Raw genomic sequence first — 72,089 nt, 5'->3', positions numbered from 1 at the left:
GCAGAGTGAGAGGGAAGAGGGGAGGGGGAAGAGATCGGGGAAAACATGGGGGGGAGAGAGAGTGGGAGGGCTCTTCCACCCTCTGGTACGCCGCCAAATGGTCCTCCGCCAGTCAGACAGCTTCCTCCAGCGATGCCGGGTGGTGGCACTGGACCCATTCTGCCATTCCTCTTGGCAATCGATGGATTAGCTGCTCCAGCACCACCTGGTCAACAACTCCCGCGACGTTGCAATCCCCCGCCAGCAGCCATTTCCGGCAGGTGTCTCGGAGCCGTTGGGTGAAAGCAAACGGGAGGCCGGTCTTCTCCAGATTCATGGACCAGAAGAGCTGCCGGTACTGCTCTGGACTGCGGCCAACACGCAGAGAGGACCTGTGAAGAGATGGACACCACGTCTAGGTTGTAAAACCTCGCAAACATGTTTTGCAAAGACCAACCAGCAGCAAAACATATGCCCTGCAAGGACAAACCATTTGCCCATACCCATGAAGAGGCCATGCCTCTGGTTGAATGCACTTTCACACAAGTAGGGCATCTCATGCCCTGTGATTCATAAGCGAATGCGATCACATAAACAATCCAGTGAGAAAGCCTTTGTTTGGAGATGGACATGCCTTATGTGCATCCTCCATAACAAACAAAGGGCTGATCCAACAGCCAAAACTGGCGGTTGAGCTCTACATACATGTGTAATGCCCGCAAAGGGCATAAAAATTCATAGACTGCTCCTCATCTGAACTAATTGGTGGGGGAAAGAAGGCTTGAAGGCGGACCACATGAGCACAGGGCATCGATAGAACCTTAGTCACGTAGCCTTTTCTGGGTTTGATGGGGGCTTTTAAAAGACCTGGCCTGAATTCCAGGCATAAGCTGTCGATCGACAGCACCTGCACATCACCCCATGTTTAACAGAGTCAACAGGAGTGTGGTCTTTTGAGAAAGCAAACATAACTCAACAGATTCCAATGGTTCAAAATGGGGCCCATGAGTGGCTTCAGCACCAGGTTTAAATCCCAAATTGTGACTGTGACAGGGCGAGGGGGGTTTAAGTGCCTAGCTCCCTTGAGGAACTGAAAAATTAGATCACGTCTGCCTATGGAGGAGCCAGCCTCCAGGGTGTAGTACTGTATGCTGAAATAGTCACTACATAGACCTTAAGCATCGACGGGGTGAGATCTGCATCCAGCCACTCTTGGAGGAATGTGAGGGTCTCAGCTATGGAGAAAATCACTGAATTTCTACCACGTGAAGAGCACCAATTTGTAAAAACACAGCACTTAGCGCATAGAGGCGTCTCATGGACGGCACTCTAGTCAGCCGAATGGCATCCACCCCTAGTGGGGCATGGGACGTGGAGTACCAGAAGGGACAGTGGATGACCTCCGGAGAGGCAAACAGTTCCACTATGCCTCAAATCCTCAGGACTACCAGAAGGTGAAGCCTCCCTTCCATTGGCATCGCTCTGCACTGCAGTTCAGGCGGCCTGGGACGTACAGTATGTCGCACGTAAGGGGATGGCGCTCACTCCAAAGGAGGGGACACAGTGTCAGGCTCATTATTGGCAGCGATCGGATTCCATGCTGGCAATTTATGTAAATTTCCACTGTCATGTTTTCAGATCAAATCAGAACATGGTGATTCGCTACCTTGGAATGAAAAGCCTTCAAGGCTAAGAGATAACTAGCAGTTCCAGGTGATTGAAGTGCTATGCCCACTTCGTCCATATATATGCTGTTCTTAATCCCTGTTTATTAACGTTTTGGACTGTTTATGGGGACGAATTAAAGCACATGCGAGCAGTATGCTAGTGACAAACCTGTACAAGCTTGTAAACCTGTTTCATGTATATTTGCATAGTATTTTCCTCACTAATATTTTTATTATAATTAAGAGAAATATTTTATGTGCCATTTATCTGGGAAAGTGGTACAATGGTGGCTAAAAGTTTGGAATAATGTACAGATTTTGCTTTTATGGAAAGAAATTGGTACTTTTATTCATCAAAGTGTCATTCAGCTGATCACAATGTATAGTCAGGATATTAATAATGAGAAAAATTCAGAACTTCTTAAACTACTTCAAAGAGTTCTCATCAAAAAATCCTCCATGTGCAGCAATGACAGCTTTGCAGATTCTTGGCATTCTAGCTATCAGTTTGTCCAGATACTCAGGTGATATTTCACCCCACGCTTCCTGTAGCACTTGCCATAGATGTGGTCTTGTTGGGCACTTCTCACGACCTTACAGTCTAGCTGATTCCACAAAAGCTCAATGGGATTAAGATCCATTACACTCTTTTCCAATTATCTGTTGTCCAATGTCTGTGTTTCTTTGGCCACTCTAACATTTTATTTTTGTTTTACTGTTTCAAAAGTGGATTTTTCTTTGCAGTTCTTCCCATAAGGCCTGCACCCCTGAGTCTTCTCTTTACTGTTGTACATGAAACTGGTGTTGAGTGGGTAGAATTCAATGAAGCTATCAGCTGAGGACATGTGAGCATCTATTTCTCAAATTAGAGACTCTGATGTACTTATCCTCTTGTTTAGCTGTACATCTGGCCTTCCACATCTCTTTCTGTCCTTGTTAGAGCCAGTTGTCCTTTGTATTTGAAGACTGTAGTGTACACCTTTGTATAAAAATCTTCAGTGTTTTGGCAGTTTCAAGCTTTGTATAGCCTTCATTCCTCAAAGCAATGAATGACTGATGAGTTTCTAGAGAAAGCTGTTTCTTTTTTGCTATTTTTGACCTAATATTGACCTTAAGACATGCCAGTCTATTGCATACTGTGGCAACTCAAAAACAAACACAAAGACAATGTTAAGCTTAATTTAACGAACCAAACAGCTTTCAACTGTGTTCGACATAATGGCAAGTGATTTTCTAGTACCAAATTAGCAATTTAGCATGATTACTCAAGGATAAGGAGTTGGAGTGGTGGCTGCTGGAAATGGGGCCTGTCTAGATTTTATCAAAAATGACTTTTCAAATAGTGATGGTGGTGTTTTTTTACATCAGTAATGTCCTGACTATATTTTATGACCAGTTGAATGCCAATTTAGTGAATTAAAGTACCAATTTCCTTCCGAAAAAGCAAAATCTGTACATTATTCCAAACTTTTGGCCACCAGTGTAAATGAGATAGAACCACTTTTTTCATCTGTGAAGCCCAGTTAACAGTTACTCCACTATAATACCAGACAATTCTGCTCTAAATGTGATGTTTGTGCTTACATGTTGATGTTGTGTTATCTTTTTGTTATTATGCAGTTTTGCGGTTTATTATCATGCATTAACAAACTGAAATAATGATTGAAGTATGCAGTCATGAAATCAGATACCCTCTACTCAAAATCCAAACATAAAAGAGACATTCCAGGTGTAAATGATAATTTATAATTTATAATTTTTCTTTATTTATCACACATTATACATTTGCACATATACAGTGAAATTTTTCTTTTTCACATATCCCAGCTAGGCTGGGGTCAGGATGGTGCCTGTTAATACACATTTTAGCGCTTGTTAATACCAGGGAATAAACAGGGCACATGCACAGTGGGAATGTGAGACACAAAGAGTGAAGTCAAAACTAATGCACTAGGTTTAAATGTTTTTCTTGTTTCTATTTTATCTGTCATAATGACGGACAGCATTTGGAATTATTCGTCAATGTTTCCAAGATCGGTCAATTAACTGATTGTTAAGTGATTGTTTGTTCCCCTCCCTAAATAATTATCCTGAGATGCCACTGCCTATCACATCTTTGGGGAGAAGGCATTGTACCTCTAAGTGCAAAATCAAGCATGTCCCGCACCGTGATGGCGGAAGAGAAGATGCCGTTAAAGTGAGGCGGACGCCTGGCGAACTGAAGCACATAGTCTCCATAGTAGAGTAGTTTTGTGCCTATTGCAACTGCAAAAGGGCTCAAAAACTTTGATGGAATGTGAGACATGGTACAAATCCAACAGCAACACAAACAGTGAACACACTGTGACCATGCCCTCATTTGTGGTTTTCCGCCAGTTGGGAAGTGAGAAGGCTACAAGGCATAATGAAGGTGCCTAAGATTTCCATGTTGCAACATGGCAGTCCTCTGAAATGGTGTCAATAACAGTAAAAACAGGCATCAAAGTGGCAACACAGTCTCAGAGGCAGCTTTGTCCTATTTTCCTGTCCGCAGGGGGAAATTACGGTAAGAACCTCACTTGAGCTCGTACATGTCTCAATAATGAAGCCCAGCGACAAGATAGCCCTGACATGATCACCGTACTGAGCAGGCAAAACTGCTTTGATGGAGAAGAGGAGAGACTCAAGGCTGGGCTGGTGACAAACCCCTTCTCAAATCTCCTGCTCTATTTACCTTCCTGATGCTTCTCCTTTGTGCGGTTCTTTGGAAGCCACAGAAGGTGTATAGCGAGCAGAGAGGGACTGGCTTTGGCTTTCAGAATGAAAGTGAGCCGAGAGCAAAGTGTCTTGAGTTTCATGCATTCACAGAGAACGCAATCAGTCTCAATGAGCACCACTTGGAAAAACAGCACTTGTCCCCATCTGACAGAGGAATATATTGCAGATCTTTTCATGTGCTTAGGGAACATTTGCAAAACGTCATCTTTATAAAGATGCCATTAAGCAAAATGCTCTTTATGTTTCATTTAACTGAAAGAAATACACAATACAACAAAATGCACATTATCATATGCAAACACAAAGTGTTAAAAGGATACACTGTTCATCGGAGCACAACAGGAAAAGTATAAATAATCCACTCGCTGTAAAGTTGTGCAGTTTCAACAATGAAGTGAAGATCTGGGCATCCAGAGCACAAGAGATATTCTCAAAACCCTGATGAAAATTCTGATGAGATGGCAGTAGCTCCCACTTATATGCTCAAAGGGGTGTAAAAAGTACTCTGAAATTATTTTTAAGTGAAAGTATGGATACTGTGTAAACATTTAACTCAATTAAAAGTCCAAGTATCTAGCTTAAAACATACCTGAGTGAAAGTGGCATTCACAACCTGGTCATAGAACCATGTAACAATAAATACATGTTTGCAGAATGAGTTTTATGTGGCCTGTTATATGTAACACAGCAATTGTCTGGAGGAATGTACACTAGAGATGCTAAAACAATTACTTTTATCCCCTTTCACTCAAATCACGAGTAAAACAGCAGATTATCAGTTCATAAACACTTTTCAATTTATTCCACACACAATGCTATCTTATGACATGTAAACACTTTTACTATAAAGCTTGATGAATTTTAATGTTTGCATTACATAACCAACTACATTTACAAGCTTGTTTAAGTTGTTAAAATCAAACTGCTCAACTGATAAAGCATTGCACTTGTGATACAGAGGACCGGACGAGTCCTGAAGAGCATGTGAGTCAATACGTGAGCCGAAAGTGTATTGTGTTTTTCATCTCACATTTGCATTTATTAAACTATCGGTTAGGTTCAGGCTCAAGGTTTAGAGTAAGGAGGTCGGTTTTGTTGATTTAAATCTCGATAGAACTTTAACCTTAAAAAGCTCATCCATTCTGGAGAACATTTCACTCGCTTTTAGCGCCACACAGTGGACATTTCACTTCGGAACCGCCTTGAGACGTGTAATGAACCACGTAATTTTATTTTTCAAAAATGTTGCCAACAGTCGCGCAATGCTCATTGCATGGCAGAAAGCCACTCACGAACTGGAATGTCAGAACACCCAGCTCCTTGAGTCATAGAGAAAGATAAAAAAATAAAAAAAACATTCAAATGAAGCTTTTAAGAAAGTTAGTAATGTTGTTGCTTTTGTGAATTGTTTTCTGAGGTTTGTTACCAAAACTTTCTGTTGAACAGATGGATGAATTCAATAAAATTCATGATTAATATTTACCTAGATATGTACAGTTACATACGGTCTAGTCACATAAATAATTCAATGTATCCGAAGCTCAAATCAGTTCCGAAATTCCGCCTCTGCAGATGGTCGGAACTCCACACAGCCAACACTCCATTTAAAATGACTGACCTCTGGTCTGTCATCTGTCATTTGTCGGATGCAGTGAAAAGGCAGCTTCAGTCCAGTAAGATGAAAAAAAAAAAAATATCTGCAAAAATGTAATGAGTATTTTTCAAGTTTAAATACAATTGTAAAAAAAGTTTAAAAAAATTATTTGGAAATGTAATTAAGTATAAGTATTCCATTTAAATTACACTCAAGTAAAGTACAAATCCCAAAAAATAATACATAAGTATAATACTTAAGTATTTTTACTCAATTAGTTTACACCCCTGTATGCTCGCGGTGATGAGATCATCACTCCTGAAAGGAACTCTGCATAGTCCTTGAAGAGACCAACTTGAAAGGAAACTGCCTTTTGTTACCTAATATAAAGAACAGTTTTTTTTTTTTTTTTTTTAATATATATATATATATAACTGGACAGGAAAGGGTTAACACTGAAATGACTGAGACAATAAGATAAAAAGCAGCTGCTTTCTTTCAACATGGAGTATAAGATGCCACAAAACCTTTTAAACACATTTCAGCACCAAAGGAAATGAATAGTGACCGATCAAACAAAAGGCTATGAAAACAATTATTTACTGTCCAAGAGATCAGACATACAGTAGTTGGAAAATGTTAACTGCACATTCTGTAAGTTGATTAAATTAATGAGCTTTTATTAATATAGCACCGTGCTTTCCCTTGGGTGCTTGACCTTCTCAGTGAGCGCGAGCTTCTTACCACCAATGGGACGGCGCCTATAGCAGAACATGTGACTTGATTGGACAGACCAAATTTAGATATGTGAATAAATATTTTTTGACACAGACAGAAATATCTGTTTTTTGCATGCAATAATCATTTAATTTCAAAATCAAAAAGAACAAATACATTTGAAATACTTTTTGAAAGTTAAAATAATACATTCAAAATCCACTTGGCTCAAAAAATTGGCAGAAATTTTTAATGGGCATGATGCCTCTGGCTGGTTTTGACAAAAAAATTTTTTTTTTTTTCCTGGACAGTGGCAGGTGCCCCATCCATGACCAAGATCAAAATTGCCAATGCCACTGGGACTGTTTAACCCATTGCTGTATGAGGGCTAGGTACCTGCTAATAGTCCTTGGTTGGGTCAAAAGAAGATGGAGCAGGTTTTGCCTAGACTACTCATTGCAAAACTAGAAGATCCACTAGATCTCTGTCTGCAAGCCATTCAGCATGTCCACTACCAGACAAAGACCCTGTATATGTCCCATATATTAATTTAGTTGCTACTTGTGGGCATGGGTCAGCTGCTCCTCGAAGGAAACATAATCCAATCTCTCCTCTGAGTTCTAGGTGACTGTCCATGTTCTAAGCATGCTGTGTGTCCTATCTATTATATGTATATTTACTTTTACTCCTATTGGTCAAAAATGGAAAATAATCTGTTTATAATCACAAAATAATTATTTTGCTATCCTTTAATTCTTTGAATGTAAGCCATTATTGGTCCCCTGCTTGCAACATGTATATTAGCTATTAGTCTATAAATATGTAATATTTATTATTGTTTTATTCACTTGGCTTCTTAAAATCTTAAAATTAACTGGAATCTACAGTGATTTTGCATTAACATATAATTTATTTTGATTTTGATTTAAATAATTTCAAATCGATATGTACTGTTTAATTATTTCGATGTTGCTACCATTCAGAACTAATATTCATTGAAAGGAACATCAAAAATAACTAAGGTAAAAAAAAGAATTCTCATTTATTTCCATGTACAGTATGGCTGCACAGGCCCGGTTAAACGGGGCCCTCAAACAAACCTTAGAGCATCCTCAGTTGCTGACCAGGGCAAACTACGGCCCATGGGTCGATTTATCGTAAAAGTTTTTTTATTAGATCATTCATTTATCTGGCTTTGGGAACTATCACGCATCCACAAGCTTTAAATATGCTCAGAGTTGCCAGATAATAGATGCAACACCCAATCAGAGATTTATACTTGCACAAATTGGAAATATTTCGCCTTGTGTCATACTTAATATATGCAATCTGGCAACCATGCATGCTTTTGCAACCAATATTCATGTCTGTAACTGTAATCAGATTACTTAATGCGTAACATTACTGCTTTACTGTGGGTTGAAGAGGGGAGCAAACAACGGGCTTGATCTTAGAGACATGGAAAATCGTATGGATTCTTTTCAAAAGTGAGGATAATTTAAGTCGAACCACCACTGGACAAAGAACCTTGCTGATGGTGAATGGTTCAATAAATTTGGGTCCCAGTTTATGTGAGGGCAGCCTAAGCAGCAGATCTTGAGAAGATAACCAGACCTTCTGAGCACCCATGTAAACTGGTGGCTTAGAACGGTGATGGTCTGCTGATGCTTTGTTCCGATCGGCAGTCCACAGAAGGGCTTCTCTGTTGACACTACAGGTGCAACGGCATCTCTGGAGAAAGGTGTGTGTGGACAGAACAATAGCCTCGGGTCCTTGGGAAGGGAATAGAGTGGGCTGGAGCTTAAACAGCACTGGAAGGGTGACATACCAGTAGATGACACCGGCAAAGAATTATGTGTATGCTCGACCCAGGTGAGTTTGGAACACAAAGTCGACAGATCCCAGGAGGCCACACAGTGCAGGACCCTCTCCAAATCCTGGTTAGCTCACTCAGTCTGCCCGTTGGTCTGGGGATGAAACCCAGAGGATAAGCTTACAGCACATTGTTGCCCACAGAATTCTCTCCAAAACTTAGAGACAAACTGGCGTCCCCTGTCAGAAACCACGTCCATCGGGAGGCCATGAATTCGAAAGACGTGATCAATGACAGTAGCCGCTGTCTGCCCCGCAAAAGGTAATTTGGGGAGGGGAATAAAAGGGACCGCCTTTGAGAACCAGTCCACTAGTCAAAATGTTGCTATTGGATGGGAGTAAACCAGTAACAAACTTCAAGGCAATGTGTGGCCAGGGTCTCGAAGGGATCGGTAATGGCTGAAGGAGCCCTGCGGTAGGCAGACTGGAATTCTTACCACAAGCACACACTGGACAGGCTGCAACAAACTGACGAATATCCTGCGCTAGTGTGGGCCACCAGAACCACTGCTTAACAGATTAGACAAATGACCCCACAGGAGGATGCTGGTTCGGACCAATTCAGAAACAAATAACAGGTTCGCCGGACATGCCAGAATGGGAACATTATGCAAGGCTGAGCTAACTTTGGACTCAAGACATTGCCGCTACCACCACATTAGGTGAAAGGACGGTATCCAGAGAAACTGAGGTGCTCTCAGTTTTAAAAGAGTGGGTCAACGCGTCGGGCTTGTCTGTCGAGAATCAAGGCATTTGGAGATATGAATGTATTCTATGTTCTTGTGATCTATCTGACCCTTCCAACCAGTGATGCCACTTGCCCAAGGCCAACCTGACAGCCAGTAATTCTCTGTTGCCAATATCGTAATTCTGTTCCACTGAAGACAAGCGATGAGAAAAGAATGCACATGGATTCAGCCTCTTGTCTGATGGATAATTCTGAGACAAAATAGCCCCAAATCTGAACTCTGATGTATCAACCTCCACAACAAACTGGTGAGACGGATCAGGATTAATCAAAATGGGAGCTGAAACAAAGCAGCTTTTAAGTTTTTGAAATGCAGACTGAGCCTGCAGAGACCAAACGAATCTTGGTAGAGGTTAAACTCATCAGAGGTGCAGCAACTTGACTGAATTTCAGAATTAACCACTGGTAGAAATTGGCAAACCCCAGAAACCGCTAGACTGCCTTGCAAGAATCTGGAGTTGGCCAATCAACAACAGCTTTACCTTAACAGGATCCATTCAGATACCATTAGACAAGAGGATGAACTCCAGGAACAGAACCGACTGTGTGTGAAACTCACACTTCTCCACCTTGATGAACAAACAATTCTCCAGCAGACGCTGAAGCACTCACCTGACGTGCTGGACATGGTCATTAAGATTACAGGGAAAAATCTAAATGTCCTCAAGGTAAACAGAAACAAACTGATTAACCATGTCCCAGAGCACATTATTGATGAGTGCTTGGAAGACAGCTGGGGCATTGGAAAGGTCGAAAGGCATAACGAGATATTTAAAATGCTCTGTGGGCATGTTAAAAGCCATCTTCCATTCGTTCCCCTCCCTTATCTGGACCAAGAGTTCGAATGCTGATGACATCAGTGGTAAAGGATAACAATTCTTCACCGTAATGTCATTCAACCCCCGATAATCTATGCAGGGTCTTAAAGAGCCATCCTTCTTACCAACGAAGAAGAACCCCGCCCAGGCCGGGGAAGAAGGACGAATAATACCTGCTGCCAGAGAAATGCTGTTGTAATTCTCCATGACCTCCCTCTCTGGAACCAAAAGTGAATAGAGCCAACCTCAAGGAGGAAGAGTGCCAAGTAGCAGATCAATCGCACAGTCGTATGAGACATTAAGAGTGAGAGGAGCAGTAACGTGAGTGATCACGATGAGCGGCGTATAACAGAGAGTTCTGTCTGGAATGAGATATTTGAGTGGTAATAACAGAATAGACAATTTCGTGACCAGTTTAGAGTCCGTGAAATTACCCTCAGCTCCCGAGTCGACTAGCGTAAAAAAGGAGTGGATAGAATCCTTGTACTGCAAACTGTCCGGGAGGAGTGTCTTGCTTCCAGGGGTTTTGTGTAGAGGAGTAATGCTCACCAGTAACCCCTTGTCTACTGGTGAGCATTGTCTTTTACTGGACAGAAGGCTGCAGTATGACCCAGCTGTCCACAGTAAAGATACAGTCCATTGACGGGGCATCTGTAGTGCTCCCTGAAGTATAGCTGAGCTCTCCCAACCTGCATGGGTTCCTCCTCTGACACAGGTTCTGATGTATTGGCTGATGATGGAAAACAGGCAGACAAGACAGGAATCTCCATAGATGGAGCAGCTCTACAATATTTCCATCAAACAGCGAGGAAATTATCCACCCACAGGGCCAAATCAACTAGATCAAAGGCGTTTAGGGAGGTACAGAGTGTAGATCTCATATTTAACCTGGTCGGAAAGTCCATTAAGGATCCGGTCCCACTGTGCCTGCTCGTTCCATCCACACGATGCAGCGAGAGTGCAAAATTAAATTGAGTAATCCGACATTGGCATGTCACCTTGACAAAGTTCAGAAAGTGCTCTCATTGCCTCCGTTCCCATGGCAGCATGATCAAACACCTTACAAAGTTCATCTGAGAAGGTGCAGAAGGACGAGGACACCACCATCCCCCACTCACGAGCCCGACCGGAGAGAAATGTGATGATATAAGCAACCTTGGCATCCTCAGTAGGAAAAGACGATGGTTGGAGAGCAAACACCAAAGAGCACTGTGACAGAAATGATCGGCAAGTCTTGGGCTTACCGGAGTAAGGTGCTGGCGGGTTAAGCCAAGGCTCGGAGGATCTGATGGTAGAGACAGCGATGGGAGGAGCGGTGGCTTCCGTGGTGGTTGGACCGGCGCTGGGAGAGATCTGTAGATGTTGAAGCATAGATGTTAATATGGCTATCCTCCCTGCCATATCATCAATGGCATGACTAGCAGTGTTGAGCTGGTCCTGTTGATGACCAAGGAGCACCACCTGCTGGTCGATGGTTGTGCGGCAAGATGAATCCTCTGTTGGGTCCATTCTTGGTCAGATTGTTCTGTCATGGAATTAATGGAGGACCCAGGGATGCAGAGGAACAAAAATACAGGGAAAATTAACACAGTGATGATCTCCGGCTCAGGTTGCAGGTGACTGGAGGTGAAAAGGCAGAGGTGAGGATGAACATGGTGACTGATGGATTTGGGAAAACCATGCAGAGACCAGATGAATGCAATGGCAGAATAAGTAATCCAAGGTAAGTATCTCCAACAGAAATTCCACAGAGTAATAATCCAGCAGGTAACTGAGAACTGGAACAAACTAACAGAAACAAACAATAGAGCACAAAGGACAAGACCGACTGACTGGAAAAATTGAAACGTTACACGAATGAAAAATCTGACACTAGCCACGAGAAACATGAGAGTTTATATAGCCAGAGTTAATGAGAAGCAGGTGGCAATAATCAGCTCATGAACTGCGTGAATGAGCGTTCTCATTGAAATGCCATTCACGGCGCTCATGTGGGAAAAAGGAAAACACACCTTCATGGTTCAGCGCTCTGTTATCCTGGGTTTGTGTAGTTAGGGCCTGTAAGATAAGTCACTTGTTCAGGTAGGAAGGAGGAAGCGGGAGTCAGATAATCAATCCACGTAAGTTTCTTTATTTACACTACTTTTTAATATAGCACACCCGGTTTGCTTTTCAGCAGGGCACACACACACATACTCAGGTTGGTCTCTCTCTCTCTCCTCCAGTTTCAATTCTTACCGCTCTTCCTCTCCCGGCCTCGCTCTCCACAGATGTTGCTTGGCCACGGCCACATCATCATATACCCCCATCATCTGTAATCTCCATTTCTGGAGAAGAAATCCACAACAGCCATCTGCACCCCTGGCCTGTGGACCACCTTGAACTTAAAAGGCTGGAGAGCCAGATACGTGGTGTGGTCTGAACAGAGGGTGAAAGCACGCCCCAACGGATAGTACCGGAGGTTGAGAACCGCCCACCTGATGGCCAAACACTTCTCTATCATGCTGTACTTAGTCTCCCTTAGTGAGAGTTTGCGACTAAAGTACAGTATGGGGCGCTCCTCCCCCTCCACCATCTGGGAGAGTACTGCTCCCAACCCCTTGTCTGATGCATCCATCTGCAATATAAAAGGGAGAGAGAAGTCAGGAGAGTGCACTATTGGCCCGCCGCAAAGTGCAGCTTTAACCTTGTGTGAACGCCTGCTGACACGGCTCTGTCCACAGGACCAGATCTGGTGCCCCCTTCTTAGTAAGATCAGTCAGCGGGCTGGTGATGGTCAAATAGTTAGGTACAAACCTACGATAATATCCAGCCAGCTCCAGGAACTGTTTCACCACCTTTTGGTCTTAGGTCTTGGGCAGGCTGCAATCGTTGCGGTCTTATCAATTTGGGGCTGCACCTGCTCATGACCCAAGTGGAAGCCCAGAAACTGTACTTCCACCCATCCAACTAAGCACTTCTTTGGGTTTGTCATGAGTCCCACCCATCTCAATAACCTCAGGACAGCCCTCAGATGTTGCAGGTGCCGCTGCCAATCATTACTGTAAATAATGATATCATCAAGATAGGCAGTACCGTAAGCAGCGTGCAATCTGAGGATTCGGTTCATGAACTGCTGAAACGTAGCCGGGGCCAGGGCCCCGAACAAACCAAATGGAAGCATCACAAATTGGTGTAATCCGAACGGTGTGGAAAATGCCGTCTTTTCACGGGACATGGGAGTTAAGGGGATCTGCAAATATTCCTTTTTTAAATCCAGTGTTGAATAAAAGCGAGCTGCGCCTAACCGATCGAACAGCTCATCAATCCGAGGCATCGCATTGACTGCATTGACTTTTCAATAATCCACACAAAACCGGACCGCACCGTCACTTTTCAGAACCAAAACTACTGGGCTGGCCCAGTCATTGTGGGATTCTTCTATTACCCCCATATCCAGTATGGCCTTTAATTCTTCCCAAACCACTTTTTTTGTTCTCGGGTAATCGGTAGGGATGACTACATACACTACCCCTGGGGTCATCTCGATATGGCGCTCAAAGAGATTCGTACGACTAGGAAGAGGTGATAACACATTGGAGAATTATCCTTACAACCTGGCAACCTTCATGATTTGGGATGGTGAGAGGTGGTCTCCCCAAGTGACCAGGGTGACTCGATCTGTGACTTTTAAATTGACCTCCGGTCTGATCTCCTCCCTCCCTGGAACCACCGTCGCCAAAGTCAAAGGACCGTTTCTCTCAACAGTTTTAGGAGGCTGAGGTGGTAAATCTGACATGCTCCGCCTCTATCATATTCTTTAGGGTCTGATTAAATCGTTCGACCAAGCCGTCCATTTGGGGTGGTAAACGCTGGTCCAAAATACTTTAATCCCTAACAATTTATACAGTTCGCGTAATATATGTGATATAAATGTAGTGCCCTGATCAGTGAGGATTTCTTTCGGAATCCCCACTCAAAAGATAATTCTGAAGAGTGCCTCTGCAATGCTTTGTGCTGAAATGTTGCATAGAGGCACTGCTTCCGGATATTGCGTTGCATAGTTCACCAGAACCAATACAAAACGATGTCCACTTGCCGTCCGCTCTAATGGCACGACGAGGTCCATAACAATTCTTTCAAAGGGGACCTCGATTAATGGAAGGGGGCGCAATGGTGCTCTAAGGGTAGGGTTAGTGGCCGGCGGATTCACCAGCTGACATTCATGGCATGCTGCACACCACCTGCGAACATCCTGGCAAATGCCTGGCCAATAGAAAAAGGCCATTAGATGGTTCAGTGTATTTTTCTGCCCTAAGTGACCCACCATCGGATTATAATGAGCCGTCTGGAATAACATTTCCCGACGGCTCTGCTGTATTAATTATTGGGTTGTATTCTACTTTGTCTGAGTGTCCTGCCTCACTCAATACAACCGATTCTTAATAACTGAAAAATATGGATATGTGAGTGCAATGCTGGAGGCATTGACCATCAATCACTTTCACTTAATCAAAGTCATGGCGTCCCTTATCTCGCATCTGCTCCAGAGGGAAATCCCCAGCTGGGAATCCTGTAAGGGCTGGGAAAGCCGAGACTTCCCCCTCCCTTACGTCCTCCTGATGTGAAGCTGACATAGATGGCCCTGGCACCACCTCCCCAGCCAGCAAATCACACACTGAAATGTTTTGTTGCAGGACCCATCCACACACATTCCCCTTAATTAAGTTGTAAATGCCGGCCAATTTGTACCCAAGATTAGTGGATGGGAGAGGCGGGGACTAACCTTGACACTATTGTTTTGTCCCTAAAATATAATAATGACCGTCACTACAGGGTTATTTTGAATATCCCCATGCACACACCTTACTTTCACCTGCTGGCTTGTATCAAAAGCCTCGGATTGAACCAAGCTTTGGTGAATGGAGGTTTGATTACAACCTGAATCCACCAAGGCTTTGTATGTATCGCCCTTAATACTCACAGGTATCCGGTACGCTCCTGCTCAATCGGGGGTGGCCTGTGGCGCATCGGGGATACAGACCAATGTCTCCACCTCCATCACTGGGCATCATCCTGGAAATGCCCAGGTTCCCCACAGCTCCAGCAGACTGGCCCAGACTTCATGGCCACACCCATGGCAGTGGATTTACCAGCCTGTGGGGGAGAGCATAGAGGGCTGGGGAATACCAGTTGGTTGAACAGCCCATGGGACCGGGGAACGGGGTTTGGGGTCTGAATTCCCCATTTCTGGGGGAATAGTAACAGGATGGGGGGAAGGAGAGGGGGAGAGAGGAGAGAGAGAGAAGAAGGGGCTTCACTGACCCCTGAATATGCCGCCATATGGTCCTCAGCCAGCTGGTATGCCCCATCCAGTGACACCAGTCAGTGGCATTGGACCCACTCCACTGTCCCTTTCGGCCCACAGAAGATGAACTGCTCCAGCACCACCAGATTGAGTATTTCCTCGGTGTTGTGATCTTCAGTCAGCAGCCACCTTCGGTAGGTGTCACGGAGCTGTCGAGCGAATATGAACGGGCGGCCAAGCTCGCCAAGCATCAGCGAGTGGAAGTGTTGGCATTGTTGCTTTGGGCTTCAGCCGACCCAACGGAGGATGGCTTTCTTCAGATCATTGTACACCAGGAGGTTGGATGCAGGTAGATGATGGGCCACAAGCTGGGCTTCCCCGGACAACAGTGGCACGAGGCCGGCCACACACTGAGTGCTGGGCCAGTTCCATGCTCCCGCTGTACAATCAAATAGCTCAAGGAGCGGCTCCGGGTCATCTTGTGGTCCCATCTTCATCAATGTGACATGCGGGATGGCCATAGGTGGGTCCAGGGTCGCGGCGGAAGACCCCTCCTGGTGTACCAAGCTCCGTAGCACCTGCTGGTCCTCTGCTTGAGCCTGGAAGAGCACCTGGAACCGCTGCTGCTGTTCCAGATGCAGCTCAAACAGAGACTGATGTTGGCTATGTGGATGCTGGTGAGGGTCTTGAATACTTCGGCTAATGGCGAGGGCTCCATGATGCTGTTTTCTTCCTCCTAATTCCCGGGTTTTGGCACCATGGTGATAAGTCACTTGTTCAGGTAGAAAGGAGGAAGTGGGGGCCAGATAAAAAATCCACGTAATTTCTTTATTTACACGACTTTTCAGTATAACGCACACAGTTTGCTTTTCAGCAGGGCACACACACACACTCAGGTCGGTCTCTCTCTCTCACCTCTGGTGGTCTAGACTGCCCTTTTAACCCCTTCTAGCTCTCACTGCAACAGCTGTTAGAGGTGATTTCCCACAGGTGTCAATCCTTACCGCTCTTCTTCTCCCGGCCTCGCTCTCCACAGACGTCACTCGGCCACACCCACATCACAACAGGGCCCAAGCACTGAAAGTGAGGAGGCCCTATTGTTCTTCTAAGGATTATTATTAGGGCCCAAGCACTGAAAGTGCGGAGGCCCTATTTTTCTTCTAAGGATTATTATTACTATTTAGGGCCAAAGCACTGAATGTGCGGAGGTCGACTGTTCTTCTAAGGATTATTAGGGCCCAAGCACTGAAATTGCGGAGGCCCTATAGTTCTTCTAAGGATTATTAATATTATTTTTAGGGCCCAAGCACTGAAAGTGTGAAGACCCTATTGTTCTTTTAAGGATTATAAGGGCCCAAGCACTCAAATTGTGAAGGCCCTATTATTCTTAGTAGTAGTACTAGTAGTAGTAGTAGTGGTAGTAGTAGTAGTATTAGGGCCCAAGCACTGAAAGTGCGGAGACCCTATTGTTCATCTATGGATTTTTCTTTATTCTTCTTCTTTACAAGGTTTTCAGTACTTTTGGGGTACTTAACACATGTGAAAACTCATGAAAGTTTGCACACACATCAGAGTCATTGGCCATTAGGGCTTGGCAAAGTTGCAGGGGGGGCGTGCTCTGTAGCACCACCTAGAAGATGGGCATGTTCAGGGGGCTCTGTAGCACATCCCTTTTGAGCTACCGTCACCAAACTTTGTATGGCTTTCTTCAGATCATTGTACACCAGGAGATTGGACACAGGTCGATGGTAAGCCATGAGTTGGGCTTCCTCAGACAACAGTGGCCTGAGGCGGGCCACCCATTGAGTGCTGGGCCAGTTCCTTGCTCCCGCCATCCGATCAAAGAACTCAAGGAGCGCCTCTGGGTCATCTTGAGGTCCCATCTTCATTAGTGTGACGTGCGGGACAGCCGTAGGTGGGTCCGGAGTCATGACAGAAGACCCCTCCTGGTGTACCAAGCTCCGTAGCACCTGACGGTCCTCCACTCGAGCCTGGAAGAGCGCCTGTGTTGCCATGGCGAAGCGATAAAGTTATGTCAAAAAATGGGAAAAAGGAAGTGTCTCATATCTTCTGCGTGCACTGTGTGATTTACATCCAAATTGAGCTGTATATTTGGCCTTGCGGGCTGATCACATTGATGTGGCTATTGTGGGTCACGTTCGTAGAGCCACCAACTGGTGGAAGGAAGTGTGGCACTTTTAACAGACTTAAAAATATCCCTCTTATGTTTACCTGAATTGCTTAAAAAAATTATAATAATGTCAAGACTTAAATTGCAGATTTAAAATTCTGAAGGGATTCTTAATATCTTAAATACTGTTGCCATGGCAACACATTAAATGTCATTATTCCTTTTTATGTATATTCACAGGTTTTTTTAGGTATTTGGCATGCTTGAAATTTCAAAGTATTTTGCACACACATCAGAGTTGTCAGCCATTAGGCCTGGACAAAAGTGGGTGTGGCTGGGGAGCTCTGTAGTGCCACCTTTTGACAAAAGTGGTGGGGTCAGTTTCATCTACGGTCACCAAACTTGCAACACATATTTTTCTCATCAGGTTGTACAACTTTCAAAATTACAGTAATTAGCTCCACCCAACAGGAAGTTTGCCATTTTGGATTGAATGTACATTTTTTTTAATTGCAGGCCCTGAACTTTTGAATATTCCTCCTAGGGGATTCATGTGACTGGCATCAAACTTAGGCAATATTATGCCAAGACATTGAAGATGCTAAATTGTGAACAGATTTTTGATATATTGAATGGTGTTGCCATGGCAATGCAATAAATTAAGGGCACAAATGTGAAACAGGGAGTTCCTTATATCGTCTGTGTGCATTGTATGATTTTGATGAAAATTCAGCTGTATGTTTGGTAATGGGGGCTGATCACATTTATGTGGCTATTATGGGTCACGGCTATAGCGCCACCAACTGGCATCAGGAAGTAAAGCAATTTTATCATGTGTTTATATTAATAAAAATTATTTTGAATAATGTCAAGACATTGCTGATGTAAAACTGTGAAGGGATATTTGATATCTTAAATACTGTTGCCATTGCAATTTATTGTGCAAGTGAAAGCAGTTTTTAAAGTGAAATAAAAAGCTAAAGACGTCTAAGTTTATTGTAATGAAAATGTACTGCACAAAGTTTTTATTTTTTATATAATTAAAATATAATAAAAATATCAACTGAAATGTAAAAATACTAGAAAATAAAAAATTATTTCTGTTCCAAATTTTAGATCGAGTGGCAAAGTGCTCAGACACAGTACCAGAAATGTCCAATAGAGGACAGCCAAGCTCCACTGGTCAGAGGACAGCCAAGCTCCAAGAGTATAGGATCAAAATCCCATCAAAAGTATTGGTCACAGATCCAAATATAATAAGCGTGAATCCAAAAATAATAAGCACAGATTAAAAAAAAAAGATTATAAGTGGAAAAATAAATAAAAGTGCAGATCAAAATAATAAGGGCAGATCAAAATAATTAGCGCAGATAAAAAAATAACAAGCATGAATCAAAAATATATAAACACATTTAAAATATGCTGCAAAAAAATAAATTAAAGTCATCAGAATTGCAAACAAAATCATGTTTTCCTTGGTTATATTACTGTTTTTTGTGCTCTCTGACAATTTTGCTCATATTTTCTTTTTTTCTTTTTTTTTTTTTTTTTACGCTTACGCTGTATTTTTCTTTGCTTTTGTTTCCAAGTTCTATGCTTGGTTTTCCAAAACTTGTGAGTAGAGTTTCATGTAAATCAGGGAGCATTTTGCATCCCTATTGGTCCACTAGTTCTTGATCGACAGCTCTTCCTCTAGCCAGTCATTCGAAGAGAGGAGGTGATGTCACTCCAGTGCAACTCTGACGGCTGCTGCTCAATATTATATTTTTTGTGATTGATAGATAAGCTGCTTGTGTCTGTTTTGAGTATTTTCTGCCAGCTCTAGGAAACAATGTGTTGTACGAGTAGGCCATTATCATAGTCCGTTAACATGTATCGAGTCAGCTGAATTTAGTTTGCAGAGTTTTTAGTTTAGGCATTATTTAAGACTTCCTTGTTTGTAGGTTATTGGCTGCATATCTAAAAAAATAAAACAAGGCTGGGTTGGTGTGGATGTTTGATGCATGTTTTTACTAGCTGTACCAATGTAGTCGCGAATTCAGAACCCAACTTGATCCGCTTTTTCATGAAATAAAATCCAGATCCCGACACCAAGGCCTATTACAATACTGATGAGTATAGAAATGTTACATATAATTGGACTTTTTTATTTTTTATTATTATATCAAAAATCTAAAAGGTGTGCATTATTGCTGACACCTACATGCACATTTTGGAGTTGATTGTAGACCTGTAAGTCATTTGCTTCAAATGTTACTAAAGTTGTATACTCTATGTTATGGAAATGTTTGTAAATGTTTTGGATATGTATGCTCCAATGTTGCCTGTATCTTTAGAGACGGTCCCTAAATTTGCGACAATTTGTGAATAAAGAACGTCCAACGTCAAGCCCATTTTATTACATTATTTATTGACATGGGGACGCTTGGTCACTTGTTTCTGATTTTGCTGCAGTATCATGGAAAAGAAACTACATATAGCCATGCTAACAATGCCAATGTAGGATCAGTACATAACGGCACATTCAGCAACATGGAAAAGCGGATCAAGTTGGGTTCTGAACTCATGACATTGGTACAGCTAGTAAAAACGTGCATCAAACATCCACATCAACCCAGCCTTTTTTTTTTTTTTTTTTTAGATATGCAGCCAATAACCTACAAACAAGGAAGTCTTATATAATGCCTAAACTAAAGACTCTGCTAACTAAATTTAGCTGACTCAAAACATGTGCTAACGGACTATGATAATGGCCTACTCGGCAACACATTGTTTCCTAGAGCTGGCAGAAAATACTCAAAACAGACACAAGAAGCGTATCTATCAACCAGCATATTTTAAATGTGTTTATATATTTTTGTTTCATGCTTGTTATTTTTTGATCTGTGCTAATTATTTTGATCTGCGCTTTTTATTTATTTTTGCGCTTATTATTTTTTTATCTGCGCTTATTATTTTTTTATTCACGCTTATTATTTTGATTCATGCTTATTATTTTTGGATCCGTGACCGCAATACTTTTGACGGGATTTTGATCCCATACAAGAGGTCCTCACTGCAGCCTGTAGCGTGATGATATACTGGATTAGATCCAATATGTACTGGATGTTGTAACACACATGTGCCGGAGTGGATTTTGGTGATGTCATGATTATTTGAACACGCATGCGCTAACTGGTTTTAGTATTTCTGTAACTACTGATCTCCTGGGATTTTCACACACAACAGTCCTTAGAATTTACTGGTGCCAAAAACAAAAAACATCCAGTGAGCGGCAGTTCTTGCGAATGCTATCCTGAGATGCGGGTTGGCGCAATTTTGGCAGCACGAGGGGGGCCTACACAATATCAGGCAGGTAGTTTTAATGTTGTGGCTGATCAGTGTTAAAGATAAAGATATTACTTTTGAGGAAGCACCATATAATTGATCCTAATCAGCTACTATGTTACACCACTGACTACATTTTGTATATTCTTAATGAAAATACTAAATAAAAAAATACTTTTTTCTGATCATTTTAAACCAAAAACAAAACACTTTTCCTTGTGTCTATCTTTAACCACAAGTTGTCATATGAACAACAAGTCAGTAATTACATGATTTATGTCACACAAACATTTAGGACAATTTAGTTAATTTCAAGTCCAATATGACCGAAAAGTTTAACTTTCTGTGAGCAAGTCAGATGTTGATTAGGTAACCAACTGATTCAGTGATTTTGACTGATCCATTAAAAAGAATCGGTCCTTCATTGATGAATAGATTACTGGTTGTGTGCAACAACAAATATACAGTCCAACCAGTAAAGTCCTTTTCATGAATGAATGACACTTATAAGCCAGTTCTTTTTGATTAATTAGACAATACAATAAAAAATATTTTGTCTATTTATTTTTGTATATTTGGTTTTGTTAATTACTTTGCTGCTCCCGGTCTTGATGTCTCATCACATTCAATTCAGATGGCAAGTTCACAACTCAGCTACAGCATCATTTCAGCCATGACAACCCTCGGAAAGGTTTGGCATGTTGATGCATGTAAGGCATGTAGATAAGATACTGGTCTTGGCGGACTAAATCTGCAACACTACTGCTGCAGAACAAGTACGGAGACTTGCTACTGTTAGTAAATAAACATACTGAGTTAGCATGTGAGTTAGTTAGCATGCTGCTGCTGCAGCACAAAATGCTGCAAAAGACATGCTGCATCAAGCATGAAAGACATGCTGCTGCTGCCCAATTAGGCATACATTAAATCTCATGTAGCAGATCTAGACAGGTGGGAACTGGGGATGGAGGTGGGTTTTAGACGAGGCTCTTTAAGCGCACTGCGGTGAACTACTATCACAAGACTGAGCTACTTAAATGCTATGCAAAGAGAGAGAGGTGCGAGCTGATTGGCTCCTCAAATATAAGCTTAATTCCTCTAGTGGCTCACACGGGGAACCCATACTGCCCTGGCCTGTAGTATGGTGTCGAGCACTGGCTGTGGCAACCCAAGTGTGTCAAACTAGCTCCGTTCAGGGGCCAAACATAAAGTTAGGGTTGGGGATGCCAGATAGTGCCTTGAGCTTCCGAGAGCAGATCCTCAAGGGAATTTCCTACTGGGAATCTGTGTAGCAAGCCAGAGGGCACAGTTGCTCGTCTGTGACCAACAGGGTCTGAACGCTCAGTTCAACCATTTTTTTTTTTGGTAAAAGCTGGAAATACGCTATTTTTGAGTAAAGTTTTGTGCCTCATGCAACCGCAATGGGGTTTGAAAACTTCACTGGAATATGTCAGAAGTCTGGCATGGAGCACACAGCAACACAAACAGTAAACACACTGTAAACATGTTCTCGTTCCCAGCATGGAACAGCAGGGAATGCGTGAAGCAAATTCCTGACAAATTTAGCCAAGGGTGTCACTTCACAGACACCAGGCTGCACATAGACCTTCCAATTCCCTGGACAGAGATCTTGGTGGCCAGAGCACCAATTCATGGCATGGTGCATTTAACAAGAACCGCAAAGGTGGCAGCACCAGACACCTGAACCCTCACTGAAAAGGAGAACATCGTATTCCCGACATGCGGGCAGAGATGAGGAATCCTCCACTGGCGATTCGTGGGCAGTGAGGAAAGGTGTACAGCAAACTGGAAGGAAACCACACTTCCCAACACATGGGCAGAGACAGGCAACCAACAGATACACGAGACAGCACCAACTAGACAAAGAGAGCAAGGTTAGCCACTTGAGAGCACAAATAATAATCTAGCGAAGACAGTGAGGGCATACAAGGATTAAGTAGGGAGTGCAATCAGAGTGAAACAGGTGTAGCTAGCACGTTAATCAGTGACATGATCAGCGCCTTCCCAGGAACGATCAATGTTCCCATGGAAACACTGATCATGCATGCTGGCTCCGCCTTCAAGACATGAGGGAGAGAGAAAAACAAAACAACATAATAAACTGGCAAACTCACCGGAGCCGTGACTATATATATATATTTATATATATAGCTGGGAAGGACCATGTGAAGGTTAGTGGGTAAGTTGTGAAATGTCAGGTCAAGGTATAATCGTAACACGCTCCCCCTCCTGGTCTGGCTTGTGAGGGGAATGGTGGCCCGGCATCCTGGCTCGGTGGCCGTGATGTGTGCTCCAGTCCCCGGTTTTTAAAGGCAGCGGTGATGAGGCTCTTTGTTGACTTCAGGTTCGCCCCATCATGCACTGCCAAATGGGGAAAAGTCACTGTGCCCCTCCTCTCTCCTGTTCACTCCCGTCGGGAGCCAAGGGCGGCTGATCCAAAGGGCAGGGCGTCACTTCAGGGGAGGAGGTCATTATGTCACATCTGTTATATGACTATTTACTTTCATTAGGTCAAAATGTGTAAACATGAAATACTGTATGTTCATAATTACAAAATCATACTTTTGATGACCTTTGAATGTAAGCCATTCTTGGTCTCATATTACCTGCTCGCTGCAATACTTTTATTTAATTTATTTATAGATATATTTATTAGCTTTATTAGCTTGCAACAGTGACATTCAAAATTAATATGTGAATTCCAAATATTAGTCTATAAATACGTAATATTTATTAATATTTTTTATTTGCTTGGCTCCTTAAAAGCAACTTGAATCTAAAATTAATTTGAATTAATTTTTCATTTATTTTAAGTTTTCTTGAGATGCTTTGGATTTTTGTGTACTTGAAAAGTAGATTGCTTTTTATTTTTTGTGTCCCTGGAATATAATTAATGTCTGAATGGGATAAAACAAATCTCTTGCTAAATAAGCAGGAAGGGGAGGTTAAAGAAAATATTAAGTAAATATGCTTTCATCCTGACATTTCTCTTGGGGTAGGCAGGGGGTGGGGTGAGCTTAAAGAAGGCAGGACCTGGTTTTGGTGTTTTGAAACTTTATAAAACTGTACACTTGAGGCACATACTGTTCTTATGATTGACAGATATGATATGTTAGTCACACCCTCTTAGTTTTCCAGTTGCAGAGTTACAACATTGACAACAGTAGTGACTGTGATGGGTATTTAAACAAGACCTTGCTTGCCTGACATTTGGAGTGCTTCCTGGTTTAGCAGGAGAAATGCATGTAAATCTTTTATTGGTAGTGACAGTTCTCTGCATTGCCAGCGTGTGTGGAATTGATCCAGTCACCTGCATCCTGCAAGGAGACCCTCAACCTCCTACCCTCTTCAAGGACGGAGACTTTGTTATTGGAGGGGTTTTCTCAATTCATTACTATCTGAGGACAGAGAAGAACACCTACATTAGACGGCCACAGCCACTAGAGTGCGGTGGCAGGTTAGCGTTTAATAGAGGATTGAATACAATCCATAAAAGAGCAGCATTGACAGATGTTTATTCCCTTTTTCTTGTTCTGCATAAATGAACTAATCAGAGCTAAAAAGATATGTAAAATCTTAACTGGTGTGTTTTTTTTTTTTTGTTTTGTTTTTGCTTTTTAAATAATGTTCCAATAATGTTATAATTTAGTTTTTCAATGTCTGTACCTCAACAGCATGGACTTCAGAGAGCTGCGCTTTGCTCGTGCCTTGGAGTTCGCCACCCAAGAGATCAACAACAGCTCAGATCTCTTACCGGGCATCACTTTAGGCTACAGTATATATGACTCTTGTGCCTCTGTGGCCATGGCAATAAAAGTAGCGTTTCAGCTTGCCAACGGGCTAGACCTCATATTTAATGACACTGGTTCCTGTGCAAATTCTACTGCTGTTACCGCAGTAGTCGCAGAATCTGGTTCCACGCCTTCTATAAGCATTTCAAGACTCCTCAGTCCTTTTGGAATTCCACAGGTGCCTGCCCAACTTGTCAATTTCATGCAAGTTTATTTATTTATTTATTTATTTATTTATTATCAGTAATAATATAGCCTATTTCAATATTCATTATTGTTTAGCTATCCGTTTTTGTTTGTTGTAAACACAGTCACAAAAGCAGTGAGGGAAAAGTTTAAGAGCCCTTGTGTCAGAGTGAGAGTTTAAGAGCCCTTGTGTCAGAGTGAGAGTCCATTAACACAGGACGCGGTAGACGCGGCGCAACGGATTGGAAAGTTATTATTATTATTATTATTATTATTATTATTATTATTATTATAAATGTTAATTAATTTGCATCTTTTTTTTTTTTTTTTTTTTTTTTTTTTTTTGTTGTTGTTGTTGTTGTTGTTGTATTTATTTTTTTATTTTTTACTTACACTGCGTTTTAAAACAAGATGCGCCATGACGTATAACGGCCAGATAAGTCCTTCTACACTGACGTGTCTATATGACCAGTCTAAATATTTATTATAAATAAATAACAATTGTTAATTGTGCAGGAGAAAGGCAAGAAGGCGTTTTGAGTGAACGGATCCTTAAAATGTGTGATCCGCGTAATGAAATCTATAGATGTTTTGTGGTGGGTTACTAACTTTTTTCCTCCACTTTCTGGTACATAATAGGTGAGTCATTACGCAACATGTGCGTGTCTCAGTGATAAACGGCAGTATCCCACTTTCTTCAGGACCATCCCCAGCGACCACCATCAAGCGGCCGCTTTGGCACGGTTGGTCAAGTACTTCGGATGGACGTGGATCGGGGCTGTTCGCAGTGATTCAGACTACGGGAACAATGGCATGGCATCATTCCTGAAAGCTGCGGAAGAGGAGGGAATCTGTGTGGAGTATTCGGAGGCCTACTACAGGACCCAGCCTCGCAGTAAACTCAAGAGAGTCTCAGATGTCATTCGCAGGTCAACGGCTCGAGTAGTAGTTGCTTTTCTGGCCCCGGGTGACATGAGACTTCTCTTGGAAGAGCTGAGCCAGCAGCCTCCTCCCCGGCTACAGTGGATTGGCAGTGAGGCGTGGGTGACAGACTCAGAATTGCAGCGGTTTAATATGTGTATTGGTGCTGTGGGCTTCGCCGTTCAGCGCTCTGTTATCCCAGGTTTGCGTAATTTTCTACTTGACCTCTCTCCAGGACAGGTGCTGAAATCTCCCCTGTTGACGGAATTTTGGGAGAGCGCATTTAGTTGTAGTTTTAAACGACAGACAGGTTCTCCATCTGTTCTGCCAGCATGTGATGGCACAGAGAACCTGCGTGCATTACAGAACCCGTATACTGACACGTCCCAGTTACGAATCACTAACATGGTCTACAAAGCCACATATGCTATAGCGCATGCCATACATGGCACTCTCTGTACCGACAAGCACTGTGACAAAAACATTAAAATTGAGCCCCAACAGGTAAGTGTTTTCATCATGGAATAATTAAATATATAAGCCCATAAATATGTATTAGGCTACAAAAGAGATTTAAAATATTTGAATATATTTGGAACATTCTTTTAGTTTCTGTGAACTGTTCACTTTTATACAAACAAGCACAGGCAGTATTTCAGCACAGTTTATTTTTGTTTATTTTTTTTTTTATTTTTATTTTATTTTTTTATTGTTTTTTACAAATAATATTTCAGTAACACTAAAAATCATAAAGATGTCTAACATAACTTAATTTCTTATATCCATCATTCAGGTTTTCGATCAGCTTAAGCAAGTGAACTTCACTAGAAATAATTATTCTGTTTCATTTGATGCCAATGGGGATCCTGTGGCCACCTATGAACTTGTGAACTGGCAGCCTCAGAAAGGTGGTTCAATACATTTTGTGACTGTGGGTCACTATGATGCATCCCAGCCAAAAGGCCAAGAATTCAGTCTGAGCAGTGCGATCATTTGGAATGATGGCAGTGAAAAGGTACACTGTAAAAACTGTTTCATTAGGTACTGTAACCTAAAAAATGTGCTTCGTGTGGTAGCATCTATATTAACTAAATCAGCCTGTCAGATTGAGTTACAGCAACGAAAACACTTTTAATAGATTAGATTAAGTAGAAATACTGTAGATCCTTGAGGTAACAATACTATGTGATTGTGAATATCTGTCACCTCCAGGTTCCCACATCTGTGTGCAGTGTGAGCTGTGACCCAGGCACTAGGAAGGCTGTGCAAAAAGGAAAACCTGTCTGCTGTTATGACTGCATCAACTGTGCAGAAGGAGAAATCAGCAATGAGACAGGTAATTTATTTGGAAATATGTTTCTGAATAAATCACCCAGGATTCTTATGTATCACATCATTAAGGATGGGAATCATAAGCATTTTAACAATTCTGGTTTCAGTTCCATTTAAAGATTCCATAAATGAAAGTACTTTTGAGGAAAAACCATATTGATCGTAACTAATATATTATACCATTCACTACACACACACATATATATATATATATATATACAGTATTTTAAACAAATACTATTTTTACTAAAATATTTTTAAATGTTTATCAAGTAACCAACTAATTCAGTAAGTGAGTGAGCCATTTTAGACCGTTGAGTTTGTCTGCGAGTAGTTTTGACTGATTCATAAAAAAGAACTTGTCCTTCATTATGAAGACTATTCTGGTTGCTTGCAAAAACCAATATACAGTGCAACCAGTGGAGTCCTTATCATTCTTGAAAGACACTTATAGGCCTTTTGGGTAAATCAGACCATACGATAGAAAGATGTGTATATTTATTTTTGTAATTATTTTTTTTCATTACTTTGCTTCACCCGTTCTTGCTGTCTCACTACTTTCAAATCAAGCAATAGATTCTAGACGCTATAGATTCTGTGGCACAGGAAAGACTGCCACTGATTATTTTAGTACAGTGTTCCATCCACAACAGTGGAAGAATGCAGATATAAAAAAAAAAATTAAATAAATAAAAATAAAAATAAAAATTCTATGTATTACTGGTGAAATAAGCACAGATTCTTCATGTTTCAGATTCTTTAGATTGTCACAGATGCCCACCTGAGTACTGGCCCAATAAAGATAATGATAAGTGCCTTCCTAAACCAGTGGAGTTTCTGTCCTGGGATGAGATCCTCGGAATCATCCTGGCTGCTTTCTCTATTGCTGGCTCTTTAGTGACTTTGAGCATGGCTTTAGTGTTCTACAAAAACAGGACCTCTCCCATAGTTAGAGCCAACAACTCAGAACTGAGCTTCCTGCTGCTCTTCTCACTGACTCTGTGTTTTCTCTGTTCTCTCACTTTCATTGGTCGACCTACTGAGTGGTCCTGTATGTTGCGTCACACAGCGTTTGGGATTACTTTTGTCCTCTGTATCTCCTGTATTCTGGGGAAAACAATTGTGGTGTTAATGGCCTTCAAGGCTACACTCCCAGGTAGTAATGTCATGAAATGGTTTGGACCTCCTCAACAGAGACTCAGTGTTTTTGGTTTCACTCTTGTGCAGGTCCTCATCTGTGTACTTTGGTTAACAATATCCCCTCCATTTCCTTACAACAATATTAAACACTACAAAGAAAAGATTATACTAGAATGCAGTTTGGGCTCTGCAGTTGGTTTTTGGTCTGTACTGGGTTATATAGGACTCCTAGCTTTCCTTTGCTTTGTTTTAGCTTTTCTAGCCCGAAAGCTGCCAGATAACTTCAATGAGGCAAAATTCATCACATTCAGTATGCTCATATTCTGTGCTGTATGGATCACTTTTGTGCCTGCTTATGTCAGTTCTCCAGGAAAGTTTACTGTAGCTGTGGAGATATTTGCAATTTTAGCCTCAAGTTTTGGCTTGATTTTCTGTATTTTTGCTCCTAAGTGTTTCATTATTATTTTTAGGCCAGAGCAAAATACCAAAAAACAATTAATGGGTAAAGTACCTTCAAAAGCCCTTTGAAATAAAATTTCATTTAAATTTTTTCAGTCATTCCCTTTTAGTATCTTAGCAGAATTAGATGACTCTGTGAATCTGTATGGCACCTCTTCCATTTCTCTGCCAGTTTATGACGTCATAGCACTCTGAGACACACAAAACAATCACTGAAGATGTTCACACACACACACACACACACACACACACACACACACATACACACACACACACATTGGTGGGGCTATCCTTATGAGGACTCTCCATAGACATAATGATTTTTATACTGTACGAACTACAGATTCTATCCCCTAACCCTACCCCTAAACCTAACCCTCACAAAAAACCTTTATGAATTTTTACATTTTCAAAAAAACATTTAGTATGTTTTTTAAGTGATTTGAATTATGAGGACACTAGAAATGTCCTCATAAATCACATTTATAGCATAATACCCTTGTAATTACCAGTTTGTAACCTAAAAAAAAATATCCTCATTAACCACCCAAACCCGCTCACACACACAACACACACACACACACACACACACACACACACACACAAACCAAACTAAATGTTTAACATCATATTCTGTGATTTTAATATAGCTGTGTGTTTTAATGTTTGTTTTAATGTTTGTGCAGAAATAATTGGTTTAATACATAAGATAGAAATGTATGTTATGCATGAAATAATAAGTATGCATGAACTGTATACTGTAAATATTTTTGTTATAGCATTTTTTCAACTGTTAAATAAAGGTGCACATATGTCAATTTGGGTACTTCATTCTTTAAAATTAAATACAAAGAAAAGGCTTTGTATTACTTAAAATGGCTTTATGTCAACATGAGTACATCAAGTATTAATACGAAATTAACAGTTACATTAAAGGCATTAAAAGTATTAATAATTATCAATGAACAGTATCAATTATTGTGTCATGTTAGGATTAGGGTTAGGGTTACAAAAAAATCCAGAAGCTTGATGCAGAAATAAAACTAGCAAAAATTGTAATTTATTCAATTTAAGCGAAATATTATCGAATCTGCAAGTAGATTTCTACAAAAAATTATGATCAATCATTAAAAAAAGAATATGACAAATAGTCATATAAAATGACCACTGACAGGAATAATATTATGTACTGTAATTTGATAAAAAATTCATTTTGTAATTTTTCCAGTCATTCCCTTCTTAGTGTTTAAATCAGGCCTCAGCAGAATTACATAACATTTAGGTACAAAAATACAAAACAAGTTGAAAAGTGGAAGCAAGAATGGCAAATATCTCAACAGCCACCATATACTTCCCTGGTGAGCTGTTGTATGCTGGTATGAAGGAGATCCACACTGCAAAAAAGATGAGCATACTAAAGGTGATGAGCTTAGCTTCACTGAATGTATCTGGAAGTTTTCGTCCAAGAAAAGCAAGGGCAAACACATACAAGAAAGTAATCCAATATAGCCCAGCACCAGGTAAAATCCAAGTGGCTACACATCTTAACATACTAGAAAAATCTTACCACCCTGATAGGATGTGTTTTTATATGGGTAAGGAAGTGCTAGTGCCAGCCAGCAATGCCTGGAACCAGCCATTGTGGAACGAAAGGCTAAGAGCACCACAATGGTCTTAACCAATATGCATGAGATACAGAGGACAAAACTGATCCCAAACACAGCCTGCCCGGGTATGGCATGTCCATAGTGAGAGACCCACAAACACAAGAGAGCAAAGGAAGCAGAGTTTGAGAGACAACAGCAGTAGAAAGCTCATTTCAGAGTTGTTGGACTTAACTATGGGCGTGCTTCGAAAGAGGAAGAAAATCACTGTGATCACAGTTGCCACAGCGACTCCAAAGAGAGAAAGAAATTATACTGATACCCATGATCTCATGGTAGGAGAGGAACTCCTCTATGCAAGCAACACAGGAAATTCTCTGTTTGTTTGGCCAGTAGTACTGGGGGCATTTGAAGCACTAACTAGCACGTGGTAGAAATGTAAATACACTGTGGGTCAACCAGACTTCCCAAACAGCACATCCAGTATCTATACAATAAATACACTCAGAGACCACTTTATCAGGTACACCTGTATACCTACTTATTCATGCAGCTATCTAATCAGCCAATCATGTGGCAGCAGTGCAATGCATATAATCATGAAGATACGGGTCAGGAGCTTCAGTTAATGTTCACATCAACCATCAGAATGGGGAAAAAATGTGATCTCAGTGATTTTGACCATGGCATGATCTTTAGAGTGTACTCAGAATGGTGGCAAAAACAAAAAACATCCAGTGAGCGGCAGTTCAGTGGACAGAACGCTTTGTTGATGAGAGAGGTCAACGGAGAATTGCCAGACTGGTTCGAGCTGACAGAAAGACTACAGTAACTCAGTCAAACCCTCTGTTCAATTGTAATGAGCAGAATAGCATCTCAGAATGCACAGCATGTCAAACCTTGAGGTGAATGGGCTACAACAGTAGAAGACCACGTCAGGTTCCAGTTTTGTCAGCCAAGAACAGAAAGCTGAGGCTGCAGTGGGCACAGGCTCACCAAAACTGGACAGTTAAAGACTGGAAAAATATAGTCTGGTCTGAAGAATCTTTTTGAATTTCTGCTGAGGTACACAGATGATGGGCCCACTGCAGCCTCAGCTTTCTGTTCTTAGCTAACAGAAGTGGAACCTGATGTGGTCTTCTGCTGTTGTAGCCAATTCGCCTCAAGGTTTGATGTGCTGTGCATTCTGATTTGCTATACTGTTCACTACAGTTATAAAGAGGGGTTATCTGAGTTACCGCAGCCCTTCTGTTAGCTTGAACCAGTCTGGCCATTCTCCGCCAAACTCCTGCTCACTGGATGTTTTTTGGTTTTGCCACCATTCTAAGTGAACTCAAGAGACTGTTGTGCGTGAAAATTCCAGGAGATCAGCAGTTACAGAAATACTCAAACCAGCCCGTCTGGCACCAGCAATTATGCCATGGTCGAAATCACTGAGATCAAATTTTTCCCCTTTCCTATGGTTGATGTGAACATTAACTGAAGCTCTAGACCAGTATCTTCATGATTTTATGCATTGCATTGCTGCCACACAATTGAGTGATAAGATAATTGCATGAATATGTAGGTATACGTGTGTACCTAATAAAGAGGTCACTGAGTGTAGAATTGATTCATCCCTGCTAAAAAAAAAAAAAAGCTGTTTTCTGGCCTTAGCTGGTTTAAGATGGTCTAGCTGGTCTTCCAGCCTGACCAGTTGAAAAGTGCCCAAAACCTATCTAAACCCAGCCAGCAGCTTTGGCTGCTATTTATTTTTTGGCAGATGCTATTTGTAGAGTTGGGTTCGGGTCCACCTTAGTCGAGTCCGAGTCATGTCCGAATCTTTAAACAGTCGAGTCCGAGTCTAGTCCGAGTCCAAAAGGAGCAGAGTTGGACTCAAGACCGAGTTCCATAACAGGCCGAGTCCGAGTTGAGTCCGAATTAATCTGAATTCAAATTGTAATCATGAAATCAACTTCAATATTTTAAGATTATTTTAACTTTCACAACTAAGAAAACACAATTGTCAATATAAATGTAACAAAAACACCTCTATATTTTATGATTAGTTTCCTGCTGAACAAACTTCAAAGTGGTTTCAGATTGAAAGCATATGCTTTAGGTGTATGAAGACAAAACTGTCCTTCAATACACTTCCTATTGTATTCTGTTGACATTTCAGTTATTTGTTGCTGTTCCCCTCCACTCAAACATAGACTAAAGAAAGTGAAAGCTGCATTAGTCATTAAAATCAGAGTTATTATTGTTTCTAATTTTAATTTTCTTTTTATTTCTACTTCATTCCAATTTGTCCTTTCAATTTAGCAGTGGCGGGCCATGCATTTAAAGTCTAGGCCTTCAGTGTGATTCATGCCATTAAGAAAACACAGTTTCACAATGAATAGACACCCTATGCCTTTGGGCATCATACATTATGTCACAGCTAACTAGTAATACCAATTGACATTTTAAAAACACATCCACGCACGAAAGCCAGAACTTGAAATTACACTTAATGCTCAAGCAAGCCTAATTTTAACTGCAGCATGACTGATTTGTGAATTGAACGTCTCCCAAACAGACATTCAAAAATCCTAATTTTTCATATGAATCTACCAAGGAGGTCTATAATACCTGGAAAAATCTATCTATTCATATTTGTGATTTAAATGTTGCTTGCAATAAATTTCGTTTGTCAGGGTACACGGTTATGCTGCGTTCCATTCAAGTTGGATGTGGGATATTCCTTCTTGATATCTCCGACCATAAATGCATTCCATTCCTCGATATTCAGAAGATGACGTTTAAGGAAACAAAACTGCAATGCTCTCCGTTAGCTTAGCAGGTGTTTGACTCTCATTAGAGATGTCTCCTAGCAACCCAACTGATAAACAATGCTGCAGCGCTAGCATTTGTGCTTCAGGTGTACAATTATCAAAAGAGATTATAATGTTTTATACACCTGTTTCTGCAGGCATTTGTTAAACAAGCTTTAATATCATGTAATGTGGAAATGAGCCAACTCCTCAGCAAGATCACTTAAAGCATGATTGCGTCACTCAAGGCCAGCTAGAAGGCCTCGACCGGGACATATCCTAAAGATCACACCCATCAAGAACAAATAAATTAGTCTGATTGGCTGATGAATCTAACAATCTGACTTTAGTTGCCCATTCATTTGCACTGTTGAGGGATTCTGTGGAAATTCTGAAGGCCTGAGAGGGTGGAGCTCAAACTCACACGCTGCTTCGGCTAAGGAGCTCGGCTTCGGGCATGCGGTTTGTTAAACAGTTGTCACACTTTGCTTGTAAGCATCGAGGAATAAATTCTGACTGGATATACTATTCGTTTTTCTGTATTTGTTTGTAGATTAATTAAGAGTGGAAAGTGGTTAAAAATACATAGGCATAAAGGTGATTGAGAATGAAAGGATGAAAAATATTTATTTACTTGGCATGTTAGGCCAGCAGAGAAGGCTTTGCTGGCCCTGAGAATTCGCCACTGCAATTTAGTTTACTTTTATGTAAAATGATCCCTACCTAAAGAAATAATATATATATATATATATATATATATATATATATATATATATATATATATATATATTTTTTTTTTTTTTTTTGTCTCTATCTGCCGACTGGTTTGGGAAAATAATGAGTTAACACAGTAATAATTAGCACTCACTAAGTGTCACAGTTAGACACCATTCTTTTCGTAAGTACTCCTATTTTGATATGGTTATTGTCTTCTGTTTTTAGTTTACCCCAAACTTCATTTCCCATGTTGCACTGCCCTCATCACAGCCATCTGCTCCCCATCTTCCTCACCTGTTCCCTATTCCCTCATCAAGCACCAATTTTTCTATATGCCCTCTAGTTTTTATCTGAGGTATGGACTCAAGATGGCGCCAAGTATGGCTGCTGCGTTGCGAGCTCCGACACAACATGGTAGTGTTTTGTTTGTTTTGTTTACAGTTCTTATGTTTTTTGTCTTGGATGTTGTCTGCCTTATTGTCTACGACAGACAAACACTTTTGGACATTGGTTCAGCAATTACACACCGTAAACCGGACTTCAAATTCCTCAACGTCGACCCGCTGTTTACAAACACACAAGCAGACCCCTTTGTCTGTGCTGCACGGCCACGGGAACACAGGAAGAAAAGGGGAAACAGAGCCGGTGTTCTCATCAGAGTAAGACGCCACGCAAATCGACCCCCGCTACCCAGTATTCTACTGGCAAATGTTCAGTCTCTGGATAACAAGCTCTGCGAGCTGAAAGTGCGAATCTCTTTCCAATGAGAGACGAGGGACTGCTGCATTATCTGCCTTACGGAAACTTGGATGACTGCAGAGATTCCAGACTCAACCATTGAACCCACGGGGTTCTCCGTGCACCGAACGGACAGAGCGAAAGACCTCTCAGGTAAAAGCAGAGGTGTTGGTGTATGTTTAATGATCAACAAATCCTGGTGTGATCAGAGGAACGTACATTCTATCAAGTCTTTCTGCTCTCCTGATCTGGAATTTCTCATGCTTCTGTGTCGACCATTCTGGCTACCGAGGGAATTCACAGTGATCATTATCACTGCTGTGTACATCCTGCCACAAGCCGACACAGACCGGGCACTCAAGGAACTGTATGGGATTATAAGCAAGCAGGAAACTGCACACCCTGAGGCCGCGTTCATTGTGACCGGGGGACTTTAATAAAGCCAGTTTCAAATCAGTCGCACCAAAATACCACCAGCACATTAGTTTCAACACACGAGGGGACCAGGTTTTGGACCATTGCTACTCTCCCTTCCGGGATGGCTACAAATCCCTCCCCCACCCACCATTTGGCAAATCGGACCACTCTTCCATTCTGCTTCTGCCCGCTTACAGGCAGAAACTGAAACAGGAAGCACCCACTCTCAGAACGATCCAGTGCTGGTCGGACCAATCAGACTCTACGCTACAGGACTGTTTTGATCACACGGACTGGGAGATGTTCCGGTCCGCCTCTGATGACGACATCGAGCTTTACGCTGATAGCGTAATGTGTTTCATCAGAAAGTGCGTAGAGGATGTCGTTCCGACCAGAACAATACGGATCTATCCGAACCAGAAGCCATGGATTAATAGCGATGTTCGCACAGCACTTAATGTGCGGCCCTCCGCTTTTAATTCCGGGAACGTGGAGGAGCTTAAACAAGCCAGTTATGCCCTCCGAAAAACTATCAGAACGGCAAAATGCCAGTACAAGAACAAGATTGAAGGATAGTTTAACACCACCAACTCTAGAAGCATATGTCAGGGAATTAACATCATCACGGACTTTAAAGGGAATAAAAACTCCGCCATGAACACCGCTGCCTCTCTCCCGGATGAGCTAAATACTTTTTATGCTCATTTTGAGGGAAATAACACTGCCCTCGCGGAGAGAGCTCTCGCAGCCGAAGCTACAGAGGTTAGTTCACTCTCCGTCTCTGTAGCGGATGTAACCCGATCCTTCCGACGGGTGAATATCCGCAAAGCCATGGGCCCAGACGGCATTCCGGGCCACATCATCAGAGCGTGCGCAAACCAGCTGGCTGGTGTTTTTACGGACATTTTCAACCTTTCCCTCTCTTTCTCTGTAGTCCCCACATGCTTTAAAACATCCACCTTTGTGCCTGTTCCAAAGCAATCAGAAATCACTTGCTTAAATGACTGGTGTCCTGTTGCTCTGACCCCCATCATCAGCAAATGCTTTGAGAGACTAATCAGAGATTACATCTGCTCTGTGCTGCCTCTCTCTCTAGACCCACTGAAGTTTGCTTACCCCAACAACCGCTCCACCGATGATGCCATTGCATCTACAATACACACTGCTCTCTCCCACCTGGAAAAAAAGAACACTTATGTGAGAATGTTGTTTGTAGACTACAGCTCAGCTTTCAACACCATAGAGCCCTCCAAGCAAGATGAGAAACTCCGGGCTCTTGGCTTAAACAGCTCACTGTGCAGCTGGATCCTGGACTTCCTGTCAAGCAGATGCCAGGTGGTTAGAATAGGCAGCAACATCTCCTCATCACTGACCCTCAACACTGGAGCCCCACAGGGCTGTGTTCTCAGCCCACTCTTGTATTCCTTGTACACACATGACTGTGTGGCAACACATAACTCCAATGCCATCATTAAGTTTGCTGACGACACGATGGTGGTAGGTCTGATCACTGACAATGATGAAACAGCCTACAGAGAGGAGGTGCACACTCTGACACACTGGTGTCAGGAGCACAACCTCTCCCTCAACATCAGTAAGACAAAGGAGCTTGTGGTGGACTTCAGAAGAAAAGAACACAGTCCCATCACCATCAATGGAGCACCAGTGGAGAGAGTCAGCAGCTTCAAGTTCCTGGGTGTCCACATCACTGAGGAACTCACATGGTCCATCCACACTGAAGTCGTTGTGAAGAAGGCTCATCAGCTCCTCTTCTTCCTGAGATGGCTGAGGAAGTTTGGAATGAACCGCCACATCCTCACACGGTTCTACACCTGCACTGTAGAGAGCATCCTGACTGGCTGCATCTCTGCCTGGTACGGCAATAGCACAGCCCACTACCGCAAAGCACTGCAAAGGGTGGTGCGAACTGCCAGACACATCATCGGAGGTGAGCTTCCCTCCCTCCAGGACATATATACCAGGCGGTGTGTGAAAAAAGCTCGGAGGATCATCAGAGACTCCAGCCACCCGAGCCATGGGCTGTTCTCACTGCTACCATCAGGTAGGCGGTATCGCAGCATCAGGACCTGCACCAGCCGTCTCCATGACAGCTTCTTCCCCCAAGCAATCAGACTTTTGAACTCTTGATCTCCCATGATCAAAATACATCAGCACTGCACTTTATTACTCTCACTCTTACATCTCACACTGGACTGTCATAAATTATATTATTATTATATTATATTCTCTCTTAACAACTTACTATCAACCGACAACCTGAATGTCAATACAGTACAGCCTACTGTACATTCTATATATACTCTATATTATTTGTTTTATTGAATAATGTGTATCTATATTGTGTGTATTGTACTGTACAGTGTATGTTATTATATTGTATATTGTGTTGTGTGTAAATATGTGTATATTAGACTTTAAATTGTGTTGTGTTAATTTGATGTTATTGTAAATTGGTATATGTCTCATCACTGTCACGACTGCTATGTTGATCAGAACTGCACCCAAGAATTTCACACACCATTGCACTTGTGTATATGGCTGTGTGACAATAAAAGTGATTTGATTTGATTTGATTTGATTTTGATTATCACTCTTTATCAGTTCTTATATTACCTAGCATGTTTCCCAGTATGTTCCTGTTATTGTTGTTAAAGTGTTAATGATATTGTTTGGGTCTTCGTATAACTCCACATTGTGTTGTATCACCTTCAAAGTTTGCGTGTAGATCCATTGTCTCCCATCTCATCTCTGCTTCAAATCATGACACTGAGAAGTTACATCTCACTACTTCACTGCAAATGCTACATCTGAAAATACTGGTAAAGCCCACTGCTAATATTAGGGCCATTTATCACGGACGTGATTGTTAATTCGCGGAAAACCTGGGGCAGTTCTACGCACTGCTTGTGCACCTAAAACCCTGATGCGTTCGTGTGTTATCGTTTAAAAATATAAGCGGTATCATAAAAATGTATTTAGTACTACCTTGAAGAAGCTATCTGACAACAGGTACTCTCATATATTCCACAAGACAAAAATAGTAACTGAATTCAAACAAATTATCCGGTTCAAAAGTTTACATTCCCTTGGTTCTAAAAGCATTAGTTCACCCAAAAATGAAAATTCAGTCAAGTGAAAAAAAATTATAGGCCTAAAACAAAAGGGGTATGCAAACTTCTGCAATATATTTTGTGAAAATGTATGTTTTATTTTATATTTTGTTTTTCACTAACCACATTTTAGTTTTTATTTTTAGTTTTTTTTAGTTTTTTATTTACAAATTCAATGTAGCCTATTCTATCCATATAATTTCATATTGCATGTGTAATTATGAGTAGACTTGTCATGTCAGGTACACATTTTAACACAAATTCACAACACTGGAACCTAAAATTCAAAATACAATCCCCACATCTCAACATTTAAAGGAAAGTTCCGGGTTCAATACAAGTTAAGCTCAATCAACAGTATTTGCGACATAATATTGATTATCACAAAAATTAATTTAGCCTCATCTCTACTTTTCTTATAAAAATACAAATAAACATCTGTGTTACAATGAGGCACTTACAATGGAAGTGAATGGGGACAATGAAAGTGAATGTGGCCCATTTTTGGAGGGTTTAAACAAAGAAATGTGAAGCGTATTATTTTATAAAAGCACTTGCATTAATTCTTCTGTTAAAACTCATGTATTATTTGAGCTGTAAAGTTGTTTAAATTGCCATTTTTACAGTCGTTTTAGGGGTTTTTTGACAATATATCATCATGGCAAAGAAGTTGTAAAATTGGCTATAACTTTACACAGATACGGTTAGTAAGTGATTTTATCCCACGAAAATCATGTTTACACGCATATCCTTTATGCCATTTGGCTATACAGTGAGTATTTTAATGTTCACAAATTGGCCCCCTTCCATTTCCATTGTAAGTGCTTAAGTGCATTTTTGCTTTTAGAAAAGGAGGGAAGAGTCCATTTATTTTTGTGGTAATAGTAACACACTTGAAGGAAGGGGTCAACAACCTTTGATTAGTTTTGGGTTCTTTATTCAGCCAGCATCATTTGCACGATCAAGCTTTTTTTTAAATTGTTTTATACAAAATTAAATTAATCTGTCAGTATATTCTGTTTCCCCACATTCTCCCCTACAAAATAGAATGCAGTCCCGACATTCTCAAAATACATTATTGGTTATCCCCTCTTAGATTATTTCTTTGGTAGGAGTCAGTGATACAATGGTTCTAGTACTTGTGCTATACTTTTACACATCACACAACATTTATCTCCTTTTCAATGCAGTGTGTTTACAGCCTAGACATCATTGTGCACCATGATCTTCTACCACCATCGCTGTTCATCAACAGCAAACTTTACTTTCAATGAAGGAATCTAACCTTTTAACCATGGAAACAATCTACTTTGTAAATGTTTCTTCTGGAATGTTACGGTTACTACTTTATCTCCAACAAAACTGAAAAACATGAACTTAATAAAACTGAAAAACATGAACTTAATCTTAATATAGTTTTAATTCAACTTCAACTGCTTTTTTTTAACTACAACTCATTACTTAGATTTTTAGTCAGCTTATCCATCTACAATACTAGGCTGACCTAGTGTATGGTAAGTAAACATCTTTTTTGCTTTTCTGTTTCTCAAAGGATATACTCTTTTGCAGGCAGGTTGTGAAGGATTTTCCAAGTCACTCTCTTCAGCATCATCTGTTTCTTCGACCTCTCCCCCTTGTGACGACATGTCACCTTCTCCCTGGACTGCTGCTTGCTCATTTTCCTCTTCTGGAACTGTATCGTTCAGCATCACCATGTCCTCTGGATGAGGTTCTGGGGGTTTTGACTGCAGATGCCTACTGTCGTTCTGACTCTCTCTGTTAACTGGCATCCCAGTCAGGCATCTCCAATCATCATCACTGTCTGAACTATCACAGTGTGTTTGGTTTTGCTTTGTTGATGTTTTTTCAACCCTGACATTTTTCTTGTTTTCTTTTTCAGGTCTCACAGGTAAGTATTCTTTCTCTACAGGTAAGTAATCACATGGTAACAATACATTTCTGTGCAGTATTCTTGTTCTTCCTTTCCCAATTTCAGGTCGAACTTCGTATACTGGACTATCCTGGTACTTCCTCTGGGTGACGACATGAACTTGTCCTTCCCAAAATGATAGAAGCTTCCCAGGTCCACCTTTCTCCTTAAAGTTATGGACAAGTACTCTGTTTCCAGGGATCAGTTCAGCTCCTTGCACTTTCTTGTCATACAAAGCTTTTCCTCTTTCCTTCTGTTTGTGTGACACTTTTGAGGCTAACTTGTAAGCTTCCATCATTCTCTTTCTCCAGTCCTCTGCATAGTCGCGGTAAGAGGACCTCTGGTCTTTCGCTGTTACACTAAACATAATATCAGTGGGCAATCTGGGAGTATGACCGAACAGGAGATAATAGGGTGCAAACCCTGTTGCCTCACTCTTCGTGCAGTTGTACGCATTCACAACTTTTGCAAGTGATGTTTTCCTGTCAGATTTGTCGGTCTCAGGTAAGGTCTTCAGCATGGCTAGCAAAGTGCGGTTAAACCGTTCAACCTGGCCGTTCCCTTGTGGGTGATACGGTGTCGTATGGGAACTTTGCACAAAACAAAGTCCCTCCGAACACTTTATCAGCAGCTGTCTTGGCACTCTTGTTTCTACACGCATACGCTTGAGCAAAGCATGTGAAGTGGTCTATCACAACTAACATATATTCATAACCTCCTTTACACTTCTCCAGATGCAGAAAATCAATAGAAACCAGCTCAAATGGATATGTTGTGGTGATGTTAGTCAGGTCACTTTGTTTGGATGATTGCTTCTCAAGCAGCTACAGGCGTGCATGACGTAGTGTTCCACTTCCTTTTGCATGTGGGGCCAATAAAAACGATCTCTGATCAAGTTCAGCACCCGTTCTGCCCCTAAGTGGCCCATGTCTCAATGTAACTCCTTATAGACAAGCTTGTGGTATTTCTTGGGCAATACAAGCTGCTGATGGGTTGCTGTTTTCCGGAACAAGAGACCATGTTCATCCAGGTATAGTCTAGCTCTTTCCCTCATCAGTCCCCAAGCCTCTTTACCTCGGCTTCTGTTCATGGACCGTAGTTTAGATTTGAGATCCGTCAAGACTTCTCTGATTTCAGGATTTTCCTCTTGGGCTTTTCTCAAGACTTCCTTGGGAATCTCGGCAACTGATGTGAGCAGCTCATTCTCTTGTTCTCCAGACAACGCTGTTTTGATGGTGAGTGGACACATCAATGGCCCTCTCTCACGACTCTGTACCATCACTGACTGAGTTATGCTGATTATGACGTCAGGATGTATTTTTTCTGAACAGGTTTGCATGTACTGTTCCATCCGCAGCGGCATGCACTACAAACCATCAGCATCCCCATTCCACTTTCCTGGATGGTATTTTATAGTGAATCGAAAGTCAGCAAGTTTGGCTACCCATCTGTACGTTGTGGCATTTAGTTTGGCTGTTGACATCACATACGTGAGAGGTTGTTGTCCGTATACACCATGAATGAAGGGGCATAATAGATATAATCTCTGAACCGCACGCATATGGCCCACTTCATGGCCCAAAAACTCCAACTTTCCCGAGTAGAGATGGTAATTTTTCTCGGGAGGGGTTAGGGTTCTTGATCCATATGCTATCACCACTAACTTGCCTCTCTGCCTTTGATACAGCACTGCTCCAAGGCCTTCCTGTGAAGCGTCCCAGTGGAGTACAAAGGGTTCATTCAAATCTGGATATCCCAGCACTGGTGGATTTGATAAGTAGTCAATTAATTCACAAAGAACTTCTTGATGTTCATCTGTCCATGTGACTAGATGGGATGATGCAAGCTGTCCTTGGCAGTTTTTACCCTTGCTCTTACACTTCGGCTGCACTTCTCCCTTTGATGTCTTCATTTCGGCGAGTAGCATGTAAAGAGGTGTGGCTTTGCGGGAAAAGTTCTGAATGTCGGACCGGTAGTAAGAGAGAAATCCTAATAACTTTTTCACCTCGCCAACTGTCTTAGGGGTTCTCTCCTTCAGCGCTTGGACAGGAGCGATGTCAGCGGTGTCCATCATGTACCCATCTTTGGTCACCAGCCTCCCTAAGAATCGTACCTGATTTCGAAACACTTCACATTTTTGAGGAATTAACTTGACACCATATTTCTGATAACACTGCAAAACTTTTCTGATGTCCTGAAGATAATTCTCAAACATCTTTGAATGAAATAAATTATCATCTAAATACAGTTGACATACCTCATCTCGCAGTTCTCTCAGGCACTCCTCCTTGCTCCTTTGGAATTCGGCAGGTGCATTGGACAATCCGAAAGGGACCCTCACCCATTCATATAATCCCTACGGTGTTATGAACGTGGTGAGAGGATGACTGGACTCTTCTACGAACCCCTTAAACTCTTTCTTGTTTAAATCCCAGTAGTCACAGCAGAGGAGGAAAGTTCCATCTTTCTTACGCACACAGACTACCGGCGAGGAATATGGTGACTTGGATTTAGTAATCCATCCCTTATTCAACAGATCCTCTAGGTATTCTTTAACCTCTTTACGCAATGGCTTCAGGACAGACATGTATGTGTGCTTCATTGGTGTGGTCTCACTGAGGCGAATCTTTAGCTGGAGCGATGGAATACATCCCACATTGCTGTCATTGCGAGCAAAAGCATCACTCTCCTCTCTCAAAAGCTGCTTCACTTTCTGCTGCTGTTCAGGTGTTAGATGATCGACGTGAACAGGAGGGTTCCATAAATCTTTCTGTCAAATCGGTAACATCGTGTCAACATTTTCTGTGGATTGGATGACTCATTCCCTGTATTTATGGAACAGGCTTTCGGCGGTGTGTGCGACAGTAGCATGGGCACTCTCTTGCTGGGCTTCACTGGTCTCATCTCAGCAGGGTAGATGGCTTTTACTCACTGCATATAGCCCACAACTGCACATGGAGGCAGGTCAATGTTATGAACAGTATCATTGATCACTGGAATGCTGATACGTGAACAGGTCCCTCTCTGGAGGCAGACAGTGTTTTCCTCCATCCTCAATCCGTCTGGCCACTTCGCACACTCATCTGGCACAAAAAGAGCATCTTGGTCAGGTAGTAAAGGGCCTGTTTTGATGCAACATTTCATAGTTCTTGCCTGTTTTGCTGGAATTCTTGTTACTGACCTTCCTGCTTTCGCTATTCCATCGCTGCACCTGTTGTCTTGGCTTCTCACTAAGTTGAGCAACACCTCTGCATTCTTACAATCACAGGAAAGTGTGGTACTCATGGCTTTGGTCGTTACACTGGTAGGTCGATCTACTCCACTGTTCAGAAGATACTTGATGACATTGTATCCAATAATGGGTTCCTTTGCCACACCATCATCACCAGATACTAATACAGGTACCTTCAATTCCAACGGTGTGGCTTTGTCTGTTCCGAGCTTGAATGTCACTTCAACCCAGCTTTTAAAAGGGATGACCATTTGATTCACTACTCGACCGGTGAGGCTTCCAGGACCTAGGATCTCTTCGAGACTGCGTAGTGTCATGTGGGAGGTGTTCTTTTCTCCACTTTTCATGAAACAGACTTGTGAGCCAGTATCCCATAGCACTTGCGTTGCCACGCCATCGAAGAAACAGTTCACAATACATTTCTCTCCAATCAGGTTCAGTAACTGTGCATTACGTTTGGTAGACAGCTGATTAGCACTTATGGATCTGATAAGCTGTAGATGGCTCTCCTTCTGCTTAGCTGCCTCCCGGGCTTCCAACTGCTTAATGCTGTCACACAGGAGTTCACTGTGTTTTTAGTCTGCTCCCTTTGATGGTCAGGCCACAGTGATGATGTCGTGTGAGTTGTTACCGACATACTGCTAAATGGGTTTCCTCTTTCTGTTCTCCCTGCACCCTCTGGAAAGATGTCCACTTTGCCCTCATTTGAAACAGTGGTCGCATTGGTCCCCTCTGCCACTCTCCTGACATCTACGGCATCCCCACTTCCTTTCTCGCAGCTGTGGAGGTGCTGAAAGGTAAGTGCTCATCGCTTTCCTCATTTCTCCGATCTCCTCTCTCAACTGCTTGACGACCTCATAGAGCTCAGATCTTTCTTGTCCACGACCTGTGGCATTTTCAAAGCTTTTACTTGTGTGCATGCGGACTGTACTTTACCTCCAGCGGCATTGCCCATTCTTTCTTGACTTTGATGTAGCTCTGCCTGGACTTCATTGACTGTAGTCTCTTTGACGTGAGAGCTTTTCTTGAACTTTTGTTGTCGTTCCCACTCAAGACTTGCAGCTTCATTCATCTTTGTGATGAGAACTTCATCTGTGATTGTATGATCATCAAGGCAGGTTTTTAGCTGATATTTAATGTGATCATCGGATAACCCTGTTCCCAATGCATGCAGAAATCTTTTCTGAATTAGATCAGTACTGTACTATTCTTCTCCATCAGGCTCTCTGGCAGCAGCTAAAAGTCTTTCTTTCAATTAAATTGCTCGAAACAGAAAGTTTTGTGGTGACTCACTTGTGGTGCCTTTTAGAATCGTACGCAACTGAGAAATGGTTAAATCTGTCTTGATCTCCAGCATATCACGCAGGCTCATACCCGGACTGACTGCTCTTATTACAGCATCGATGATCTCAGATTCTCTGTGTCCCTTGTTCACTCCAGCGTCAATCTGGTGCATCAAGTTGTTGTATGACAATTTATCTTTCTGTCCTCGTTCTCCAATTTGGCCATTAATCTTAAAATCATGTCGAATAGTGACTTCAGAAACATGGAGGGGCTTGATACATCAGGAAATTTCATACTTAAGTGTTGAATTTCACTTTTCAGCATGCTCGTAGATTACTCAAAATAGTGCTGCAGTTCTGTTTACTGTTTCTGTAAATGCGTGAGCTTCGCTGAATTTATGTCTGCGTCATCGCCAACATCTTGTACTGCACAGTTGCTGCGTTGCGTTATCCCACTGGAAAACTCTAACAAATCTTTCACATGTTGGCGGGCTATGTCATCATCTTCCGTCTCTTTAACACTCTCTACTGCTTCACTTATTAATTTGATCAGCGAGTGCCGTTTACTTTGTCCCTCTGTAGACAGTTTTGCATGTACACACACCTCTTGCAGTTGATCGAGCCGCAGCCAGAGCAACGCCTCGCTCAGCTGATCTTGCAGTTGCTCAATATCCATGCTCAGCATCTTTGTTGACAACTCGCTCATTATGGTACTGCTGATCCCATCCTCGTCGCCAGTATTTTGTAACACACTTGAAGGAAGTGGTCAACAAGCGTGTGATTCATTTTGGGTTCTTTATTCAGCCAGCATAATTTGCACGATCATTCACAGATCTAGTCGCAGCTTGAGCTCAGTACAATACTGTCAGTCACGTCAACATAATGTGAACAACTACTAACTCTTTTCTTTTCTCTTTTTAGGTCTACTCTGGGATTCTCTTCCTGGCTACTGCCACCTACTGGATACTCATCGCATAGCTGTAAGTATACTACAAACATATATACAAAATTAAACAACAATTATTAATAATCAAACAAATTACAGAAAAATAAATATTTTTATGCTAAATTAAATTAATCTGTCAATATATTCTGTTTCCCCAGATAATCAACATTATGCCACAAATGCTGTCGATTGAGCTTAACTTGTATTGAACCCAGACTATTCCTTTAAGTGCTTGCACTATGCAAAAAGAGAAGTTTAGCTGACTGAATGTGACACTTGTCTGCTTTACCTCTGTGCTTGTGGGGAAAACATTCAGAAAACACCCAGCTTACATTTTCACGTGTTGCGTGAAGACATGGATCGGCTTCTTTCAGCTCGTTGTTGAAAACACATTTTTGCATTATTTTGGGCATTTGTGCTGACTGACATAGAGTGCATGATGTCATTGCCATGGTGATTTGCTGAAGACTAGAATGAATGTATCCTCAAATCAACATGCGACACAACAAAATTGATTTTCTTCTCTGCAAACAATACCAAAGACAATAGCGAGAAGGACAATGAAAAGATTTAATTTAAGAAAAGAATCAGTGACCCTACCAAAAACCAGTATGTCTGGTCACCCAATCTATAATTAAATTATAAACAAAACATTTCGCTGCCCAAAATAACTTCATATTTCATTGTGCATTTTATTGTGTAAAAAACTGTAAAAGAATAGATTTTAAGCAGTTCGTCAATGCTTTTAAAATAGAAAAACAATAAATAAGTGCTGTTTATCTGTTTTTCAGAGTTGCAGTCTGCTTTAGCAATAAAAAATAAAAAAATTCCAGACTATTTAAAAAGTTACACAGTTAATTCATCAAGGACCAGTTTAACACTGCGTGGACCACAAGAGACTACAGATTCATACATGTGTGGATACATTATGCCTAAAAAGACTTAACAGCCCAATATTAATAGTATTTTTCTGAATTTTTATTTTGATATGTTTTTTTTAGTAAACTGTGAGAGACATGATGTGGGTGACTTGACTTAATGAAGTTCTTAACCATGATGAAACCACGATGCGATCACCGTCTTGGCTGCAAAAGTGTCACGTGCGATTTTACCAGTTGTCAGTCCCGTGCTGTGTGAAACTGCCTTGTAGTTTCTAGTACATTGGCTACATACCTGTCTTTATGTGTTCGTCGTGCCAGCCACCTCAGTAATCGAAATTTAAATACTAGCATACAGTATGGGCATCACTGCAGTGTGTTTATTTAGAGTCCCATGGACACACTATTGTAATCCCTACCCCTAAACCTAACCTTAACCTTTCCATAGAAAAAAATTACCTTGGTTTCACCATGGTATTTTTTGTACATTTACAGTAACCACAAAATTAACCATAGCTACTATATTACCATCATATTACTGTTCTAACACCATGATTAATTGCATTAAAACTATGGTTTCTGGCAAAAAAACATGGTTACCACAATATTAGTAATAAAGTGATGCAATCTACACACACACACAGCTACACTCTGCGATGCAGAGCCGTGGGAACGAGTGCAATCGACAGACCACGCCTCCGGATTAAACTCTTCTCTGCACTCCTTGACATTCACTGTGACCAAATCACTGCGATGAAATCAACATTTATATAAATTTGTATCTATTTTATTTATTTATTTATTTTATTTTTTTTTTCATTTTCTCCCCAATTTGGAATGTCCAATTCCCAATGTGCTCTAAGTCCTCGTGGTGGCATAGTCACTCACCTCAGTCTGGGTGACGGAGGATGAATCTCAGTTGCCTCCGCGTCTGAGACCGTCAATCTGTGCATTTTATCACGTGGCTTGTTGAGCGCGTTATCACGGAGACATAGCGCATGTGGAGGCTTCACGCTATTCCCCACGGCATCCACGCACAACTCACCACACGCCCCACCGAGAGCGAGAAACAGATTATAATGACCACAAGCAGGTTACCCCATGTGACTCTACCATCTCTAGCAACCAGGCCAATTTGGTTGCTTAGAAGACATGGCTCGAGCCACTCAGCATGCCCTGGATTCGAACTCGCGACTGCAGGGGTGGTAGTCAAAACCAATACTCGCTGAGCTACCCAGGCCCCCCATTTTTATATATTATTTCAAGCAGTGTTAAAGGAAATATTAAGAGTGGAAACAGAAAATCAAATGGGGAAAAAAGTGGGACAAAACGCAGATTCCAACCACGGTTGCTAGGACAACAATACACCCCACGCCACTGCAGCAACATCTGTTGTTTAGTTTATCAGATATTTCTGTGGTTCCACCAGACTACTGGGGGTGCAAATAGCTGCTCTGTGTGGCAGATGCCATTTACACTAGGGTGCAAATAGACACTTTTTCCTCGCAGGGAGTATCCATGTTAATTCACATATTTACTTGTGTTTACCTGAGATATTGCTGATTTCCCTTTCAGCACAGAGCAAACAGTCAAAGCAGCAGATAGGTTGCCCAGGGCGAGTGGCCTGCCGTGTTCCAGGGGGCAAGGAGAGGTGATGAAGCAGGGACCTGCATGTTAAAATTTAGAACAGCTTTAGTTATAACACTTAGAAGAGTTTATTGAAAAATGTATTAATTGGACATAAAATACACCATAAGAGCATTTTAACTGTCTGGGCATGCTGGGACAGACTTACCTCTGTTTGTCCCCCTGCCCACTGAATTGACCCCATATCTATCTAAAGCTGCTGCTCCTGTGGAGCAGAGCCATTATAACTGCCCACCATCTGAAACTGGATGGCACCTTGGCCATCTCTCTGCCAGTTTATGATGTCATAGAGGGGCACATGCTCTCCATTCTTGTCGAAACACATCTTCTCTTTGAACTGGTTGGTAAAATTGACTTTCTTTAGGTAGTGAAGAAGCTGTTGTATAAGACAAAGTTGAACAATATTAAGCTTATATAAAAAAAATACTTTAATTACCTGATATATAAATATTCCAAACAATCGCTAATTTAAAAAGACAGCTTTTGCAAACACAAATATTTTATTACCTGCCATGGAGAACATTTTGACTCAGAATTTGTGATGTGAGTTTTTTTCCCCCAGAGTCACATAGTAACAGTTGCTGCAAAGCATGGGCAATGGCATACACTACTGTGATACGTTTGTACGTTCGGACACAGGAGGAGTCAGGAAACAACAAAGCAGTTCAAGTAAGACTTTATTTTCTGTCTCACACTGCACACTCTTGGCCTCTTGGGCTCTTCACTCAAAACAAAAACACTCTCTGAACATAAACTCTCAAAACAGACTCTTAATAACATACACTCTTCATAAACTCTCAGAACACACATCACGCCACACTCTCGTGTCTCTCTCTCTCCTCTCTGGCGTGTTTTGGCTGCTTCTGATGTCTCTCTCCGCTATCACTGTAACAAGAAACAGCTGTTAGAAATTATGCCAACCAGCTAGACGAGACACACCTCTCCCTCTCTCCCGCAAACAGACACATGACCATGCCCCCATCCCCACAACTACATTATAGACATTGTAGGAAATCCTCACTTGTGATACATCAGTACAGCTATTTTCAATGTCAATCAGATCTTCTGCGCCAGTACATAGGGGCAACTCAGTCACATTTGCCCTCATAACCAAGTCTGCATCCAAAAAGCTCCTCCCAAAACTTGTTTGTAAAAACAGATTCAACTCTAGGTGTCATGTGTATTTTGTGGATCCATGTTTTTCATGTCTTTATTTTGAAATTCTAGTTCCTATTCCCTAGTCATGTGATGTCCTGTTTTCCCTCTATGTTCATGTGTCTTGTTTTCATTGGTTTATTGTTTAATAGTCTTGTTTAGAGTTCTGTTTGTTCATTGGTTTATGTTCTCCCATGTCATGCATTTAACTCTCATGTTTTCCATAGTCCATTGTCAAGTATTGTTGAATGTGGATGTGTTTTGTGCTTCATAGTCAAGTCCTTTATGTTTTGTTTTATACTCACATTTGGATACTGCACCTTGTAAATAAAGTGCACTTGGGTTTTCTTTATGTTTTCGTCATTGCCAGCGCACATCGTTACACTAGGTGAGGGCCTTACGTTTAGGAGAAACTTTCCATCATTCTATTCTCCACACCTAGAATGGTGGTGCCCCTGAAGGCAAAGCCCAGTGTTCTAGTTAGAACATGGTGAAACTCAGGGACAGTGAAAAGTTTGGCTGTCACCCAAGCTTCACTGGCCACCCATTGCCAATGTGTCAGATTCCTATGAGCCACCTCAACCAGGATATCCAGCAGTTTTCTTTCAGTGGCAAATGCTATGATCACTTGTGCAGTGGAACCCTCCAGGCTATCAACAATGGAATGAATTTGAGCCTGGGAAGATGCTTTGAAAAAAGTGTGGTGAAAGACTGGGAGACTGTGTAGCCTATTTAGCTGCTCGGTAAAGGCCTGGATGCTGTAGTGATTAAGTCATCATCTGAGCCTACTGTGCCCATCCAGCACCAGCCAAAGTGGGAAACCAACTGAACCAGTCTCTGAAATACATCACTGGGGACAGTATGAAGGAAAGAAGGGTACTTCTTGTCTGTGAGACATGTACAAGTCGCAAAGTAGCTTATCTATGTGGGAAACCAGCAGAGGAAAAGGGAGAAATAGAAACAGAGAGGTTAGAAGAGATGTGAAAAGTGAATGTTTGGTCTTAATATTTTAGTCAGTTTTTTTATTTTTTATTTTTTATTTTTTTTAATACTGCCAATTTGGAGTGAAAATCAACATTGAAGTATTGTATAGAGAACATTAAAAAGGTAAATTAATAGATGGTTAATGGTTGATAGGTTTCTGATTATTTACATTATATAGCAATATGTGTTGTCAGATCTGTGAGATATGTTTTTGTGCACTGCGAGGTTTATGGGATTTTTTTATTCTTCCCCCTAGGAGATGTTTCCCATTGTTTCCTACTTAAAATATTATTCACAACCTCTCATTCACGATTATTTCACAACATGTTTTTTTTTTTTTTTTTTTTTTTTTTTTACAATAGCTAAAAATAGAGTATACACTGAAAACCCCTGGGAAAGCTTGTGAATGAACAATGCTAAATCTCAGTAATTTGAAACTTGCATTGCTGTCATACTATTGCTTCATTTTCAAAAGTACAACTAAAATGCCTGTTAAATGTTTTGGCTCTTGGCTCATGGACAAAACAGATCACCAGGCATGTTTGTCCTCCAATAAAACATAATAACTGAAAATAGAAGTGTTTAGCTGTTAAATGTCAAATGTATTTTTATAAGCATTAAAGGTTTTAATAAATGCAAGTGCTTGAAAGGTGGACACATGTTTGTCAAGACCCATACAAATCAATGCTTTAAAACATTCACAGAGATCAGCTGGATGACAGATTGTTCTTTATAAATGGCATAACCTTGTCCTCAATATATACAATTATAATACAGTTACACTAAAATAAATAAATAAATAAATAAATAAATAAAATAAAAAATGATCATGAGTGATGGTGTTTCCATCAGCCCCTATGTGCAGTGGGAAATGCCAAATTTGATCCCACCCAAATTTGTCCAAACAGCTTTTGTAAGCAAATTTAAGCAATGGCCCTGCAACAAGGAATACATTTTTGACATGACTATTCAAATATTGTATTAAGGGCTCTGTATATGTGTTTTAGTATGAATGTTTGTGTATGCATGGGTGTTTGTATCTGTGTATATGGGATGTACTGGCCTATATGGTAAAGGTTGTTTTGTGAGAAATGACATTTACATAGCATGTTATGAGGTGACTGCCATCTACTGGACATTTTAAGGAACACACTTGATCAGTGTGTTACAGTTACAACCAATGCTTTGACAGTGTAAGGGACAGAAAAGGCCTTGGCTCAAACAACCTACATATATATATATATATATATATATATATATATATATATATATATATATATATATATATATATATGGAAATTGAAGCCACACTTTTCAAAATGTTTTTGCAGTATATAACACATGCCAAACATATGGAATTTATTTTAAAGAGATACAGCAAAAACTCACTTTCAAGCAAAACTTTCACAAATAAATTGTTAAGATTCTAATTATAAAACCATTTATATATTGTTAAAAATTTAAACTAAGGTATTTGGTCCTGATTGTCAAACTTAGTGGAACATGTTCAAAGTTAATGTGATGAGCTACTACACCTTGTGTGAACTGAAGGACTGAATTAATACTGCATCCAGTAAAAATGAACCTGCTGGGAGCAGTTGGTTAAAAGTAATTAGAACAAATGGCTCAAAAATTGATTGATGAGAAACAGTCCATCATCATTTAAAACATTTAAAATCAAATTTCTATCAAATGGAATATCATTTAAGTGTGACACGAGGGTTTCACCCATGGTAACAACCTTTCTCATGTTCATTTAGCATGAAATAATCTATTTGCATTTTAATCATTTGTACCCATAGAACAGAAATGGTGGTCTACCACTATCCTGAAATAAATGAAATGAAGAAAAAGAGAGACATGAATTGACGTCTTTCCTGAGAAACCCATGTGACACCACCTGCTCTATAAATCAGTGCTGCACACAATTCTATGTCATACAGAGCTGTGGGTGAGAGAGAAAGACAGAGATGTGGATCACTCTACATATATGTCTTTATTTGTCCTTTAACTGTATCTGTGTGGCTTCAATCTTTAGCTCACGCACCTGTCAACTCCAGGGACGCTTCAATTTGAATGGGATGTACGAGGACGGAGATCTTATCATAGGAGGCCTGTTTGCATTTCATCTCATCGCAGTGTTTCCAGAACTGAACTTCAAAAGAGAACCAGAACAGCCACATTGTGAGCGGTGAGCTTGGGCTAAACAGGACCCAAAGACTGCAAGAGAAAAGGACAGAACAAACTGAAATAAAATGAGATAATAAAATTAAGCACATCCAGAACAAAGTCTATGTTCCTACATTTTTATTCACAGCAGAATTATTGTGTAATGAAAAGTTTTAAACATACCTGTACAGAAATAACTGCCATGAAAACTGGATTCTTAACTCGAGCTCTGTAAAGAAAGAGTTAATCTTATTATCAGATTGTATTAATAATTTCATTGTTTTATGTTTGACATCTTTTAGAGTGACTGAATGTCGACATTTGTGCTGCTTTTTCTAGATTCTATATGGCAAGCTTCCAGCAGGCACAGACAATGGTTTTTGCCATAAATGAGATCAATCAAAATCCCCACTTGCTGCCTAACATCACCCTCGGTTATCATCTGTATGATAATTGTGTGAAGCTTGGAGTAGCATTTCGTTCTGCAACGGCTCTGCTTAGTGGGACAAAGGAGTCCCTGACCTATCTCAACTGCACGGGTCCACCACCAGTGATTGGAATAGTAGGTGATCCAGGTTCCACTCACTGTATCGCAATCTCCAGTGTGCTGGGGCTGTTTCGAGTGCCTATGGTAGGATGTGGTGATGATGAATATTGATATATACAGTAACATATTATAATGTACAAAAGTGCTGTGTATTTCTGCACTTTTTCTCACTGAAGTTACTGTTAAATTGTTTAATGATGTTGTTCTTTGTCTGCCTATATGTAAGAGTAATTGCTATAGCAATGGAAAATGTCTTATTTTTTTCTTGTCATACTGTGTCTCTAGGTTAGCTACTATGCCACCTGTTCGTGTTTGAGTGACAGGAAGAAGTACCCATCCTTTTTCAGAACTATCCCCAGCGATGCCTTTCAGGTGCAAGCTATGGTTCAGATCTTGAAGCATTTTGGATGGACTTGGGTTGGTGTCATATATAGTGATGATGATTACGGCATCTACGCTGCTCAGTCCTTCCAAAAGGAGGTGCAGTTGTTTGGAGGTTGTGTTGCCTTTTCTGAAATCCTGCCCCTTGATAATAACCTCATGGACATTCAGCGTATAGTGCGAATGATTCAAGCCTCTACAGCGAGAGTTTTGGTGGTGTTCTCAACCGAGGCCTATTTGTTGCCACTGATGGAAGAGGTTGCACTGCAGAATGTAATGGGCAGGCAATGGATTGCAAGTGAAGCTTGGGCCAACTCACCTGTTTTTCACACTCAGCATCTTTTGCCCTTCCTTGGGGGCACGCTGGGCATTGCCATCCGCCGGGGAGAGATCCAGGGACTTCATAATTTTTTGCTACACCTCCGTCCAGACAACGATGCAAGAAATAATATGGTGAAAATCTTCTGGGAAAACATGTTCGGTTGCAGTTTTGAGACTGAAAGCAGAGAGATTGGGGAAGAGAGACAGAGGTGTACAGGACAAGAGGATCTGAGCAGCACAGACACAGAATATACTGATGTATCAGAGCTGAGGGCCTCCTATAATGTGTATAAGGCAGTATTTGCCCTGGCACATGCTCTGCATAACCTAATGCAATGTGAGGAGGGGAAAGGGCCATTCAGTGGGAACAGCTGTGCTGACATTAACAACCTGCAGCCCTGGCAGGTAAGAGTGTTGTCCATAGAAATACATATTATTAGTTACTCTACAAATGTTTAACATTATTGACAAAATAAATGCTAAACCAATATAAAAAAATATGCAATATGTTTATACAAAACATAAAGATATACCTGTCCTGTCTACAAACTGTACAGCTGGTTCACTACCTACAGAAAGTGAACTTCACCACAAGCTTTGGGGATCATGTGTCTTTTAATGAAAATGGAGATGCACTGTCCATCTATGATGTGATGAACTGGCAGCCAAGCTCTGATGGGTCGATCATTGTTCGCACAGTTGGTGTGGTGGATGAAGGGGCAGCAACTGGAAAGTTGCTCACACTGGATGAGGACGCATTATACTGGAACTTTGAGACAAAGAAAGTAACTAACGTATTTTACTTTCAGGCTTCGAAACAATTTAAACATAACTATTGTATTCATATGCATAATGGTCATTAATTGAGAATACTTTTTAGAGTGTATATTTGACAGATGCACGCATCACTGTTATTATGAAAAATCCTTTAGCCTCCACAGTCTGTGTGTAGTGAGAGCTGTCCCCCAGGCACCAGACAAGCCACAAGGAAGGGCCTTCCTGTCTGCTGTTTTGACTGCCTGCCATGTGCAGATGGAGAGATCTCTAATGCAACAGGTGAAGAGAGTTAACAAAGCTAACAAACACAAAATTGTATTATTATTTAATCACAGCTTTATCAACAATCTTTCTTTCTCTCTGTCTTTCTCATATACATAGATTCCATTGAGTGCACAGAATGCCCAGATGAGTACTGGTCCAGCCCAAAAAAGGATCAGTGTATCCCTAAAGAAGTGGAGTTTCTGTCTTTTGAAGAGCCCCTGGGCATCTCTCTGACCACTGCTTCCCTGCTTGGCACCTGCTTCTGTTCTGTGGTGGTTGTCATATTTGCCCATCACCGCCATACTCCAGTAGTGCGTGCCAATAATTCAGAGCTCAGTTTCCTGTTGCTGCTCTCACTCAAACTGTGTTTCCTGTGTGTGTTGCTGTTCATTGGCCGTCCACAGTTGTGGACGTGTCAATTAAGACATGCAGTGTTTGGTATTAGCTTTGTTCTGTGTGTCTCCAGCATCCTGGTCAAGACTATGGTGGTAATAGCCGTGTTCAAGTCATCTCGACTGGAGGGTAAAGGAGCCATGAAATGGTTTGGAGCAGCCCAGCAAAGAGGCACAGTATTGATCCTAACTGCCCTCCAGGTGGTAATAAGTGCTGTATGGCTATCAACTGCATCTCCAACACCCCATAAAAACAGCCAGTATATCAGGTCTAAAATAGTTTATGAATGTGCTATAGGCTCAGTGGTTGGTTTTTCCATGCTACTCGGCTATATTGGCCTTTTGGCAGCAGTGAGCTTCTTGTTAGCCTTTATGGCAAGGAATCTTCCAGATAATTTTAATGAGGCCAAGTTCATTACTTTTAGCATGTTGATCTTCTGTGCTGTGTGGATTACGTTTGTTCCAGCATATGTCAGCTCTCCAGGTAAATATGCAGTGGCTGTTGAGATTTTTGCCATTTTAGCTTCAAGTTTTGGATTACTAGTGGCCACATTTGCCCCAAAGTGCTACATCATCCTTTTACACCCAGAGAGAAACACTAAAAAAGCTATCATGGGACGAGCAACTTAAAATGACTAGTTTTAAAAGCTGACATGACTCTGTTACTCCAGTATGTGTCGTTGACACTGTCAAAGTGTACTGCTTGTTGAAGCTTGAATAAACAGATTTAATGTAATTTAAGAACAATTAGTCTAACTTATTCTTTTTTATATACTTTTTTGTGTGTTCTGTTTTTTTATTATTATTATTATTACAGAGATTTAATTGAGAATTTTTATTCACTTTAAAAAATCCTTTTCCTAATCCAATATGCAAAATAAATAGATTACAAAATGACTATGACGTTATGAAACATATTTCTGACTCATTAAATAGAAGAAGGGAATTTATGGGTATTTATTACTCAGAATATTGTCATTGCAAAGATCCTCAAAGACTTACAATGTATTAGAGCTGTCTTCTTCTTAAAGCAAATTATGTAACATTTTAGGCAAATATCTAAACCAGAAGGACAAAAAGAGTAATAGAACCGACCAGTTCCCTGAGCTGCCACAAGATGATTCACACAGCAGAGAATCAGTTGTGCACAACAGTGCTGAGATGCTCTTGTATCATGCAGAGAGATTAAAAAAAAATATTTTTTAAAACGGAAAAAGGATGCTTTTGACTGCGTTTCCATACCATAAAGCATTAGTGATAAATCCCATGATTTTTGTTCCATTTGTTAGTTAGTTTTTTGTTTGTTTTACATTTTGTCTGTTTAATTTGGATGTTTATTCAGTTAAAAAAAAAAAAATACAGTATATGGCTCAAGAATATGTGGACACCACCTTCTAATGAATGGGTTTGGCTATTTCAGATACACCCGTTGCTAACAGGTGCATAAAATCAAGCATTCAATCTCTAAAGACATACATTTTCAGTAGAATGGAGCATGTCAAAGAACGCAGTCACTTTCATGATGGCACTGTCAGAGGATGCCACCAGTAAAATGATATCCTGAGTCTGGTGTGAAAACTTAACTAGCCTGCACAAGACCCAGAACCCCACTAAATGCCTTTAGGATGAATTGGAACGGCAGCTACAATCCAGGCCCCATCGCCCAACATCAGTGCCTGACCTCACTGATGCTCTTGTGTTTGAACGGGGGCAAATCCCCACAACCATGTTCCAAAATCTAGTACCAAAGTACCACAATAAAAAGTTTAAAGCTCTTATACGTACAGTCAATACATCAAACGCGATCTTCCTCTGATGCATGCTGCCATTTGTTTACATTAGTAGCAATTGTCATTCGTCAAACAAACAGCTACTCAAAGAGTTTTTTCAAGCACATAATATGTTTATTTTATGTAACAAACACACTAATTGCCAAAGTACCACAATAACAGTTCACAGCTTATATATGCACAGCCATCACATCTAAACACGCAATCTTCCCATGCAAGCAGCTATGTCTACTTATTAGGTGCAGATGCGATTTTCATTCACACAAACAGCAACTCAAACAGTCTTTTCAGGCATATAATATGTTTGATTTCTGAAACAGACAGCCAGACTATCACATAGGCACCACGATAACACTTTAAAACTCGTATACTCACAGTGAAAACATGCTGATCGAGCATGACTATCCGACGCACACACACACACACACACACACACATACAATGTCTGAGAAGTCAAACAGTGCATATAGGCAAAGCAGACTGCTGATAGTATTATTTTTATTTATTTTTTTTTTCACCTATAAAAACGAAATAAATAAAACAAATACAGTACAGCAGACATAACCCATTTGTTCACGTTTACTATATTATATACAGTATTCTATTTTATTTTATTTTATAAACATACTCATCTACACTCACCCCACTCTATCGGCTGTGCAGTGTCATGTGCAAAAATAACTCACTCCAGGGGGCACTGCAGGGGAATTTAGACCCTACTCATGAAAAGTTATATGTAACACTGAGATAGAACTGCAAGTGTGACACTGAAAGTGACAAATTGCCTTTTTGTCACACCAGCTAAGGTCTCAGCACAGTATCAATCAATAAATGTAATCGAATTAATCTCACCATGATGCAAATTATTGAATGCACATGCATAAATTGATGTTTCTCTGTATAACACATATTTGAAACATGTTATAATACTATTCATATACTATTTTAAACTCATTTCTAATTTCAAAGCTGTGTGTGTGTGTGTGTTATGGGGTTCCACCAAAGAAAACAGCTAAATAACAGCTTAATAAACACACTAAACAATGTTTGAATTAGAAAGTTTGTGTTAAAAATATCATTAGCTCTTTATAAAAATGTAAAGTGGAAAGTACCCACCTTGACAGATAAATTGATGAATGTGTGCATGTGTGTTTGTGCACATACTAATGCACAAAATCAGACAAAACCTCCCTTTGGAGACATTTTGTGATGTCCTCATTTTGAAAAATGATCCACCCATACATTTAATGTTTTTTTTTGTTTGTTTGTTTTTTTTATTATTATTATTTATTAATCTAAAAATGGCAACAACAAAAAATAGGGTTAGGTTTAGAGTGTGGGTTATGGTTAGTCTATAGTAATTATATCTAGGTAGATTTTCTTGGTACAGAAAATGTAAGTGATGTTTACCATGGCAAAACTGTGTGCCTCAATGTCACACTACCATGTCAAAAGAGCCCACCTTCATGTCTCTATATGATGCTCTGGTGTGGAAATTTGTTAATATGGGTGGTTGCTAGGGCATTGCTATGTGGTTGCTAGAGTGTTACTAAACTTCCCTTAATGTCCCAAGTGAAAAGAGGCCATCATCATCACTCTACCATTTTCTGTTCTGGAGAAATGAAACACACACACACAAAACATAGCCTGTGTGTGTGTGTGTGTGTGTGTGTGTGTGTTGTTGTTGTTGTTGTTGTTGTTGTTGTTTATGTGTGTTTATGTGTGTGTGCATTTGTTGTACAGCTGTATGTGTTTTGAGACTATGACAGCTATGCAAACAACAAAATAATTTATCAGCTTGAGCTGCCATTCGTCAATAATATTGTAAAATGTAATAATAAGTGACCTCAAAATGACATATTCATTCCCAGAGAGGTCTAAGTAGCACCTCCTGCTCTATAGAAAAAAATGGTGCACAATTCTTATAATAAATGATGGCATTGAGAGGGTGTGTGGTACAGAGATAAAGTGAGAGCAATGTGGATCACTCTAAATATCTGCCTGAATCTGTTCTTTACTTCTGTCTCTAGCTCAAACTCCTGTCAGCACCAGAGCCACTTCAAGTTGAAGTTTACTTGCTTGTTTTGATTATTGGGGGGTTACATCCGCCCCCAACCCCCCTGGAATCTACGCCCCTGGCTACCGAGCAAAGAGTGTGAAAGAAAACAAAAAATGAAATTGAAAGAAAAGAGAGACAACAATGGGAAAAAGCCTTTTGCATTTTTTCTTACAATTTATTATATTCAATATATATTACATGTACTGAAATCACATCACATCTAATAGATTGTGTGCAGTGTATGCAATCTGCGATAACGTTGTACGCAAGAAAACTGCAATATCTAAATGTAAATAATTTTTATAATGTGAATTTTTAATTTAATTGATTTATCTCTTTTCATAAATGCATCTCTTTTGTGTGACTGAACGTCAAATTTAAATGTCAAGCTTCCACCAGGCGCAGACTATTGTTTTGCTGTGGATGAGAGATCATTAAGTATCCCAACCTGCTGTCTAACATCACCCTCAGTTATCATCTGTATGACAACTGTTTAAAGCTTGTAGTGGCATTCAGGGCTGCTATAGATCTTATTAGAGGGAGAGAGAAGACCCTCTCCATCCTCAACTGCACCAGCCCACCACCAGTGATTGCTATTGTGGGAGATCTGGGGTCGACTCACTCCATTGCAGGTTCTAGTGTGCTAGGTCTATTTCGAGTTCCTATGGTAAGAAACTATATGATAACTAAAGTGTGATATAAAATTATGATAACAATTATGATATTGTATTTTATGAATATAATGATTTCTTGCTCTTCTACATTCTTCACCTCTCTGCTCTTTTTCTGTCTTTCTTAATCAGATTAGCTACTATGCCACCTGCTCCTGTTTGAGTGACAGAAAAAAGTACCCATCCTTCTTCAGAACTATCCCCAGTGATGCCTACCAAGTGTGGGCTATGGTTCAGATCTTGAAGTATTTTGGATGGATGGTGTTTTCTATAGTGATGATGACTATGGATCTATGCTGCTCAGTCCTTCCACCAGGAAATGCAGCTCTTTGGAGGTTGTGTTACTTTCTGAAATAATGTAATACGATAATCACAGGGACATTCAGTGCATAGTGACAGTGATTAAGACCTCTACAGCCAAGGTGACTGTGGCATTCTCGACTGATCTGCTAGCTCTGATGGATGAACTTTTATTGAAAAATATGGCAGGCAGACAGTGCATTGCATGCGAGGCTTGGACCACTTCACCTGTACTTCATGGTTCACATTACCTGCTATTTGTTAGTTTTGTTCTTTATCTTTACCTCTACCTGCTACAGTCATAGTTTTAACTGCTGTCCAGGTAGTGATACGTGCCGTCTGGTTATCAACTGCATCTCCAACACCCCATAAAAACACAGTCTATATCCATTCTAAAATAGTATATGAGTGTGCTATTGGCTCAGTGGCTGGCTTTGCCATTCTGCTGGGCTACAATGGACTGCTAGCAGCAGTGAGCTTCCTGTTAGCTTTTCTAGCATGGAACCTTCCAGATAACTTTAATGAAGCAAAATTCATTACCTTTAATGTGCTGATCTTCTGTGCTGTGTGGATTACATTTGTTCATATGTCAGCTCACCAGGGAAATATTCAGTGGCTGTTGAGATTTTTGCCATTCTGGCATATATTTGGCCATATTTGCCCCAAAGTGCTACATCATCATATTGCATCCAGAAAGAAACACTAAAAAAGCCATCACAGGAAGAGCCACAGAATATAAATAGTTTTACATACTGACTGTGGAATTCTATGACAAATGTATTTCTGCCTTTGTTACTCAATGTGCAACTTGTAGTAGCTTAAATAATCAGATTTGTTTCATTAAATTATTACACACATTTTCTCTGTCTTTCACTTGATATTTATATATAAATTATTTGAATCAACCATAACATATGATCATTCTAATTAAATTTTGAATTATATTATTTTTATTATAATTTGATGTTGTATAAATAATTATGACAGTAAATAATCATACTAATAATTATTAGTATTCAAATAGTATCAATACTTCGATATAATTTTTAAAAAGAAATGGTTTTAAGATTCTTGTGTTTGTAAAAAAAATCATGCCACCATTGCCACCATTACAGATAAATACTTTTGTACAAAAGACAATGGGCCTAATTCATTAAACACAAGGATAAAAAAATGTCTATGTAAATCATTCATAAAACCAATCATGTGTATCATTGTTGCAATAAATTTATGTTAAAATGAATTTATTTACTTAGAATATCACTCTGCTCATGAATAAGGCCAATTTTTTTCACTATAAGAAATGCTAAGGTCTGTTTCACAGATACTTTGTCTGCGGGGTTTGAGCAGTGCTGCTGTGTTACTTCTACAGCAGGCCTGTGTTGTGCTTTCACACGGACATCGTGTCTGCTATGTGACAGAGATGCAGCTCTAAACAATAAATAAGTGATTTCTGGTTAACCACATTGAGTTTTTCCTGTAATAATGGTCATAAATTATAAAATGTTTATTGGTGGTGAGCTTTAGAGAACTATTACAAACTTGATTGTCAAGAAATCTACGTAATGAGGAAGGGGGCGATATTTACATCTAAATTGTAATTAATCTATATGGAACGGATAAATCAAAACTTTGGTTGACGGACATCCCATTTCTGTTTGTTTTGTTTTTTTGTTTTTTGTTTTTTACAAGCAGCACAGCTACTCCTTCATTGTCCCCATCTGTCTGAAATAAAATGAGTTTACTTACAAATATCAAATGTATGTGAATTCTGTCATTCATTTTTGGGTTGTATTTTTAATTAACTTATTACCGTTACAAATCAGCTTGTGATGTCTCTGGTTTTCTAATTTAAACCATGTTTTTTCAAACTATATGTATACGTAGCTGTAGCAAAACTTATAATTAGAATTATAACAATTATATAAAAAGTAAAAATGTTCTGCCAGTGGATTTCCATTGAAAATAAAGAAGGATAAATAGCTATTTGCCCATTTTACCATTACTGAATCTAGTTTAAGCTTTACAGCTGATTGGTCTGTGTTTGTAAACATTCTGTGATGATGTGCATACTGCATACTAAATTGTGATTGGTTGTTTCTTCCTAATTAATCATCTATAGCCCAGGGGGTCAGGATCAGGGTTTGGCTGGTTTACTTCAAGAGATAGACCATACCATAACTACATCATTATGCAAACAAAAAGTTGTATTCTTATAAAAATGTTGGAATTTTTTTTTTTTTTTTTTTAGCAAAATAGAAAATTCATAAAAAATGTGTAACATTTATATAATTACTGCTATAATACTATATAATTATAGTACCTGTTTCACCCGTGACCCATTTTTTAAGGGCTTTTAAAGACCCCATTAAATCTAAATAAAAGTTGTGTTGCTTTCTATTAGCTTTAAGGTCATCTTTATGATAGTTTAGTTCAAAACGTTAACAAAATTTGCTTTCAACTGATATTTGCATTTAAAATTTGCAGTCTCTCTCTTCCTGCTAAAAAACATCAACACAACATGAAAATTCATGACATCACATTGCTGCTTAGAAATTGTCAAATCAAATCCTTTCTGGGTCGAGAAGGTACCGCCTCTATATCTGGCAGCAGGCCTGTCTGTGTTCTAAACACTGATAATGCCTTTGCAGGGCACTTCGAAGGGAGAACAATCCATGCTCTAGGGTCATTCCAAACAGAATTTCCGATTGACCATTATCACCTTTCAGCCCTCTGAAGCTCTCACAGTGCAGGTTAATTGTCTTTGAAGGAAATAGGGCATTAGTATGATCACTTTTGAATGAAATGAGAAGACAGGAAGAAAGTGGCTGGAGTTTATTCATATTTTAATGCAGGAAGTTTTCTGAGGTTTCTTGGGATGTACAGCACGAGAAAGAGTTCTTTATTCTTTATGTTTGGTTAGTAATTCAGAACTTTGATATTTTGTGATCTTTAACTCACTTGTTCCCTGTCTGTCACTCACTCAATGTTGTGTCGATGTAGTGACACTAGGGGTTCGATCTTGAGAGCCCCAATCACCTTTGCTTAAAATAGAAAAGACCAGTGAAAATTGGCGAGTGGAATTTGCATGCCACTCTCCGCCCCGGACATACGGGTATAAAAGGAGATGGTGCGCATCACTCATTCAGATTTTTTCTTCGGAGCCGAATGCATGTGTGTTTGTCCTCTCACTCTTTGCTACGCTGCTGGATTCTTACGGCACATATCAGCAGTCACCCTCACACGGCTGAGTGCTATGTTCCCCTGAGCCCTTCGGCAGCCTGAGTCTGCAGGTGCTAAAAGAGTAAATTAGAAAGAGTGTATTTCCTTCTAAAAGAGCTTGCGCAAACACTTGCCGTCTTATTAAAGATGTCCTTCCGTGTTTGCGCTACTGGATGTGGCCGTTATCTCTCCCCTACGGATACCCATGAAAGCTGCCTCGAGTGTCTGGGGCACCAGCACGCCGAGGCGGCTTTCTTGGAAGGGTTATGTTCTCATTGCGAGAACATGCCCATGAGAACATTGCGGTCGCGACTCACTTCCTTCTTCATGAAGCAAGGAGCCACCGCGCCCAGCCGGCTTACCGTCAGCCTAGGACAGACCGGGTCGGCAAGCACCGCGGGCGATTTGGATGTGGACATGGGAGCGTTTCCGCCGACTCTGCCCCCGCGGACCTCCCATCCCCCAGCATGCTCGTTCTGTCCGGACGAGCTGTCGAGCGATGCAGGCGGCCTGCCTCAGGGCGTTTTAATGTGTCGTTCTCAGCTCGCGACGACGGATGAGCTTTCGGTCGCGGCATCAGAGGGTGGGCTTCTGCTATCAGAAGTGGATGAATCTTCTGAGCTCCCGCCCACGGGTGGTAGAGCACACGATGATTCAGACGCTGAGATGGCAGCCGTGCTTGCCCGGGCGGCTGCGAACATCGGGCTGAAGTGGAACCCTCCACCCTGTCCTGAGCGTTCGTGGATGGATGATTGGTTTCTGGGCTCAGAGCGTGACTCACGGCCGTGCCCCACCCCGGTGCTTTTCTGCCTAGAAGTGCATGAGGAGCTAACGAAGTCGTGGAAGGCAACTTTTACTGCCCATACTTGCTTTGCGGGCTCGTCCTCTCTGACTACCCTCGACGGCGGAGCAGCTAAGGTATATGTTGAGCTTCCCCAGGTAGAGCGCGCCGTAGCGGTGCATTTATTCCGACCGACCAAGGCTCCCTTCCAAGGCATGTAAGTTCTTTTCCTCTTTAATGACGAAGGCTTACAAGGCCATGGGTCAGGCCGCTTCCACCCTGCATGCCATGGCCATCCTGCAGGTCCACCAAGCCAAGGCGCTAAAAGACCTGTACGAAGGTAGGACCGACCCAGGGCTGATGTAGGAACTGCGCACTGCGACCGACCTCGCCTTACGTGCGACGAAGGTCACGGCGCGTGCCATGGGGCGGAGATGCGTGATGCCGAGAAAGTCCGCTTTCTTGATGTGCCCATCTCCCAAGGGGGGCTTTTTGGCGACACCGTCGAGGATTTTGCCCATCAGTTCTCGACGGTGAGAAAGCAGACCGAGGCAATTAAACACACCCTGCCATGGCACGACCTAGCCGCCTTCAGGCCACCGAGGAACTGCACCCCATCTGCTTCTCGCCAGAGCCGTTCCCCTGCGGTGCCAGTCCCTGCTCCTGTACCATCGGAGCCCACTAGCCGGCCTCAGAGAAGAAGAAGTGTGCTGGTCTCTGGGGCCGCTCGCCCGCCCCAGTCACTGGCCACCTTTGCGGGCTTGCGGAGCAGCACATCCCCCTGGGCTGTCTTCCAGGTGGGGCGCCTGCTCTGCCTTGCCGCGAACCACCCTGCCTGGGCATGGTAAGTCCAGTCGTCCCCCTGCTGCCACTGTCACGGAGGCTGGAGGCCTGGTCAGAGCCCTCCAGCCCCTCATGGTGGCTCATCAGGACAATTCGCCTCGACTACGTGATCCAGTTCGCCAGATGCCCGCCCTGGTTCAGTGGCATCCTCTCCACTATGGTGCAGGGCGAGGGTGCCTCCGTCCTTCGGGTGGAAGTTGCCACCCTTCTGGCAAAGGGAGCAATAGCGCCCGTCCCTGTAGCAGAGTTGCGCAAGGCTTCTACAGCCCTTATTTTATCATGCCCAAGAGAGGGGGAGGGTCGAGCCCAATCTCGGACCTGCGTGCCCTGAACAAGGCCTTACACAGGCTTCCATTCAGGATGTTAACTCAGAAGTGCATCCTGGCATCAGTACGACATCAGGATTGGTTCGCGGCCATCGACCTGAAGGATGCGTACTTTCACGTATTGAACCTTCAGGCAGAAGGTAGCGGCACCAGTGAAACATTTTCAGAGGCTCCTGAGAGATATGGAGTGGTGGTGGCATAGTGGACTGAAGCACTGAACTGGTAAGCAAAAGGTTGTTGGTTCAGTTCCCACAGCCACCACCATTGTGTCCTTGAGCAAGGCACTTAACTCCAGGTTGCTCTAGGGGGATTGTCCCTGTAATAAGGCACTGTAAGTCGCTTTGGATAAAAGTGTCAGCCAAACGCATAAATGTAAATGTAAATATGGCATCCTCGGCGGTGATTCTTCCCCTCAGGTTGATATAAACCACTTCAGCACTGGCAGCACAGACTCAGGTCCTGAGGTGGGCATGGTGCCACGGCACACGGTGTGTGACCATCGTGCCACAGTGCCATCAGACTTTCAGCCCTTGGTCGTACCTGGCATTTCTACGGGCAGGTGTTCCCCTAGAGCAGGTCTCAAGGCATGTCGTGGTCATGACTGATGCCTCGAACTTGGGCTGGGGCACTGTGTGCAACGGGCAGGCAGTGTCGGGGCTCTGTATGGGGCACATGTGGCACATCAACTGCTTAGAGTTGCTGGCAGTATCGCTGGCCCTGAGGAGGCTCCGGCCATTGATTCAGGCATGTTGGTTCGAACCGACAACACGGTGACCGTAGCGTACATAAACCGCCAAGGCGGTGGACACTCACGTCGCATGTCGCAACTCACCTTCCACCTCCTCCTTTGGAGTGAGCAGACCTTGAAGTCTCTGTGAGCCACTCATCTTCCGGGCGCCCTCAACCGTGCAGTGGATGCACTCTCAGGCAGGTAACGCTCCATGTGACACCCCCACGTAGTCCAGCTGATTTGGGAGAGATTTGGGGAGGCACAGGTAGACCTGTTTGCCTCCCAAGTCTCCTCTCACTGCCCCCTGTGGTACTCCTTGTCCAAGGCCCCTCTCGGCACGGATGCCTTGGCGCACAGCTGGCCTCGGTGGCTACGTAAGTATGCGTTTTCTCCTGTGAGACTCATTGCACAGACTCTGTGCAAAGCCAGGGAGGATGAGCAGCAAGTCCTGTTCGTTGCGCCTTACTGGCCCAACCGGACTTGGTTCTTGGATCTGATGCTCCTGACAGTAGCACTTCCCTGGCGCATTCCCCTGAGGCAGGACCTTCTCACTCAGGGGCAAGGCATGCTCCAGCACCTGCGGCCGGACCTCTGGAATCTCCATGTCTGGCTGCCTGGATGGGATGCAGAAGGTCTTCCGCCAGCGGTGATAGACACGATCACTCAGGCCAGGGCCGGAAAAATAAAACAAGACACCCACCACATGTCATGACAATGACAACAGCTGCTCTGATGCAGCATTTCATTTCCACAGAACCAAAGCCTAAAAGCTAAGTTTACCTGAAACTTTAATACTATTCCACAGTGCAAGCACTGGTATGTCCTTGAGGAAAAGAAAATCTACCTTTAGTATTATTTACAGTCACAAAACATTGGCTGTGTTCAGAATAGTATACAACCATACACAACACTGGATTAAAAATTCTAAATAAGCATATTTATTTGTGGGATGCTAACTGAACAACACTCACAGGATTAGACCCCATCCACATAAATGCAATATTTCTGAACATAATAATAATCCTTTACATAGCACTTTTCTAAGCACTCAAAGCACTTTACATAGTATTGGGAGAATCTCCTCAACCACCACCAGTGTGTAGCATCCACCTGGATGATGCAACAGCAGCCATAGTGTGCCAGAACACCCACCACACACTATCTATTGGTGGAGAGGAGAGTAGAATGATGTAGCCAAGCAACCTTAGTTTTCCCCAGGAGATCTCCCATCCAGGTACTGGCCAGGCTCAACCCTGCTTAGCTTTAGTGGGCAACCAGTCAAGAGCTGAAGGGTGATATGGCGGCTGGCATATTTCTTAACAGATTTCTTGGTGTTTTGGTCTTCCATCCACACTTAAACAGCTTTTTTCCAAAGTGAAGAAATTTCAAAAACAGTTTTCCGTGATGCATGTGGACAGGTTAAAAAGAGATTTTGGAAGTTGGAGACATTATGAATGTGCATGACAATGGTTGTTTATAAATATCTCATGTGCTCGAATTTGACAGTGGAGGTGGAACACAGCTTTGTTTTGTTTTGGTCAGCTGTCATTGTCAGGTTTGATGTTTACCAGTCAGCCTACAATTGCTTAATCATTACACTGCTACACAGAGGCATATGCATATACTGTACTGTGTCCTTTAATTATAAGTAAAACTCTCCAGCCATGTAAAATTTAACTTCAATATGCATGCCCATAATGTTCTTCTGTGGTTTTTGACATAAAAGATTTAAGGCACAATATCGCCAACTCCTGGCCTGGTGTGTTTATGTGAGCACTTTAAAACGTTTTGCATTGTCGTCTGGACAGAGAGATTCCTAAACCGATGTTGCTGCGGACATGTTTTTTGGTTTTTTTTAATGGTGGGTGAAAACTTTGTTTCTACAAATGCCCATATACGTGAGGACAAGGCCCTAAACGTGCAATGTAGTGAGGTCACGTGACAACAATGTAGCACTAGGGCAGGGATGGGCAACACTGAAGGGGCCGAGGGCCAAACAATTTTCTCCATTCTACCAAGGGGCCGGATTACAAATCTGCACTCTAACAATGTTCACCCCTTTACTCAATTTCCTCATTATTGTGGGTAATCTATGCACAACTAATGCAATGTTCTGTTAAATATTTTGTTACCTATATTAACATTTTTATTTAACAATATTTATAAAAACTAAAATAATTCTTTTGTAACTTGCGTTTTTACTAAAACATGCTGTTCACATGTACAAATTCATGTTCAACTGACAAGCAATATACTTCAGACTTAAATTTTCAAGAAAATTTATCTAATTTGCATTGTCTACATTTTCAACAGACAAACACACAACATTTTCAACCCCACCTCATAAAACAGCTTATAGGTATTAGTTAAAATCAAAATATTATCATCAGTAACAATACTTGATAAAAGAACATAACATTTCAGTGCAATAATACAAAACATTTCAGCACCACAACATACACGCACGGGACGAACAGTCCCGTGTGTCAGAGAACATTCTCTCTATTCGCATGTCTTTTCAACAATCGGTCAGGCATCTCAATTGCGCATTTCGTCAAAGTTTCTCCCTCTTATAACAACTTTTTCGTTTTTCACAAGCATGAGCGAAACAGCATTATATGTCTTTGGTGATTCCCGCACTGTCACGGATTTTGTAAAAACTTTTGATGCCTTTTACCCTTGTATTTTATTTACCCTTTACATCTGTGAGGAGAGCAGCTCTGGTGTATGTATCTCTCATACTGTACGCCTCTTTGATCACTTGATCAATGGTGTATTTGCGAATCAAACTGAAATCTTTAATGACAGATTTTGTATACAGGTAAACAAAAGACATGGGTTCCACCTGCATACATTAACAATAGCACGCACTATTGTTGCTGACAAGGCTGAGGTAAAATGTAGCTCAATTTACCTTATAAATGATGAGCAAGTGTAAGATGTTGCATGCTAGAATCCTAGAGTGATCAGCAGGTCTGCTAAGAACAAGTGACCTCCTCTAGTCAATAGTTGTAATAACATCATAAACTGAATACAATCTTTACATAATCCCTTTTTCAAATAAATAAAATCAATCCTCAGTCTTGTCCGATGGGCCGCATACAGACGTCAAAGTTTGAATGAGAATGTTAACGAACAGCTCTCTCTCTACACTACTGTTTGTTTATGCTGTTTTGCATACTATTTTTAAAAGAACAGAAAAAAGAGTATACTCACTGGCAGCCAACAGTTTGGAATAATGTACAGATTTTGCTGTTTCGGAAGGAAATTGGTACTTTAATTCACCAAAGTGGCATTCAACTGATCACAAAGTATAGGACATTACTGATAAAAAAAAAACAGCACCATCACTATTTGAAAAAAGTCATTTTAGATCAAATTTAGACAGGCCCCATTTCCAGCAGCCATCACTCCAACACCTTATCCTTGAATAATCATGCTAAATTGCTATTTTTGTACTAGAAAATCACTTGCCATTATATCAAACACAGCTGAAAGCTATTTGGTTCATTAAATTAAGCTTAACATAGTCTTTGTGTTTGTTTTTGAGTTGCCACAGTATGCAACAGAGTGGCATGTCTTAAAGTCAATATTACATCAAAAATGGCAAAAAAAGAATCAGCTTTCTCTAGAAACTCATCAGTAAATCATTGTTTTGAGGAATGAAGGCTATACAATGCTTGAAGTTGCCAAAAAAACTGAAGATTTCATACAAAGGTGTACACGACAATCTTCAAAGACAAAGGGTAACTGGCTCTTACAAGGACAGAAAGGGATGTGGAAGGCCCAGATACAACTAAACAAGAGGATAAGTACATCAGAGTCTCTAGTTTGAGAAATAGACACCTCACATGTCTCAGCTGACAGCTTCATTGAATTCTACACGCTCAACACCAGTTTCATGTACAACAGTAAAGAGAAGACTCAGGGGTGCAGGCCTTATGGGAAGAATTGCAAAGAAAAAGCCACTTTTGAAACAGAAAAACAAAAAGAAAAGGATGGAGTGGGCAAAGAAACACAGACTTTGGACAACAGATAATTGGAAAAGAGTGTTATGGATCTTAAACCCATTGAGCTTTTGTGGGATCAGCTAGACTGTAAGGTGCGTGAGAAGTGCAGCCACATCTATGGCAAGTGCTACAGGAAGCGTGGGGTGAAATGTCATCTGAGTACCTGGACAAACTGACATCTAGAATGCCAAGGATCTGCAAAGCTGTCATTGCTGCACGTGGAGGATTTTTTGATGAGAACTCTTTGAAGTAGTTTAAGAAGTTCTGAATTTTTTTTCAAATTGTAATAATAATTTTTCACATTATTAATGTCCTGACTATACATTGTGATCAGCTGAATGCCCCTTTGGTGAATAAAAGCACCAATGTCTTTCCATAAGAACAAAATCTGTACATTATTCCAAACTTTTGGTCGCCAGTGTACATGTTGTATACAAACAGTTTTGCTTTGTTACTGTGCAGTATGCAGTAAGCTAGTATTCCATTCCAAAGACTGCCATTCACACACAAATTATATATATTTATAATATTTTTATTTATTAGACCTATCAATCAATTTAAATTGTTAACTATGTAAATTAATAAAAAAATATAAAAAAATAAAAAAAATCATCAAACATAGCAATCAATCATGCCCCCTGAGCAGTAAAATTTACGTAATCTGGATTTTTCCTACCATCAGAGATATTCAAGCTTGAAGTACCATGAAGTCCACACTCAGCGCAGACCCAGCTTCTACTACAGGCAAAGCACACTCACAGAGGACAGTCTACACAGAATGAATGAGGGGGCATTTACACAGGATGCATTCTGCATTCAAATCCAACTAGAATGGAAGCAACAAAATGGAACAGAGACATTTAAATGTTTAACTACTTTTAACTTGTCACAGCATTTTAAAAATGCTCATGGTGCAAGATGCTTAAAAACAGCTAACAATTCAAAAATAGCACAGACAGAATGCAAGAACACAATTTTGTCTGAACAGCCCCTAAATCTACCTTGCACAGATTGACAAACTTGATTGCTGTCAACTGTAGGCTGGTAAAAGAATGTTCAAAGATCTAAAAAAAACAACAACAAAAAACAATATATTAACTTCTAAAGCCACATTTAGAAGCACCTATTAAATTATTTAGTTAGCCACAATAATTTAATGTCTTCAGAATATCCATACTTTTCCTCAGCAATTACTGCAGTATGTGATAAAGTTGAGTTCGTGGGCAATGGAGGAGTCAGGAGACAACGAAACAGGTTCAAGGTCAGTTCTTTTAATGAAAGCACACACACACTCGACGGTAACCCTCAACTAAAATAAACTCGTGAGATCACTGGACACTCTCTCTCTCGTGCCATCTAGTCACTCTCTCTCCCATTCTGATGCTCTGGCATGCCTTATCAGGTCTCTCTCTGCCATCACTATAATGAGAGACAGGTGTTAGAGTAATTATAGCCCAAGTGACGAGCCTAAACCGCTTTCCATCTCCCGCAGACAGACACATGACCATTGCATGGGGCCCCAGACGTCGGGGGCCCCCTGCCCTGTTAGGAAAGCTCCGCAATAACCACTGGAGGAGTAACATGTTGTTCTGGGTACACGCGTGAATACGCTGTTGTCAGGGTTGTATGTGTTTTGTTCCATGCCATGTTTGTTCTTGTCATGTGATCTTGTCATATGGTCCCCTGGTCATGTGATTTCATGTTTCCCTCCATGTTTCCCTCCATGTGTCTTGTTTTCATTGGTTCATTGTATTATTATTAGTTCAGTCTTGTGATTGATTGTCTTGTTTACTTGTTACCCATGTCTGTGTATTTAAGCCCTCATGATTGCCATTGTCTCTGGTCAGGTATTGTTAATGTAACATTGTGTTTGTGAAGGTATCATTGTTGGTTCTATGATCAAGTCAATTCTAGTCAAGTCAAGTCATGTTTATGTTTTGTTTCATAGTCTAACAAGTCATGTCAAGTTTAGTTATGTCGTTTATGTTTGTTATGTATTGGATTCACGTTTTGGATATCACTTATGTAAATAAACTGCACTTGGGTTCCCACTTCATCATCGTCTTCGTCTGCCAGTCATTGTTACAGCCAGCCATTATTACAGAATACCTCACCTAACCATGAACCCAGCAGTTCAACTTCTACGCCTACGTCAGGGGAATTGTCCCCTGGAGGAATATATAGAGGACTTCTGCACTCTGGCCTGCAAGGTCGACTTTAATGAGATTGCCCACAAGGACTGTTTTCGCTTTGGACTGAATGAGCAAATCTCTTCCCTGATGCCAGGCGGTCAGAGTACCCA

General features: G+C 41.2%; 2 protein-coding genes and 1 pseudogene across 2 annotated transcripts; 2 read left to right on the top strand and 1 right to left on the bottom strand.

Annotated features, from left to right (window-relative positions):
* Positions 1-24,105: 24,105 nt before the first annotated feature.
* LOC127416642 (extracellular calcium-sensing receptor-like) lies at positions 24,106-29,424 on the top strand. The gene is made up of 6 exons (XM_051656084.1): positions 24,106-24,375; positions 24,593-24,887; positions 25,535-26,320; positions 26,610-26,831; positions 27,029-27,152; positions 27,903-29,424. Exons 1-6 carry the CDS (start codon positions 24,158-24,160, stop codon positions 28,814-28,816), a joined length of 2,559 nt encoding a protein of 852 aa, XP_051512044.1. The 5' UTR covers positions 24,106-24,157; the 3' UTR covers positions 28,817-29,424.
* A 531-nt stretch (positions 29,425-29,955) lies between these two features.
* LOC127417095 (extracellular calcium-sensing receptor-like) lies at positions 29,956-51,954 on the bottom strand (annotated as a pseudogene).
* A 220-nt stretch (positions 51,955-52,174) lies between these two features.
* Positions 52,175-55,781, top strand: LOC127416641 (extracellular calcium-sensing receptor-like). Its single transcript, XM_051656083.1, has 6 exons — positions 52,175-52,395; positions 52,713-53,004; positions 53,206-54,027; positions 54,180-54,407; positions 54,555-54,678; positions 54,781-55,781. The coding sequence occupies exons 1-6, from the start codon at positions 52,175-52,177 to the stop codon at positions 55,683-55,685; spliced, it is 2,592 nt and encodes an 863-aa protein (XP_051512043.1). The 3' UTR covers positions 55,686-55,781.
* The last annotated feature ends 16,308 nt before the right edge of the window (positions 55,782-72,089 follow it).

This window comes from Myxocyprinus asiaticus, chromosome 26, assembly GCF_019703515.2.
Source record: "Myxocyprinus asiaticus isolate MX2 ecotype Aquarium Trade chromosome 26, UBuf_Myxa_2, whole genome shotgun sequence".
NCBI classification, from domain to species: domain Eukaryota; kingdom Metazoa; phylum Chordata; class Actinopteri; order Cypriniformes; family Catostomidae; genus Myxocyprinus; species Myxocyprinus asiaticus.
The sequence above is the reverse complement of the archived record's forward strand: the minus strand, read 5'-3'. Positions and strand labels throughout refer to the sequence as shown.

Coding starts and splice junctions, on each gene's coding strand:
- LOC127416642 (XM_051656084.1), top strand. CDS start 24,158: ATGCATGTAAATCTTTTATTGGTAGTGACAGTTCTCTGCATTGCCAGC. Junction 24,376..24,592: donor CCACTAGAGTGCGGTGGCAG/GTTAGCGTTTAA, acceptor GTACCTCAACAG/CATGGACTTCAGAGAGCTGC. Junction 27,153..27,902: donor AGAAATCAGCAATGAGACAG/GTAATTTATTTG, acceptor TTCATGTTTCAG/ATTCTTTAGATTGTCACAGA.
- LOC127416641 (XM_051656083.1), top strand. CDS start 52,175: ATGTGGATCACTCTACATATATGTCTTTATTTGTCCTTTAACTGTATC. Junction 53,005..53,205: donor GGCTGTTTCGAGTGCCTATG/GTAGGATGTGGT, acceptor CTGTGTCTCTAG/GTTAGCTACTATGCCACCTG. Junction 54,408..54,554: donor GGAACTTTGAGACAAAGAAA/GTAACTAACGTA, acceptor AAAATCCTTTAG/CCTCCACAGTCTGTGTGTAG.